The sequence below is a fragment of the Xiphophorus maculatus genome, chromosome 12 (genome assembly GCF_002775205.1).
Source record: "Xiphophorus maculatus strain JP 163 A chromosome 12, X_maculatus-5.0-male, whole genome shotgun sequence".
NCBI lineage: Eukaryota > Metazoa > Chordata > Actinopteri > Cyprinodontiformes > Poeciliidae > Xiphophorus > Xiphophorus maculatus.
In genome coordinates this window covers 1838215-1907813 of record NC_036454.1, presented here as the reverse complement: position 1 = coordinate 1907813, position 69599 = coordinate 1838215, and the positions used below count along the sequence as shown (strand labels likewise).

Genomic DNA, 69599 nt, shown 5'->3' with positions numbered 1-69599 from the left:
AGAGCAGTCCTTGCAAAGATTTTAAAAAAATGCAGATACGTATATGTAAATATATTTACAGCAAGTGTGCCACAGTGCAGTTCGGACTGATTAGTGCAGACAAGAAACATAGAGAAACAAAATAAAGCTGACAGTAGAGAAAAACAGAATCATAAATCTACATCTAAGGTCGTTACAGAAGACTTAAATTATAGTATAAAAATTAAATTGCTGTTTGAGGGTTCAAGTGTTTCAACTGCAGATATAATTTGAATTGAACTTAGAGCTTTAGCATTAGCTTCCACCAAATACTGTAGGTTTAGAATTAGCAAACCTAATGTTTTAGTTGGTGCTTTAGCATTAGCTTCTGCTAAATACCATGTAGGTGTATAGCTTTAGCATTAGCTTCTGCTAAATACCATGTAGGTGTGTCGCTTTAGCATTAGCTTCTGCTAAATACCATGTAGGTGTATAGCTTTAGCATTAGCTTCTGCTAAATACCATGTAGGTGTGTCGCTTTAGCATTAGCTTCTGCTAAATACCATGTAGGTGTGTCGCTTTAGCATTCGTGGATCTAATATTTATGATTCGTACTTCAGGGTTTTTTGCTAGCGATACCCCCCGCTTGTGAAGGCTACCAGGCTATGTTCTGTTTTTAAGACGCTGGAATCTGACTGGATAAAACGGGTTTTTGGGGTTTGGGCGACATTTGGTCCTCACGTCTTACCAGTAAGTGGCAGAGTTTGGTAATGCTCCATTAAGCAAACAGCTTGGCTGTTATTAACCCATAAGAACCGGTCCCAGTCCCAGAAGGCGGCGCCAGCAGCAGCTACCTGTCCATGTCCTGTGGCAGGTCGCTCAGCTGGTTGTTGCTGAGGTCCAGCAGCTGCAGGCGACGCATCCTCAGGGCGCAGATGGGGATGGAGGCGAACCGGTTCTCCGAGATGTCCAGGTGGACCAGCTGCTTCAGGCTGCTGAGCTGCAGGCAGAAAACACCATGAGGGACGGTTCCGACCCGGTTCCAACCCGGTCCAGAGACCCGCGGCCTCACCTCAAAGGGCAGTTCGCTCAGGCTCAGGTTTCCGGCCAGTTCCAGACGCTCCAGCTTCTCACAGTCTCCGAGCTCCGGAGGAACTCTGGACAGGCGGTTGTAGCTGACGTTCAGCCTGCGGAGCGCCGCCAGCTTCCCTGAAGGAGGCGGAGACAGGAAGCAGGAAACAGGAAGTGGAGACAGAGTTTAGGTGGAAACGACTGACCGTCCTGCTGATGAGGAGCAAACGGACGATGAAGCCTTGTAGAAGTCGGGTCAGATTCTGGCCCGGTTCTGCTCACCGATCTGAGGCGGCAGATCCGCGATGAGGTTTCTGGGAATCTCGAGGACGGTGAGTTGCGTGAACAGAGCCAGGAAGTCGGGCAGCTGGCGGATCCGAGTCCGTCTGACGTGCCACTCCTGCAGGTAGGTGGTCCACTGCAGCTCCCGGGGAAAGTCCTGCAGAACGGTTCCCTCAAACATCACAGAGCGGGTTCCCTAACCCTGGGAATGTGGGAACTCACCAGCCAGCGATCTCCTTCCAGCCGGAAGATCAGATCCTTCCGATCCGGATGATCCTCGTCCTGCTGGACTCTTGGATCCTCCTGCTGGACGTCTAACAGGGAGAGAAACACTTTTCCTGAATGTCTGACTGAAGATCAGACTAAAAGTTTCCTAAAGCCATTTGGGAGCAACATGATTTCTGTTTGCTGAATAATGAGAAATGTTTTAGAGAAGTGGCAGCTGCCACGCTGAGGGACCAAGAGACGCCATGATGTCCTCCGATCTCTAGACAAAAAGTCTCCAAGTTCCTCCATGCTTCCTCTGGGAGCAGGTCGGGTCCATCAGAACCAAAACTACTCAATACCAGAACCGTTGTTGCTGTTTGCGCCTAATCCTACACCACAGGGTTCTGAGCTCGGTCCATTTCCCTTTACTATCAGCTTCCAGTTGGTGTAATGGAAGCATGGAGTAAATGTTATGCTGATGATACTCGGCTACATGAAAGGTCATAATTATTAACTCCCTGATGAAATCACAGAAAACTCACGTTTCCATGGAAACAACCAGAATAATGGTTCAAATTTGGGTTTCTTCCAAAAGATCAAAGATAAAATCTCCACAGATTAAACTCAGTACCAGTGTTCCGGTTGTACCAGTGTTCCGGTTGTACCAGTGTTCCGGTTGTACCTGTGTTCCGGTTGTACCAGTGTTCCGGTTGTACCAGTGTTCCGGTTGTACCAGTGTTCCGGTTGTACCTGTGTTCTGGTTGTACCTGTATTCCGGTCCAGGTGTCCTCCGTACGGCGGTGGCTCCGTCAGCAGCGATCTCTCCAGGTAGTGGTGCAGCTGCTGCAGCTCTTTGGCCTTCATGCTCTTGCAGTAGATGCGGTACTGCCACTGCTGATCGATCCTGCAGCAGACAGGAAACGGTCAGTACGCCGCAGACGCCATGAAGGACAGTTCCCAGGTGTTAATGAGCGAACAGCAGCAGGACATTTCTGCCGGGTTGCAGCCAGCTGGTTGTTTGGGTTGCTGTCCGGATGTTTGACCTTTCTGCTCTACGCTCCGACCTGCTGCTATAAATACCTGACAGTGTTCATGTGGCTAAAAGCAGCTTCTGCTCTCACTGGGTTCCTCCATCACCAGTCAGCTGTGTGTGAGTCAGCCTCAGTGAATAGATCCATTGACTGGATGCTGCTGTTGGTCAGAGTACACAAACTGCTGATGTCATTAATTAGGTCATTTCCTGTCATATGTGCGTCTCTTCCAGCTGTTTCTGGAATGTTTAGCTGTTGGAAAACCAGGAATGTCGTATTTAGACCTAAAACTCTGAAGTGAATCTAACTTCTTGTTTTGAGATTGAAGCTGTAAATTGATGTCACAGCAGCACCGCCCCCTTCAGGCCAGACTATGAACAGCAGCACCGCCCCCTTCAGGCCAGACTATGAACAGCAGCACCGCCCCGTTCAGGCCAGACTATGAACATCAGCGCCGCTCTGACGATGGATGAAACTGACCTGGCGAGGGCGCTGTTCTCCACCCTCTCCTGCTCCTTCTTCTGCCTGGTTCTGTACTTCTTCACTCGGACCTCCCAGATTCCTCGGACCGCAGACAGATCGTACACCGGAACGTCGAGCTTCCTGTTCGGACCCATCGGTTCTGCTGGGTTTGGACCAGAAAAACGCACAAAAATTTACTGAGTTATTATGAACGTTTGTTCTAATTTCAGAGCCTGTTGGCCTCTCAGTGCTGCAGCGCCACCCAGAGGCTACAAAGTGTTTTACATAAGGATTAAATTAAAACTTAAACTGGAAATTAAAGGTTTGATGAGAAACAAAATATCCAGTTTTTGTCAGAATTTTTACCCTGAAATAGTTTTACAGATTTGAAAACTGTTTAAACCCAGATTATCATGGATTAAACCCAGATTATCTACATTTGACTGTAACTCCTGCAATTTAACCCAGAAGTTTGTAACGTTCTGCCTGCGGGATGGAAGAATGGGGCTGAGGAAACCTTTCAGTGTGAATTTAGCTCCGATTAAACAAACTAATAAAATAACAAAAAATGAAATAACTTCAAATTAAAGCTCGAACATATCTGGTTAAAAGTACAAATAAAAAACGGAAACAGTTCAGATCCAGAATATTTTCCAGTCTGCTTGTTGGAGGAACTTTAAGGAATATTTAAATTATTTTTGGATCTAAAAGCAGAACACAGAAGAACCAAAGGATTTATTAATATCTGGTTTTACTGACAGCAGCTTGTAATAACGATGCAGATCCGTCTAAAACATGTTTTAGTTTTAAACAGTTTAGTGGACGACAGATTCTTGTTTTATGTTGGCATTTTTCTTCTCTTTAATCTTTATTTTTTAATAATTAAAACATAAATGTGCTGTAATGAACTGTACAGGTAGAAACGCTTCAGCAACACAGAATCGTTTTAAAGGCTGATTCCATCTCCTCTGAAATGATGAATATTAAAATGTAAACGGAACAAAACATCTGAAAACATCTGGAGATTAAAACAATTAACTGATCCCACATAGCAAACCTGGTCTGGGCCAGATGTGGCCCATGTGTCCAGAACCGGGCCAGGTGTGGACCAGTTGAGGACACATCGACGGCCCATAAACCGTTTCACCTCTGGAAACCAGACCGGGGCCCCTGGGGGCCCGTCATTCATTGAGGCATCTGGGCCAGATGGAAAGGCCCTTTCTGTCCCAGACAACTTAATGTTAGTAATATCAATAAAAACACAACATATATCAACACAATTATGCCATGTGGGATAAACGCATTTTAAATCACTGAACTCTTGTAGAATTTCATCTTTTTAATTATTATAATTTAAAATCATTTCAGCTGAAATGTTCAGTTTTAACAAACATATTTGATCTGTTTGACAGATTTTATGCTAAATCTTCGTTCTGCTCATCAATAATAACTTGCTGCTAATTTTAGCTGTTTTCACAAGAAACTTTTTGTTTTTTAAAATCTACAAACTGATAAAAATCAGAAGATCCAACAAAAGATCAGATCGGGTCGTAGTTCTGGTTCCGACCCAGAACCCGTCCTCTGGTTCCTACCTGAGACTCAGCGCCGTCCGTCCTGTTTACCGACCCGGAGTGTGTGTGTGTGTGTGTGACCCACCAAGCTATTTTTACCAGTGTTTTGCTGCATGTGAGTGTGTGTCACATGACACCGAGGCCCAGCGCTCCTCACACACACAGAGGAATCAACGGACGGGTCCGTTTCCTGCAGAACCAGAACCAGAACCCGACCGTTCAGTGGATGTTTTACAGTCAGACAGAAACTTTCTTCAGACACTTCATGGTTGGAGGTCAGGGATGTCCAAAGTGCGGCCCGGGGGCCACTTACGGCCCTCTGGAGGATTCAGCAGTTGGATCATTTTTAATATTTTATGGAAACATTTTTTACAGATAAATCACATCATCTTTAAAAACATGAGGTTCAAAAATCGGCTCCCACTATTTAATGATGTTTCTGCTTCTGTCTTCCCTCCGGAGCAACCAGAAAACATCGATCCACTTTTACTCAAACGTTTTACTCACTTAGACTCTTTAGAAATAATAAATACTGCAGGAATATTTTGGTTCTTTCCGAGGTTTTGCTCTGGGAGACACCGGACCCTTTTAGCAAACCCACAGAAATGCTGCAAAATGCACAAAGAAACATCAACTTTCAGAATGCTTTTCATTCACTCTTCAATAATTATTACATTTATTTAGCATAAACACTAACTCATACCACCTGATTAAAGTTGACGGGTGCAGTGGAAAATTATTGCCATCAGAAAATTTATTATGACTTTATTGCCAGATCATTTTTTTCCATCCCTCTTGATTAATATAAAATATGAAATATTTTATATTAATCGAAAATAATATAAAATATAATATTTTATGAGTATAAAATATGATTTTTTAAAAATATTAATCCCATTTTATGTTATCCCCACAGTTCTTGCTAGCTAAGCTAGCTTTGACTTTCAGCCTATCAGAAAATGAGTATCAGAAATAACATTTAAATGAATTATTTTAGCTTTCACTTCATATTTTAAAAATGAATAACAGAAAACAATAATTCTGATGAAAAAGGCTTAAAAATATTATGAAATTATATTTAAATGTTTGTATTTTTCCCGAATTAAAGACTTTAAAAACAAAATTGTGTACATTACTAACTAAATGAAATAAAACAAAGTATTAACACACATAAATCATAAAACGCTTTAATCAATTCTTCAGATCTTAACATTTCCTTAGTTTCCTGTTTCTTGTCCTCAGTTCTGCTGTATGTGGCGCCATCTGGTGGAAACCGACGGTTCCCACAGCTACAGTATAATCTGACCAGTAAAATAACTATAATCCAGATGATTCAGATTAACTGAACTGATGCTGAATAGTCAGATTAAAAACATGTATAATAAATAAATACAAATGACTCCATATGAAAACCAAACAATATTCCATTACAGTGCAGCAGAAATGTTGACTGAACTGAGATGTGATGATCTTCATCAGAGTCGCCATTTCTGTGCTGCTGGACCTGCCTCTTGGAAGGACTTCAGGAGATTCTGGTTAGTAATCTGATTACTGTTGCAGGGACAAAGTGTTTTGGTAGTCTGCCAGGGAGTTCTGGTAAAGTTGACCCAGTCTCACTGATGTCAGAACATCCTGGATCCAGGTCCTCAGCAGATCACAGCATCTGCATAGAGATATTCACTGAGAGCCAGGCCTCCTCAGGGTGAACAGATGGCTTAAATGAATAATCGTCCTCTCTGCAGGGTGACATACTTCAGATCACAGTTTGGAGAAATCTCCTGTACTTGTATAGAACTTTATCAAACCCAGAGGAGCCCAAAGCATTTCACGTTACATTCAGACATTCACACACTGATGGTGGCAAGCTACTGGATAGTAGTCACTGGTTTGACAGATGCGAGTCTGACCACCACCAGGAGGTAAGGCAGGTGATGTGTCTTGCCCAAGAATACGACAGAAGTGGACAGAGTGGGAATCGAACCAGAAACCCACCAGGACGAACTGCTTCTACTGTCGCCACCATCGTCCCAAATGAATAATTTTCCTGTCTGCAGATTGACGGACTTCAGGAAGTTTGAAGACAACCTGGATGTTGATCCAGACATGGAGGAGTTGACCCTGATCTGATCAGCGGCTCCTTGATGCTGCAACACGTCTAGAATCCAAAGGAAGAAACAGGAACACATCACTCCTCCTTTGTTAACTCGTCTCTTTAATAAATAATTACCTCCCTGCAGCTCTAGGCTTCTTCTCAGCGAGTTAAATCTCTCCTCATTAGTTTCAAATGATTGTTGAAACCTCTGAAGCAAAGAGGAAGCTCTTTGCAAGAACCTGACGTCATGTTAACAGTCTGAAATGGTGGTTTCTGATGGCCCTGGTCCAATGGGGTCGGATCCACAGTGATGATGAAATGAGATCGATTCACTGCAGCCTCCTCCTCCAAGGCTGGTTTTCCCTGAAACTTCTCACCCTACAAGGAAACATCTGATCCTTCGGAGGTTCGGTGGATGTCTGTGGAGAGTAAGAAACATTTGAATCTGAAACAGACGACTTCATATCCCGGTAAGTTGAGAAAACGACAGTTAACAGCTGAGGGTGAAACGAATGAGAACGATTTCAGATTAAATCTGACTGGGTTTCAGCTTAATCTCAGCAGATCTCTGGGCTTTCCAACACTCCAGTGAAAAATAGTCAATAAGCAGTAGAAACAGGACAGTGTGGATAATTCTGTGATCATATTAAAGAAAACAGAGAGCAGAACCTCCCACTGTTCACCAATCAACAGAAAAATCTAGAAAATCAACAGATCTGCAGAAAAATTGAAAACCTGATTTATAGCAGCTCATTATGGAGAATATACTAACTTTATTATAAATGTTCAAATTAAGACATTGACTTGTTCTGGTGAGAAAATGATTACAAAATGAAAGAGAAATAAATAAAACTGAAAACAAAAACCGTTGACACGTTTCTAAACAGAAATGTTTCAGTCAACATTAGAGACTGACTGGTTCTTACCACCAAGCAGCAGGTTTGCTTTTAATATCAACATGATGAACATCAGCATATCTGATGATGTTCATTTGGACCTGCAAAGATTTTTGAATATTTCATGAAGCCTTTCCACTGACTGGAGCAATATGACAACACACCTGAAAGACTGAGAAAGAAACAGAACGACTGACTACAGGTGAAATAAAAATAAAAATATTTCTTCAAAATTATTTACTTACTGCAGTTTCCTATTTTGGATTTCAAGATGACATTGATTTCTGCAGATTTTACTGCCTTATGCACACCTACATCTATGACTGCAAAAACTCTGTGGGTTGAGAAATGTCTTCAGTGGTTTTCTGCAGCAGTGATCCAAGAGTTTCAGCGCTGCAGTGGGTTTGGGTGCCAGCTTGGGGGTATGTAGGACAGATACCTTTGAAGAACATCTGACACATCATCAATGCACAGACCTCGGTGAATGTTTTGCAAAAGGCACCTCCAATCAAATCCATGATCAATTTTAAATTAATATTGACATGAGAATGTTATTCCTTCCTACTTGCTGGAAAATGTCTCTGTGTTTGGCAGGAAGGATGGCGAGGTGGAAGAGCTGCCAGCTCCTGTTCATCCTCCTTTTCCTGAACATCAGCAATGGGTTTGGTATGAACCTTCCAGACATCTCACCAAACACACAGAAATAAATAAAAACAAAAAAATAATCCTGGCTTCCTTTGGACTCATCAGCTGAAACCTCAAGTTAAGTTTCATCAGATAAAAGTTACAGCTGAAAACAAAACAAACTGCCCTGCTGTAGCTGCTGCAGTAAATTTATTACTATAGGAGAAATAAGGTGGAGAGAGTTTTAATAGGCTCTTCTACCAATTAGCTTCACTAAGGCAGCACATTATTGATAAGTTATTTAACATCCAAACATCGTTTGGGCCTTGAAATGTGAGAACATGTCCGTCAGCAAAAGCTTTCTAAGAACGACTCCGTTGCCCTTCAGGATGACCTCTGTGTGTTTTCTCTCTGCAGAGGTGAGAGAAGACGAGTGGGAGGAGCCGAGTCCAGATGTTGCTGCTCTGCATCGCCTCCAAGGACTTTCTGATCACATGATCCACGAGCAACTCAGCAACTCCTCACAGTCCAGGTTTATTGCGCTTATAATCCACTGTCTGAGTTTTATCTTTCATTTGTCAGTATCACTTTATTTGAAGGTGTGAGCATGACAGTCATAAACATGAAGAGCCTTCAACTGTTTGACTGTTGTCATTAAGGTTTACACACTCCTTCACAAGCGCTTCTGCCAAGGTCCTACCTTCTCCTCATGGCTAAAATAAAACCAAACCAAAAGCCAAAGAACTCCCTCTGCTCCCTCATCTTCATCTGCCAGTTGTTTGTTGATCGAACCGCTCCTCTCTGCCTCTCCAGTCTTGGCTGAGGTCTCTGCAGAACCAGACTCCCATCCACCTTGTGGCATCCATCCATCCTGTAGTGATGAACAAATGAAGTCTCACAAATCAACGAAGATTTCCAGCCCTGTGCGCCAAAGTTCATTACTCAGTAATTCATTCATTGCTCACTAGTGACATCTGCTGTTGAACTAAAACTGTGACACATTGTCACTCAAGTAAATCATACAATAAGATGAGAAAACTGAGTAAATCTGTATAACACTAAAGGACATGTCATAATCTACATTTGCTAAAATGTTTCTGATTTTTACACAAGAACAATTTGATTTCAGCCAGAAACGATAAATGTTTTACTTAACAGGCTACTTCCAAGTAACTTTACACACTTTTTAGACTCCAAGGCTGCAAATATAACAAAATGTAAAAATGTGTTTCAAAAATAGCAAATTACTAAATAAAAATGAAAGTGGCATCTTAATGAGCTAATCTAAGCCAGTTAATGCTTTATTCTACCTGACATGCTGGCTATCTTGTATGCTAGCTCAAATTAGCCTCAAACAAAGAAGTAAATGAAGGAAACATCTCAGAGCTTACGTAGCAGAGCTGCTGCGCCGCCGTGGCACCGAGAGCGCTGCTTGATGGATGTTCTCATAAAGATAGAAGTAAAAATGTGTGTCTGTTTGTGAGACTGCTGGGTGACAACACGAGTTAAATGTCAAGCCTCTCGGGGCGCGATGTGACCCTGCAGCAGGCTGTCAAACACACATTCCCATGTCTGGACTTCTATCTTTATCAGGCCTGACAGGACGCAGTCACGGCCTCCCATGTCATGTTTATGTTTGCAGGGTCCAGGCGAGCCAAGAGCGCAAACAATATTGTGTTTAAGTTTGAGTTTCAGGAAGAGTCATGAAAACATTTGCACACCTGTTCAGCCTGCAGCCATAAACCGTTTACATGAAGGCGCTTCAGCAACCAGGTCAGCAGCTGAAATAAGATTAATATGAACAAATACAAAACTTTTATGAGACCATTTCATTAAACAACTTACAGTTTTAATGGGTTGATACTTGATTTATGCTGATGTGTTGATGCTGTAGGCTACGGAGATGCTAGGCGAATAATATCAGTAACTGAAATGTTTAATAATTAACAACAAAGTTTCCCTCAGTGTATTATAAGCCTGGCGGGCCACCAGGCTTTACTTGTCCCCCGCCAGGCTGAGTGTTTGTTTATTTTAAATAGTATTTTTTATCAAGCAGTGACAATGACAGCAAAGACTGGCTACACTAGGTTTATAGTTGGCTTATTGAGCCATTTGAACCAGAACATCAAGATCCTGCACCAAGCTGCAGACATTACTAAACAAAAGGAGAGGAAGTAGAAAAAGACAAGAAAAGCTGGTCCATTAATACTGGAGTTGTTTAGTTGGTGGTTAAGTATTGCTAGTAGTGTCTTCCAATAACACAACCAGGTCAAATGTTACATTTAAAACTCGTCTGGTTAAACACAGTTGAGTTCAGCGTGAAGTCTGGAAAAAACTCTGAACTTTACAGAGTCAACGTGATCTGAGGAGCTTTCAGCACTGCGGCACCATGGGGGTCAGTGACGGGACTCTGATACCTCGGTGTGTTACAGCTAGAGCTTAATGTTTGAAATGTCATCACCAGAGTAAATAAATACTAAATCCTTAAAAGTAAATCCAGCTATCGTAAGAGTAAAAGGTATTTGGTAGGAAGGGGGAATTAAGTTACCGTTTGGTCACTGAATCTGATTTAACTTGTAATCAAACAGATGAAAATATTAAATTATGGCCAAAAATTCTATTTTATGAAAACTAAAATAACACAATATAAAAAGGAAACACAATTACAAAGTAACTTATTTTGGCAGATTAAATTTTTATGGTGTTTTTACTGGACCTCTGAAGGCCTCAGTAGATAGAAATTACATCAAATCAATAAAACTTCAGTAAAAACAAAAAGTCTGCCGTTAACGTAAACTGCTGGAGAGTTTCTGTGTTTTAGTTAAATAATCATTAATCATTCAGTAAAATAACCAGAGGAGGGAGAAGCCAGAAACTTAGAGCAGCGCTACGTCGCATTACTGGGAGTACCAGGGTCTTCGACCTCTCCCCTGACGTACCGAAACAGGGTGAAAAGACCCTGAGTCCAAACTGACAACTCTGATGGCTCAAATTAGCCTCCATTCTTCAATTGTAAATGTGGCCGTTGACCGTCAGGCCAGAAGGTAGGAGTGTGAATAGTCCATGTTGGGGGTGGGTATCTATGATACCTACAACTAGTCAGTCTAGTTTTGAAGCATACATGAAGTGTTTTTGGAGAGATGTGACCTTTTGCAGCTGATCCATGATGTTGTGCTGCATTATCCAGGTCATTTTGCCAAATGTACATAGAGTTTGCAAAACATAGAATCTGTTTCAAAAAATATGCAAAGGTTTTTCTAAAAGAAATTAGTAATGTTTCTCTTTGAAATAAAGCTAAGAGGGTATAAAATGACAGTTTAGAAATAAACTAACCAAATTAATTGTGTTGATCCACCTCAAAAAAATCATGCAAAAAGTGTAAGCAAAAGAAATCTGGGAGACTTAGCACATGCAAATTTGCATGCAGCCTTTTGTGCTGTGGAGGATAAATAGGTGACTGCTTCACCTATTTAGTTCACAAGAACTAATGGCATTTATTTCAGTCATTATCTTGGGGGGGTGACCAAGGTTCCATCACTATGTGACAGCTGGTCAGCAAACCTGGCAAACATGATTGACATGGCAGCACTGAATGCACATGTGCTTTATCAGGCATGCATTGGGGTGCAGGAGAGACGGGTGGACTTCCTGGTTGAGCTTGCAAAAGAGTTCGGTAACTCTCATGTGAGCGAGAAGAAGGCACACAAGGAGAAACTGCTTCGGCAACAACCTTCCACACCCAGCTCAGGCAAAAGGGCGAAGTGTCAGGTCAACCATCGATGCAGGATGCGTGTCCTGAGGCCGAAACATCGTCAGTGACCCCTCACACCCCCACCATGGACTGTTCTCCCTGCTGCCCTCTGGAAAGAGGTTCTGCAGCATCCGGTGCAGGTCCACCAGGTTCTGAAACAGCTTTTTCCCACTTGCCATCAGACTGCTGAACTCTTAACTGGACTGCACTTAAAATCTGGTCTCCACTTTATACCTTGCACATGTACAGAGCTAAATAACTTCTATTTTACTGTCAGTCCTGCACTTTATATTTTATATTTAGATTTATATTCATATTTTATACTGTATTTTATTTTACTCACAACATTGGAACCTCAAACATTGTCCTGAGCCGTATGCAACGAAATTTCGTTCTGTATTCACCCTGTGCATGCAAAATGACAACAAAGTCAGTCTAAGTCGAAGTCGAAGGAACAATTGTGCAACTGTGAGATGCGTTGAGGCCGTTACCAGGGTACTTATAAGGTAATGGCCTTATTTACAGAACAAAAGCACCTGCCAGATAAAATCCTTCAGGTCAGTCGGCCCATCTCTGGACTCCAAAGGTAGAAATGCAAAATGGGATTTCTCTGGTACTCCTAGTGTGCTTCACAGAGGAAAGTAAAGAGTAAGATGCCCTGAAGTTACTCCTACAGGGACCTTTTAACTCCGAGTAACTGTAACTGAGTAACTGTAACCTTTATTTATTTTATTACCTACCTTCACTCACAAGTGACAGAAACTCGACTCAGGAAGCAGGAAATGGAGCCCTGAAACTGATCCGAGTTTGTAATGATGTCATGCAGGGTCCAAATAACTCTGTGTGTGTGTGTGTGTTTGTGTGTGTGTGTGTGTGTGTGTGTGTGTGCGTGCGTATTTCTTATTTAGTGCCAGTCTGTCGTCTATTTCTCTGTGACTTTCAGATCTTCTCTGCCACTCAGATTGAATGAAAACTGGATGAAAATAATTACAGGGTATTTAATTAATCACATTTGAACCAAAAACCAAATAATGACAAATTAAGTAACATTTTAAATTCTAAAACACAAACATTTTGATTTGATTTTATATAAATAATTTTCTCTCTCAAGTTTTTTCTTGAAAAAAACGTTACTTGAGCAACGACTGAACCAATTCCGTCTCGCCAGCCTTTATTTTGATAGTCCACTTTTATCAGCAAGCTAATTTGCATATATGCACGAAATATTTAGCCAGGGTAAAATACTTTTTTAGGTTGAAAATTAAATGTTTAGTTTGAAAAATAAATATTTACTTTGGAGCTAAATGTTCAGTAGATATTGAACACCATTTGTTCTCTTTATAACAGGCTGAATAAATCAAAAACACGGATGTTAATTCTTTACTGTGTAACTTTACCAACAGCACACCATAAACAACAATACGGTTATCTTATGAAATATTATAAAATATGACAGTAACAAATAACAGATGAAAACTGTTACTGTAATAACTCAGATTTCTGTGTAGCTAATTTTCAAAAATATTTATTTCTGACCTCAAGGCAGTCTACAGCTAGAACACACAGCTTAATGCTACCTGGGTTAGCACCCCTGGGTTAGCACCCCTGGGTTAGCACACCTGCTGTGAGCTACCGGCTAAACCTCATCTACTACCAACACAATATGTAAATAAATCGTCTAAATGTATTTACGAGCTCTCCAACGGTTAGTAAAACAGTACATGTGCGTTTATGTGTAAACTCTTACCTGAAAAGCGGAATAATTCAATAACGAGCCACGGACTCGACTCTTCCTCTGCGCCATCGGAGCCGTTCGGCATAGTAGAGCTACTGACTCACTAGCTCCAGACTCCCCCTGCTGGTCGCAGTTAGTTACTACATCTACTAGACGTACCGTAGCGATGGAATTAGCAGCTGTAGCTAATGCTAAAGCTAGCTAGGCTAAGGGACTAAACGGGGCTACAGATTAAACCGTTTTAATTTTAAAAAGAAATGTAGGTTTTAAACAGTTTCACGTTTTTTTCATCAATTCAGGTGTTGCAGCAAAGTGACGTGACATTGAGGCATGTAGGTTCACACAAAGGTAAGTAAGGTAAGTAATAAAATATCCTATAAAAACAAAATTAAGAATAAAAGTAAATCCAATATATTTATAAAGTCTTAAAACGTTTTAGTATAATTTTTGTTTTCTGTTGTTCAGTCTATTTTAACGTAAACTATGAGTTGAAATAATTGATTTAAATGTCATTTATGACATTTCAGCTGCCAGTCAAATCTGATTAACTCTGATGAAAATTTGTATTATCTGGTAATAAAGTCAAAATATCTGATAATAACATTTTGGTGAGGAGTTTTCTGTCTGTTTATTTTGGTTTCTGTGTCAGTTGAGTCTCTGTTGTCCTGTCTACCCCTTGATTGACCCCAGCTGTGTCTGGTTCCCCTGATTACCCCCTGTGTATTTAACCCCACCTGTGTCTCCCCAGTGCCTGTGTTTGCCGCTATTCCAGTTGCTACCGGTTTCTGAGCTCCTCGCCTTCTGCTCACCTGTGCTGCCTGGATTCTTGTTTTTGTATTTCATCGTTAAATCATCATTTACTCTCCATACCTGGGTCCACTGCGCTACCTCACCACCACAAATCATGACAATTTTCCACCAGAGAACTCATGGCCATCCAAAATCAGACAGTATGAGTTAGCATTTATGCTAAAGGAATGAAATAATTATTGAGTTGAGCATGAAAACATTTTAAAAATTGATATTTATTTACATATTTTTGTAGCATTGTGTGTGTGGCTTCCCCAGCCAAACATTAATGCTCTTTGGGAACGTTTGGATTTATTTTATAATATTTAAATCTGAAGGTAGAAAATAGCAGAATGATTAAATCAGCCAATCAGATTGGAGCCCTAATGAATGAATGAATGAATGAATGAATGAATGAATCCCTATGCAGCGTTTCTCCCCAGTTTTCTCTCCTGCGTGTCTGGAGGTCCAGCTGGAGCTCCACATATTTCCAGCCCTGACATCTGGGAGGCGTCCTGCTGCTGGGGGCGTGGTTCCGGGCTTTGGCTAGGACGTACGGACAGACTGACATCACTCACTGTGAGGGACGGACGGACACTCAGCTGGGGCTCTCCTGAAGGTCAGTGGCTTATCCTCCTCCTAAATAAGATCAAATATCTGCTTCAGTGACTTCATTCAGCCTTTTTTAGGTTATTATTTAGATTAACTCAGCAAATAAAAGTATTTTAATAAATAAACTGAGGATTTCTGGATTTAACCTGTTTTTCTCTCTTCCTGCTGCAGAGCTGTGGACGAATTGGGAATCAGAAACAGATCTGCTTATTTCCCCTACAGGTACAGCTGATGTTTTATTGAATAACTAAAATAATGTATTATTATTAACACATTATGAATAATGTGTTAATAATTATTAATAATAATTATTCACTTTTGATGAGCTGAGCTCATCAAATCAGCTTCAGATCTGATGAGTTTAAAATGAAAAGGGAGAAAAGAATCAAAATGTGTTCAGATGTAAGTTTAGAGAAACAGAAATTATATTTTATAGAATTGCACTTTCAGTCCTGAGGTTGGTTTGGCCGCTCCATGTTTATTTTGTAACTGAATTTATACGAGTCGCTCTTTAAATTTAAATTTTATTTGATCCGTTTATGACCAACATGATTCTTGTGGTCCAAAACGTTTCCCAGGCGGCTGATCAGCACATAAAACCCGACAGTAAACTTTATTAAACATAAACTTTATTAAACTTTATTAAACATAAACTTTATTAAACATTATTAAACATAAACTTTATTAAACAGTAAACTTTATTAAACATAAACTTTATTAAACTTTATTAAACATAAACTTTATTAAACATTATTAAACATAAACTTTATTAAACATAAACTTTATTAAACATTATTAAACATAAACTTTATTAAACATAAACTTTATTAAACTTTATTAAACATAAACTTTATTAAACTTTATTAAACATAAACTTTATTAAACATAAACTTTATTAAACATTATTAAACATAAACTTTATTAAACATAAACTTTATTAAACATTATTAAACATAAACTTTATTAAACATAAACTTTATTAAACATTATTAAACATAAACTTTATTAAACAATAAACTTTATTAAGCTTCTGCTTTTCACCAGGAAACTCAACACATGAACAGTTTTTCTTGTTTTACTTGTTATTGGGTCCAAAGCGAGGCCTCCATACTGAACTAAAGATGATTAAATATTATTCATATTTGGGAGAAAACTAAGAATCAATTATTTTTGTTTGAATAAAAACCAAGAAGCTGGATTTTAAGGAGCCTGAAAGAACAGATTTCACTCATAATGGAGGCCAAATATTTTAGGACCAGTTGAAAGTTTCCAGAAATGATCACTAAAAAAAACTACAGAAATAAGTTCAGCAGCATTTTTTGTGGATTTACGTGCTTGTTCCACGATAAATATTAAAAACCTTTTAATGAAACGAACAAATGAGTTAAATTATTATTGTGATTATAACTTTACTCTGAAGTTTTGGTTAATGTATTTTGGACAAATCTGAACTAATCCCAGGTCTGATCCTAATCTAAGATGGATTTTATGTTTGAAAAACACAGAAATGGATCCGTTTTGTTTATTTTCTCAGTAAAAACAAAGATTTTATGAATCTCAGTGATCTGGAACCAGGGACGGTCAAATCCTGTCACAATGGTGGATTTGCCCTTTAACCTCTGTAGGATGCCAGCTGCAGTCTCGGTAGTGGCTAATAGTCATGCTAGCCTCACAGTGCTAACAGGACGTTTGTCTGGTAATCTGTCTATATTTCTTTTCTCCACTGATTTCCTGAACAGTTTGAGATTTGATGAAACCTCTCTGTAATAACTGAGCGCTGTCGTTGCCTTTTTCAGAACCCGATAACTCAAGAACTACTTCCTGTCTTATGTCAAAATAAGAGATTTAAAAATAGATACAACCACAAATGGTGCGTTTCATTTGCAGTGAGAATTCAGAAATTACGACTTCCCAGTCGTAAAAATCAGCTGGGACTGGAGAATATTTCATAAGGCCGACTACGAGAAACAATATAGCTGCTCCTCGCATCAACAGTAGGAAGCAGCAATGAAAATATTCTTAATTTACAAAATAAAAGTCAGTCTAAAGTCAGCATTATGTGTAGCGCCTGCAACTCTACCCTGACCAGATTAAAAGTGATGTTTGTTCATGGAAAGTAAAGTTTCGTAAGACGTATTGCGAATAATGGCTACCTGGGCGTCGCCATGTTGGAATCCAAACTTCTCCAAATATGTTAACAGGAACGATGTTTCCTACATCAGTCACAGCTTCGAGTTACAACTTCAGAGAAAAATTGAATGCACCATTAGGTCTCTAGCCTCAGTAGGACTCTACCTTTAGTGTCTGTAATGGCTAATGGTTAGCCATTCATGCTAGCCTCACAATGCTAACAGGAAGTTTCCATCTTATCTGTTAATCTGTGACCATTTCCAGGACAGTTTAAAGTTTAAGGAAGCCTCTCTTTGGTACCAGAGCGCTGTTATTGTCTTTATCATAAGGAGACAACAACCCAACTACTTCCTGTCATATGTCAAAATAAGAGACCAAAACTTAGATACAACAGTGTGACCTTTAAATTTAGTGCTCACAGTTATAGCTTCAACTGAAACAGCAACTGAACAGTGACGCCTCAGTTAGCTTACAGCTCCTGTTTTTAGCTGGTTTAGCTCTGTTGAGTCAGCCATCCATCCATCCATCCATCCATCCATCCATCCATCCATCCATCCATCCATCTTCTTCCGCTTATCCGGGGTCGGGTCGCGGGGGTAGCAGCTTCAGAAGGGAGGCCCAGACTTCCCTCTCCCCGGCCACTTCTTCTAGCTCTTCCGGGGGAATCCCGAGGCGTTCCCAGGCCAGCCGAGAGACATAGTCCCTCCAGCGTGTCCTGGGTCTTCCCCGGGGCCTCCTCCCGGTGGGACGTGCCCGGAACACCTCACCAGGGAGGCGTCCAGGAGGCATCCTGACCAGATGCCCGAGCCTCAACTGGCTCCTCTCGATGTGAAGGAGCAGCGGCTCTACTCTGAGTCCCTCCCAGATGACTGAGCTTCTCACCCTATCTCTAAGGGAGAGCCCAGCCACCCTACGGAGGAAACCCATTTCAGCCGCTTGTATCCGCGATCTCGTTCTTTCGGTCATGACCCAAAGCTCATGACCATAGATGAGGGTGGGAACGTAGATCGACCGGTAAATCGAGAGCTTCGCTTTTTGGCTCAGCTCTCTCTTCACCACGACGGACCAGTACAGCTAGCCGACCCTTTAAACTGGGGAACAGAATCTTTTAGGTTCTGTGGTTTGGTACCAGTTCCTTCTGATGGAGGCGTTTTGCTGAACCACTGTTGTTGGTTTTGTTTTGTTGCAGATGAACTTGGCTCTGATCCACGACCGTCTGTACATCAAGTCGTTCTGGGAGAACCGGATCAGCGCCGATAACCAGCATGCTGAGAGCGAAGAGAACAGGATGAACAAGAGCGCCCTGAAAAAGTCAGTAAGACCTCGTCTCTTTATCACAGCAGACACAAACATTCAGTTAGCCTAACATTCAGTTAGCCAAACATACAGTTAGCTAAACATTCAGTTAGCCTAACATCCAGTTAGCCTAACGTTCAGTTAGCCAAACATACGGATAGTGATAGATGTTTCCAGAACCAGCGGGTTCGGAACTGTTCAGGTTTTCAGGCAGTTTGTTGCAGATCTGAGGAGCGTAGGAACTAAATGCCCCTCAAATCGTTTAGTTCTGGTTCTGGTAACTCTGGTCCGCTGGTTCTGAAGACCTTAATAACTGTTAAAAGGTTCTGATTTTGGGTTTTCAGGCTTTTCCCACCGGGATCTGAACAGTTCAGATCAGAGTAACTAAAACTCCTGCTAAAACCCCCATATATGTCCTAAACAACATCCAGTATCAGCAGGTTTTTATACCGTTAATAAAATATAGTCGAACATTAATGTCTGATTGTCCTCATTAAGTCTCTGCCTGCTAATCTGCAGCTGAATTTAAGGAATTATACATTATTTTCAGTATCATGTTCAAGTCACGAAATAACTTATATATGATTGTTTCCTTCTATCTGAGCTGGGACGTAATTTATTCCTATAATCAGATTAATCTCTAATCTGTAATCGGCCCGGTTCAGATGGAGCTGCTGTTGTACGGAGCTAAATTGCTACCATAATATTTGTTCAAAAGAAAAAAAGATTTCAAACTGAAAAAAAAAGTTTGAACCTGAAAAGTAGTTTCAAACATTTCAGTTTGAAATGTTTTGTCAGTTTCATTTCATTTTTTTCCTTTGAACAAACTTTATGGCCCTAATTTAGCTCCATACTGCTGGTTTCCAGCTCCATGCTGAGTGACCACGGGGCGCTGCCGGCTCGGCCGCCTCACCTGTGCGGGCGCCGCGTGTTGAGCCTCACCCTGCGCTCTGCGTGTGGACCCGCTTACGACACGGCGGATGAATGCGTTTGGGCCGACATGTGAGCGTAGATAACAAATAGACACATCTAAAAACAGAACCGCTCATTACAAACATCCCGTCTCTCAGCAAGCCGCGGCCCCGGAGACAGTCCGGTCCTCAAAGGGCCGCCGCACCGCGCCGGACGCTAATGAGCGGAAACATCAGCCGGACCGCCGGCCGGGTCACCGGTTCTGGCAGGGAGCGGAGAGAGGAATGAGGCGCCGCTCATGGTGGCAGGAAGGAGAGATTCAGCACCAAACGACTGATTCCTCAGGTGGAAGAGGTTCTGAAGGTTCTGACCGGTCAGACCCGACCGGACCTGTCGGGTCAGAACCGGTTCATCCAGACTTTAACTTCCTGGCTCTGACTGAAACCTCCAGGTTCGCTCCAGGCTCGTCCTGCTTTGACTCAGCCATCTTCACATGAACCCTGACCTGCTTCCCACAGCATGATGCTGCCTCCACCATGTTTCACATTGCTGCTGCTGCAGGAACCTACAGAAAAACATGGAGGAGTTTCTCCATCTGAGACGTCAGTGCTCTGGACGGAAGGCCGACTTTGTGACCGTCTCTCTGTGTCTCTGGAGGTTCTGAGTCTTCTCTGCGGTTTCCTTCAGGTTGCTGTGAATGAATTGAGCTTCCAGCAGAGGAACATCTGGACGGGTTTCTGCTGACTCCCATAATCCCCTGCTCTCCATTACCCCGTCCCCTAATCCCCCTGCTATCATACCGTGTTTCTCCTAATCCCCCGGGTATCTGTTACCGGGTCGCCGGCTAATTGTGAGCGCTATGTGTGATGTGGGCGGAGCCTGGAGGACGAGGCGATGAGTGACGGAAAGCGACAGCCAGCAGGATGGATTTAGATTCAGTTTCTTGAAGCTTTAAACGCCGAAGTTGTCAGGAGGCCGACGCAGCTTCAGGCTCTCTGCTTTCAGCCAGACGCCGTCAAAGATAAAACGACTCACAAGACTTTATTTCATCAAACCACAGAGGCAGAAAAACCTGCTGCTTGTTTGGGTTTTGTGTTGTTTGGGATTTTTTTGTGATTGCGTGTTGGAGTTAGCTTCATCCATCCGTTTGCTTGCTCCTGTCGCTCGCAGCTGAAAATGACGTTTTTCATCTTTCTGTTTTTTGCATCAACATTAAAATCCTTCTAGTAGCGATGACACAGACCAATCCCTCCAATAGTTCACAATAGTTTTTTTAAACCAAAATCATTTATTTTGTGGCGCGTTTTTAGGAATATTTGCGTTTTGTTTTTACGATAATTTCCTCCCTCTCATGTCGGATTGCTCTGCTCTGCTTGCGTTAAAATTTGACGGTAAATACGACTTTTTGTTTCACTTCTCATCGATCATGGACTGTAACTTGACATCAGCTAAACTTGAAGTAGCAGAGGAATGGGAAACACTGCCACCTGCAGGAGGGAGTTGGCAGAACTTCAACTCAGGGTTTTTGAACATTTTGCAGAAAATTTGTAATAAACTCACAATCGTACATTAGTGTGAAAAATGTGGTTTGATGATTTTCTGAAATATCTGGTGTCAGCCTGGAGCTAAAGGTTGGTGACCCTCAGGTTCAGCTGAAACAGAATCAGAGCTGTAGGCATGCATCCATGGAAACGGGTCAGAACCAGAACCAGGCTGCACTGGGTCTCAGTTGGTGGAAGAACTCCTTCAGGTGGTCCACACGTTCCTGAATAAATGACCCGTTCGGGTCAAGATGTTCTGGGCGAGTTTCCGTCTGTGGTTCTGACTCTGCCGAGGTCAGCAGGATTATCAGCAGCTGAAAGAACAAATGGAATAATCCGGAAAACTCGTCAGGAAGGCGGCACAGAAATGGTGAGGACAGCTGACAGAGAGAGTCAGCTTACACACACACACACACACACCCACACACACACACACACACACACACACACACACACACACACAGGTCTGTACTTGTGTTTGTTCTCCAACCTGCTGACATGCTCTCACATTTGTTCCTCTGTCTTTGTGACGACTCGTTAACATACCGGACTCTGAGCCTTGACAAATCTCTGAGAATGTTTCCTCTTGATGGTCCGGTCGACCCGGTTCTACTGGAACCAGAACTCCATCATCTGCTCCACCTCCAGCTGCTGTGGTTCTGAGTCAAACCAACCTGTTCCCCTCCTGGCCTGTGGGGGCGCTGCACCAAAAACCACCGAAGGAAACGACACAAAAACCTCTGAAGACACTGAGAGCAACTTCCTTCTTCACCAGATGGAAACAAGATGGAGGCGTCAGATTTTAGTGTTGGAGGATTTCTCTTTAGTCTGCTAGCGCTAGGCTAGCACATTAGCTTCAATTATGTTTACCCAGAATGCCCTGTACTGCAGTCCACTTCCTGCAGCAGTTTGCAGCGGTCTCTGGTCCGCTTGGCGTTCACATTCAAACCGAACCAGAGTTCACTTCAACCGAACCCAGACCGAGGTTTGGAGGACCAGAGGTCGATTAGCGTTCACACCTCATCAACCGGACCGGACTTTGACTAGGCAGACTGGAGTTGGATTAAAGCGGACAGAACAGGGATGATGTTCAGGATGTTTGAGACTTCTCCGTAGGACAGTCAGTCCCTCCAGGATTTCCTGATTGTTTTTGTGAAAATTTCCTGATCAAAGTTATGAAAAATGGACCAGATTGGACCACAGTTTGGTCCGTTTGGGGCGGAGCTACAGGAGTCACGCAGCACAGTCCTCTGATTGGACAGAAAAACGTGACCAGACATTCCAGCACGCCACGTTTGTTATTGGACTAGCATAGCGCTACGCTAGGAGTTTGTTTTTTACACTCATGAATATTCTGACCATAAAACGGCATATGAACTGTAACAACGCATAACGCTTTAGATTGTCCTTAGATTTAGGTCTGAACTTTGACTGGGACATTCTAACAGATAAAAATGCATCTAGAGTGGTGTTATCCAAGCACTCGCAGGCCAAAATTATGATTTTTAAAATTAAAAATGTAGAAAATTTCTATTCTGTTTTTTTTCAACCTTCTCACCAGAAACTGAGAAACTTTTTAATGAAACAAATAAACTAAAAAAAGACGTCTGTGAAAATCCAAAACATTAAAATTCAGCCTTGATAGAGTCAACTGATTTTACATTTTCTGGTCTAGAAGAAAATGTCTGATCTCAGCAACAAGAACAGAATGTGAGCGGCTCCTGCTGGGGCCCACATCTCCGTCCCGGACGCCCCAGTTCGGCCCGCGTGCCGCATGTTGAGCAGCCGTCCTGACCGGGTGGTGTTGTGTGTTTTCAGGCTGAGGGGGGAATGGGTCGTCCGTCTGGAGAACCGGAACAAACACCTGAAGAAGCTCAACGACGGCTTCGTCCGCAAGGCCAAGACGGAGAAGTCAGCTGACCAGACATGAGCCAATCACAGGGCAGCAGGAGCGACGGACGAGTTTCAGTGTTTAGATTCATAAAATGTTTCTGAATAAATTATTTAGTTCTGCTGTGAAATGAAACAATGGCTGTTTGAGTTCCTCTGGGTTTTACTGTGACGCTGATTCAGCAGAACTGGACTAAGATGATGATGATGATGATGATGAAGATGATGTGCAGCCAGAACATCCGGGTTCTGACCCGTCTGGGTCCGATTGAAGAGCCACTCTCATTATTTTCATTAAAGGTTCTGGTGGATCCAAACGAGCCTCAGCAGCCGATCCAGATCATAAAACCAGGCAGAAACTTCTGACAATAAACTCAACATTTTCTACAACAAACGAGCAAATTATTTCCTATCTACGGCTGTAGGATCCCTGTGAAACAGCGACTCCTGCTGGGGAACCCAGAGAACAGCAGCTGGGACGCATTACTGGATCCAAGGGTCAAAGGTCATCCAGGCAAGAACGAGATAAAGTTCTGATCAACTCTGAAACTCAGACTTTAAACTTTCAAACCGTAAAACTACGACCTCTAACACAGCGCCCCTCCTGGTAAAACTTTATAATAAATTATTTATCTTAGTTGTTATATGGAGGCAAAAAGAGACTAAATTAAATAAACAGAAATTAAACTTTATTTCAGACTCAACATCCAAACATCCAACAAAAAATAAAACAGGACAGCAAACAAGCAACTAAATATACAATCATCCAAGAATAAAAATTAAAATAAGGTTTAAATAATTTAATAAGTACATAATTAATGGTGTGCATGATTAATTTATTGTTGCTGTGCCTGCAGAGTCACAATGAAACAATTTAGAGTCTGAGAAATTATTGACTATCACAAAAATGTCACAACTTCCACAGAAACATAAAGATAAAAATTTATGCAATAATTTAGACAGTTTATTGGTAAAAAGATTTTGAATTTAGTTACACTGTGAATCAATTAGTTAAACTTTTATTAATTTCATGGTAAATGTAATTAATGATTGAACTGAATTGTTTCCATCTGTGAAACAAACACAATATAAAAATAACATTAATATCAGAAATAAGAAACAGTGCAAACAAACATAAGCTACATATTTTAAGATACTTTTATCAAAGTGCGAGTGTCTTTAAAATGTTTAAGAAACTAAATCTGTTGTAAAACAGGAGCTGAAACAGGAAGTTTTAGTTTTGATTTATTTTGTCCCCTTCAGGCCTCCGTACTCATGTGTGTTTTTCCTGCTGAGCAGAACCGTTCCGACCCGTTTGTCCTGCAGAACCCGGAGTGTCTTTATGGCTTTTTATTCAGCTGGAGACGTTTTCAAGGCTTTTATTCTGAAACTCGCCCCGGTTCTGTTCAGGTTCTGTTAAAACCAGGTTCTGAAGGTCCGGTGGGTTTGAACCGGCAGGTCGGACTGTCATCATTACATTTCAGAATAAAAGCTGAACGTAGTGGCGTTCCCTTCACAATAAGAGCCCGGCGGCAGTGACTTCCTGTCAGTACAGGCTTTGGATCGGGAGCAGGGTCGGGTTCTGGCTCTGCCTCAGCAGCTCCTCCCTCAGCGGCGGCGCCCGGACCTCCATCCAGACGTAGCGCGGGTTCTCCACCGGCGGGGGCGTGGCGGGCGCCGGCCGCTCCGCCGCCAGGCCGTCCTCGTCCCGCTGCGGCCGGTCAGGCGCCAGCGCCGCCAGCGTGTTGAAGCAGACGCCATCGGTGCGGCCGTGCTGCCGGCCGTTGTGCTGCAGGCTGAGGACGCCCAGCGTGGCGACGTCATGGTCGTAGTACGACGCCGGCAGCGCCTCCTGCACCGCCATGTTGGCCGCCCACGTCACGGCGTGCGTCTTCAGGGCCGCCGCTGTGGGCAGGTGGGGGGTCGGGGCTGTGGGGCGCGGCGGAGATGAGTAACAGCATGGCGTCCGGTTGTCATGGTGACGGCAGAGAGCGATTACCTTGGACCAGCAGGATCCAGACCCGTTTCTCGGCTCCGACGAACAGCAGCAGCGTCCGCTGGACGATGTGGCGGCAGCTCAGGTCCAGAGGCAGCGAGGCGCCGTGCCAGGGGCTCCTGTGGTACCTGAAGGCAGCAGGGTCAGAGGTCAGCACACTTCAGACCTGATTTAATCTGGATCAAATGTTTCACACCAACAGAATGTTCTGGTTACTGATCCGTATAAATACTTTTGGCCCATCCACAGGATGCAAACCGGACCAGAACCTGACCTTTGACCTCTCCAGGTAGTCACTGTGGTTCTGGTTCTGGTCGGAGCATTTGGTTCTGACCTGAGTCCGTAGTCGATGAGGCGCAGGATGTCCCGCCCCCTGAGGGACAGGCTGGACTGTCGGTCCCACCAGGACGCCTGCAGAGACTCCTGGTCCGCCGCCGCCAGAGTCTTCAGGCTTCCTCCTGACAGACAGGAAGCACACCTTCAGGCTCCGCCCACCTGACCCCGACCCCTCCCTCCTTGTCGGAGCGGCCGTGACCTCTGACCTGTGATGCGGGCCAGGAAGATGAAGCGGATCCACTGCGGTCCCTGTTCCTGGATCAGCAGCAACGTGATTGGCTGGCAGTCGAAGCCCGCCTCCTCCTTCACCTGCAGAGCGACGGGATCAGGTGACCTGAGCTCCCGTTACCACGGTGACAGGCTGGACTCACCTCCCTCCGCAGCGCCTCCTCCAGGCTCTCCCCCACCTCCACCCGCCCCGCTGGGAGGTACCACTGCTTGTAGCAGTCGGGCTTCGCCTCCTGCACCATCAGCACCTCCTCCTGCATAAATATAAATATTATATAAAAATAGAAATAACACTGAATGAAACAAACTAAAAGCTTTTAGTCCTGGAGAAAAGATTTCTGTTATTCATAACAGGTTAAACTCTTCTCTCCTGGGGAAATATAAGTTATTAAATTTGGTGTTTAATGTGAATTCAGTGTTTATTAGCTGATGTTACTTTGAAATATTTAAAATAAAAAGCAACACTTAAACAGCACTGCTAACCACCAATGATGCTAATGCTAGCAGCTGGATGAAGCTTCCGGTGCCGCCATCTTGGTTTTTGGGTCGGTCCTGCTCACCTGCTCGTTGAAAATGATGCCGCAGACGATGTAGGTGACGTTCTTCCTCAGAGTCGCTGGCTTGCTCAGCTCCAGACCCAGGTCACACAGAGTGACCTCTGACCCCTGGCCGCTCAGCAGCTGCTCCACTTGCTCCTCCACCTGCCGCCGCTCCTTCGCCGTCATCTCCATGCCTGCAGGAACACAGAACCACCAGGAGTTCTACTGGGTCTGCCTCACTGAACCTCTGTGACCTTTGACCCCTCCACTGGACCATTCTCATTGAAAACCGTTATGAGCTGCAGTTCTGGAGAGGTTCTGACCCAGTTAGAGGTCAAGATGATCTGTTGATGACTGAAACCCTCCAACCCCCAACAGTCAGAGGTCATAATATTCTGCCATGTTGATGCAAGTCTCTTCAGTCAGAAACAGAAACCCAGAGGTCCGGGGGTTCAGTTCTGGCCCGGTTCTGTCTGATCTCGGTGTTCTGGATGTTAAAGTAAAATCCTTCAACCTTTAGAAATGGTGAAACAGCCCTTTAATCGACCCAAGATGCCCACGTTCACCTCACTGCAGCAAACAGGAAGGGCGGGACGGACCACTGTCAGTTTCAGACCTTATTTGGAAATGGGACCATTGCACTCCGGAAGAGAAGGGGGCGCTATTTCCTATATTACCCCGTTTTTATTTTCCTTTTGAAATTTTCTCTCTCAGCATGAATTTGAACTTCTCTCTTTTATTTACTTCAGTTCAGCTCACAGTTTTTAACAAATTCTGAAGCTTTCTGTGAACTTCTAAATCTGCTCCTTAGTTGAATCTTTTGGGGCCTGATACTGCCTCTAGTGGCGTGGGGTGGTAACACAACTAATCTAATTACGTTACTAAATCAGAATAGCACAACGTCTTTATTATTTATTAATAATTCTGGCATTACTGGAACAGTAAAAGATAAATTCCCTCACTAAAGAAGATACCTTTTCATTTCCTTTAGGAAGTAGAGCTAATTAAATGACATAAACAAAACCTGAAAGTGATTCCAGTTTCACTTGATGACCAACCTGTTGAAACTGTGGTAAATATTAAATTCCTCGGGTCGTTCCTGGACAGTCAGCTCAACCTTGCTGAAAACTCTGGCTATATTTTTAAGAACTATTCTGAGAGACTCTGTCTTTTAAAGAGACCCAGTGATCTTTGGGTTACCCGACTAGAGGTTGTGTATAACCTCTAGTTAAAATGTTAAAACTTAACGTCCTAACTTGAGTCTTAACTCAAGTTAAAACAACATTTTAACTCAAGTTTTAACTTTTTATCTCCTCGGCTGGTTTGGTCACATGAGCTGCAGACTAACAGACAATCTTTTAAGAATATTTTCTATGGCAGGTAAAACAGCAGGTAAATGGTGGTGAAACCAAAAACAACTCTGTCTCAACTGTTTGCTGAAAGAACATGAAAGATGGCAGGAATATTTCAGCAGAGAAATCCATCCTCTTTATTCATCAGTTTGAACCTTTGAGCTCATGAAGATGTTACTATTGTCCTCTGGCAAATATAACATCTATTAGAAATCATTTATTGACAGTGCAATAATTTTTCTTAACCAAACTAAATGATAACATTTACCTATAGCTTGCTAAGTATTTTGCTCTATTCACAAATTGTTGATAATGTGATTCTATGAATATGATTTATCGTTTTAGAGTCGAAGGAAAATTTCCAAGTAACAGACTAAATAGTTTCATCTTATTTTTTCCTATATATAAGACTCTACCAACAAAAAGTCTCAGAATAATATACTGTACATGGCACCATAAAAACAAAAATGTGAATCTGTTTAACAACCCTGGTTGTTATTCTTCTGACCTAATTCATTTGTTTGTTACTGACTTTTGCTCAGTTAAATTTGAGAGAAGTTCAAACACATGCTGAGAGTGAAACTTCTTCCTAAAGGTGAAGGTGTATCACAGATTTCAAAAGAAAATAAAAACGAGAAACCGCGGATAATATAGGAAATAGCGCCCCCTTCACTTCCGGAGTGCAATGTCCCATTTCCAAATTAGGTATGAGACTGACTGTGGTCCGTCCCCGCCCCTTCTCAAGTCCTTCTCAATATGCCAAAAGGTACCAGAAACCAAACCGGTAACTTGCCGTTACCATGGCAACACGGGCGGGTTTTACGGGCGCCTATCAGAAACACTAAACGGATTAAACCACAGACCTGTTTGTATTCGGCTCCGCTCCATTCACTGCTTCATTCGAAGTCGAACCGGAAACGAACCCTGTTTCCGGTTCCGGTCTGACATTACGTTTCACTCAAATTGTTTTTGTTTCTTTTTTAAATTTCATTGCATTAATGAAAAACCGGATGTTTCGATTCTGTTTAGTGATTTGTAATGAATTTTTGAATCCTGAGTTTGTTTTAAAGGTGCCACCGGAAGTCACGTGTTTTGTAGTTTTTTCGCTAAGATCCTGTGTTGTAACGCAGAAACAGGTCACAGAGGAAGCTAGCAGCAGCTAGCCGCTTCTAAATCTAAGGTTTATTACCTTTAACGGACAAATATTAACTGGCTTTAATCGGAACATCTTCATTAAGCACGTGAGTTTAAAGCAGCTTCATATTTCATTATCGTTCAGGCGCATTTTATTGTTTTATTGTGTGTTATTCGATTAAATGTTTCTTTAAGAGTCACCTGAACATCTGTTTCTATCTGATTATCATTTCTGTGGGATTTTAAAGATGAAAAAAATGCTAAAGTTTTTATTCTCTAAGTTTAGTCATATTAGTAGGACCAGGTGAAGCTGTGAAAGAGTCCAGCTAACCAGTGCCAGACTTAGAAGAATCAGGGCCCTGGGCTGGAGACAGTTTTGGTGCCTCCACTAGCCCCCCAAAAAGCAACAAAAATTATTATTCTACAGAAGTTTGATCTGCTGGTAAAAATGGGTAGTTAGTTAAAACATCTGGCAGATGACTTCATATTTTTCATGTTCAAATATTTGAATGTTGTTTCAATTAATAAAAAGCTAACAATATTTTAATTTAAAATGAACACACATGCGAAATAAACCTGTGACTTTAATATGAGGTGCAATGTTTGTAAAATATGTTCAGCATATAACTGAAGTCAGAGGACTGGGCTGCTGATACCGTAAGGCCTTTCTAAAGTCTGGCTCAGCATCATCCAACTGTCCATCCAACCGTCCATCCATCCATGTTGTGTTCAGTCCAACATCCACTGATCATTTCTGCATGATTATGTTATGTTGATGGACAGAGCAGTAAAAGGACAGTCATGAGTCCAAAATACTTGTTTTATTTATCGTTTAATCCAACAAACAAACTTGGGTAAATTATCTAAAATAACAATATTGGCCCATAGAGGTCAGTAAGTGACCTTTACTCAACAAACTGGCAACAAGAACACCGACTCAAACACAGCGTGAACTAAAATGTGCCCACTTATTTTAGGATACAGTGTCATTATGTAAATAAATCCTACACAGAAGACAATTCTTTGTCACTCTGTAAATTATATCCTGTATTTAAAGAGCTGAAAACTGAAATGAAATTATCACATCACATTTTTAATAATTCATCTCTTCTTCTTGTTTTCCTGACAAAGCTTCCAGAACCAGAGCGGTGCTGCGTTCATGGTCCAGAACCAGAGTGGTGCTGCGTTCATGGTCCAGAACCAGAGCGGTGCAGATACGGATACAGAGCGTTTAGGGACCTTGGAGCTCTGTGATTGGCTGGGAGCTCTGATCCAGGTCCAGGATGTGTTCGGTGTCTCTCTGATCGGAACTGTCTCCAGAACCGGGCCATGTCGCGGCACAGCAAGCTGCAGAAGCAGGTCCTAGCTCTGTACCGCCACTTCCTGCGGGCCGGGAAGGACAAACCGGGTTTCCTGCCCAGAATACGGGACGAGTTCCGGGAGAACGCGCGCATCAAGAAGACGGACGTGATGCACATCGAGTATCTGTACCGCCGCGGCCAGCGGCAGCTGCAGCAGCTCAGGGACGCCAACACCAAGCAGCTGGGTTCCTTCTCCAGAGGCAGCGAGCCTGGCTGACCAGCAGAACCAACAGAACCAGCAGAACCACCAACCGGACCAGCAGAACCACCAGAAGCATCTAATGCATACCTCACTGACTGGACCAGAACCTGCACACAACATGAAACCTGCTACTATAAAATAAACTTTTCTCTGTTACTCAGTAAAACATTTAACCAGCAGCAGATCCGTCAGATTCTGGTTCTGGAAGGTCCAAGGTTCTGGTTCCTCCTGCATGCCGAGTCAGCATCACATCCAGTCACTTCATCGTCTGATTTATTATAACAGAAGATAAAAATGAGAAAAAAAACTTGATTCTGTTGGAACAGACTCATCAGAACCATCAGCAGCTTTTTTGGTTCTGATTCTGATGATATCTAACCAGTAAAATTTCTGAGAATCTGAAATCAGCTTAGATATGAAATAACTGAGTTTCTCATCTGCTAATATCTCCAGATTTATGGGATGGAGCTCTGCGATTTCAGTTTCATTCTCTGTATAATAAAATATTGATAATTAATGTTTATTAAATTATAATTTATTGAGAGAAAAATAAAATCCCCACTAAACATAATTATTAAAATTTAAAACTGAAATCCAACAATTGAAGAACAGACGTGTACGTCAGAAATTACGGAGCCCTCTAGGGGACATGGGGATTTTTTTTTTCTTTTGCGTTCCCTCGCAAAACTTTTGCGTTACCTCGCAAAACCTTTTGCGTTCCCTCGCAACACTGTACTGGTCAGTTATGCAGCATAACTGAATACTGTAAGCCTTTCCTACGGTGGGCGCCGTACTTTATGCTTTAATATAAGGTTATGTGAGGTATTTCCATGAATTTTAGTATCTTTTTGTGAAATATCTGAAGTTTTATATCTTTCCTTAGGATAGAAAGGCACCACAAACCTACGATATAAACAGAAACTTTCCGTAAGTAGGAAAGAAATAAAAACACATTATAATTTGGACTATTTCTGAGTTATTATCGCGGTTAATAAATCATCTGACAGTTTTGATTGTGTCTCTGTTGTTCTAGTCTGAATGGTTTAAAGAGCTGCTTTCAGTGAAGCTCCATCTCAGCCTTAACAGACATAAACATGCAGTAAATAAATCGATTTTCAATCAGTGTTTTGCACCAAGCAGTTTTTACTGTTAACAAGTTTTTATTATTAAAAACACGACAAACTAATGATGGTAAAGGGCCGCACTGGGTTAACTCGGGGAATCTCATCTGTCTATCAATCAACTCCAAACCTTTTCTTTGTTCTGTCACAATTATCGATTAATTCCATTTTGATGATCAGGCTCCAAACTTTGCCAGGACTGACCGCCCCGCTCACCGCTTCCTAATACACACAAAGCCAGTATCCTTCCCATTCATACCTGGTGACGTCACTCCCACGTCGACACACCTAAGTGTCAAAGCCGCTGCTCCTGTCATATCAATAATTACTTATTTCATTCATATGGTTCTTACAGAGCCTCAGTGAAAACTTGTTTATTATTATTAGCTGTTTGGTGCAAAAAACTGATTGAAAATCGATTCATTTATTACTGCATGTTTATGTCTGTTAAGGCTAAGACGGAGCGGCACTGAAAGCAGCTCTTTAAACCATTCAGACTACGAACACAACAGAGACACAATCAAAACTGTCAGATGATTTATTACCCGCGATAATAACTCAGAAATAGTCCAAATTATAATGTGTTTTTATTTCTTTCCTACTTACGGAAAGTTTCTGTTTATATCGTAGGTTTGTGGTGCCTTTCTATCCTAAGGAAAGATATAAAACTTCAGATATTTCACAAAAAGATACTAAAATTCATGGAAATACCTCACATAACCTTATATTAAAGCATAAAGTACGGCGCCCACCGTAGGAAAGGCTTACAGTATATAATTATGCTGCATAACTGACCAGTACAGTGTTGCGAGGGAACGCAAAAGTTTTGCGAGGGAACGCAAAAGAAAAAAAAAATCCCCATGTCCCCTAGAGGGCTCCGTAAGAAATAAAAGCCACGCTACATGATCAGCTCACATATTCAACACAAACTTGTAAAAGTGTCTCTATAACTTGGTGTTCAGATTCTTCATGGATTCATTTTGAGTTTTACACTAAAGACTGAAACAAACCGACTGCCTGAGCTTAGTAAAAATAACTTCTGTTTTGGGTGAACTTTATTCCACCATGATCGTCACAGAAACACGTAACATAAAGAGTACAAACCCCATAACTTGAGCTACTGACAGTGACAGTGCCCCCAGGTGGATTGGCATATAATCACAGTTCTCACTGTTCTAACTAGAGAGCAGAATAAAGAAGATTGCAAAACTCCTGCTGAGAATGATTTAGAAGATGAACTGAAGTTTGTCAATGAAACTCGGTTGTCTTATTGATACAAAACGATGTTGGAAAACACAAACAAAATAAACCCAGTTATTAAAGAACAGTTTCTGTTTATTTCTTGATTTAGAGTAAAAGATAAAAATGTTTTAAGATTTAAAGAATTAAAAAAAAGGCGACACAAATGAAGCTTTTATTGTGAAAGGCCTTGAGGTTCAGCTCAGAAAGGATGTAGTTTGAACTCTGGGTGTGAAAAATTCCCCTCCAGTCAGAGTAAGGGAGCGGATTCCAGGGCTTTGACCCGCGCTGCGAACAGAAGAACGTTCTTCTCCACCTCGGCGTTGATCTGGGCCTGCGAGGCCCGCGGGTTCTTCTGAAGGAAACCCGCGATGCTCAGGATGCATTCCCTCTGAATAGAACCAGAACCAGGATCAGGACCGCTGTTTGTTCTGGAAACATCTCACCTCAGCAGCTTCCTGCAGCCGGACGCACACCTTGTAAGCGTCCACCTGGTCCTGGCCAGTGATCCGGTTCAGCAGCTCGCGGCCCACCTGGATCCCCGTCACCGCTGCCAGCAGCTTCCGGTCGGCCTCAGACTGCGAGGACAGCCAGCGCAGCAGCGCCACCTGCAGCCCACACACAAACATTACACCTGAGTCTGGAAGACCTTGTATGTTGGTTCCGACCGATCCAAACCGACCCTGAACCTGGAATCACACTGGACTCTTTAACGGGTCAAAGGTCACCGATTTTTAGAAAAGGCTAACTGACCCAAACACAGATGGAACCAAAACTGATGGAAATGGGAAGAAATATAAAGTCTTGATAACATAATGAAGAATTATTAAAGTTTTAAGTCAAATATTTGTTTTTGCTTTTGTCTGTAATCTATAAAAACGAAGAGAAATAAATCTTACCACAATGGTTGAACTCCTGGGTATGAAATGGTTTGTTTATATGATTATTTTCCCTTTTATAGTTTAATACAGATGAATATGTCTTAGATAAATAGTTAAAATAGAATATTAAATAATATTTATATGGTTAGTAATCTTTTTTGTAAGAAATATTGACAATTCAAGTAGAACATGGACTACTCTAAAAATAAAACAAACGTTATAAATGATATTTCCACCAAATATGAGAAAAATTATTCAGTATAGATCTTAGCTTCTGAATAACGTAATGAAATAAACATATCAAGTTTTAAAGGTTATTAATATTCTGACCTGCTGGAAAAGCTGCGCGTTGCTCATCTCTCCTCCAGAACCGAACATGGCGGCGTAGCGGACCGATAAATCTGATGATTTATGACCAAATAAAACCTGATAGTTGCATGAGAAGTTGTTGACTACGGCTAAAAATCACAGTTTGACAGAAAAACCACAAAAAACAAGGAGAAAATCTGCTGCGAAATAGCGCTTCCTGTTTACTTTTTGTCTTCTTCTTCGCTTTGATTGACACACAGAGGCTCAGCAGCGCCACCTTCCGCAGCGACTCATGACTCTCACCTTCTCAACCATCAATGTTAGAAGTGTGAAGTCGCGAGTTAGAGCCCAGAGTGTTTTATCCTTTTTAAGCTCCGTACAGTCAGATGTGTTTTTACTACCAGAATGTTCACTCCCGTTTTTAAAGACTTACACCCGGTGGCAGGACTTGTGGCCACGGCCGTCTATATGGAGCGGCTTCAACGAAAATAAAAATGACGGCGTGGCCATTTTAATAAACAACCCGCACATCTTGGTGGAGGGGAGCACCGTGGTGAGAGAGGGACGAGCACTTTTAGCAAATCTGACTTTTAACGGACAGGATTTTAACCTCTTAAATATTTATGGCTTTAATGACAAACAAGACAGGTATGACTTTTTAGACAGAAAAAGATACAGAAAATTAAAAATAAGAGATTTTAGAACCCCAGTAGGTTTTAACCTTTCTCTTATATATGCTTTTATTCGGAAATTTTTAGAACATTTTGGACTGGAAGGAGAGGAGAACAAGATTTTAACTAATCGTTTTATTGTCCCTGTTGTGCAGGACCGGGAACCAGTGACTCCAGTGCGCGGCCTCCTGTATGGAGACGCCTCCACCGTTTGGCGCAACGTGAGCCATCCCGTCCTTCCAAACAGACTCCAGGATGTCATGGATGGTGGCTCATGGGATCCTGCCGGTCAGAGCCGTTATGCTCCCGCGGCATGTCTGCAACGTCCATCTGCCCCCGACCCGGTTGTGGCGCGCCGGAGTCGGTGAGGCCCCTGCTGTGGGAGTGCAGCGCTGCTGTGGACCTGTGGGCGAAGGCCGGCTCCTTGCAATTCCCATACTTGCCAGCAAGGGAGGTCCTCCATGTACAGTTAGTGCTGTACGGGGTGAGCCAGCAGAAAATGACTAAAAAAGACTTCGCTGAGATGTGGCTCACCCTCGCCACCATCAAAGACGCCATTTGGACCTTGTCGAGGAAAATTATTGATTTTGGTGCTTAATGCAGTTAATTTTATGCATGTGTAAAAGGGTAGGTTTGATACTCTTGTTTTAAACCGGACAGACAGGGGTTAGAATGCAGATCACTAAATGGGGCGCAGCCCGGCCAGAACACAGAAGCATAAATTAACATTCTTGCAGGCAGTTGGGGAGAACTGCTGGAGGCCAGCATCTGCGATGGTGTAAAACTAATGCAAAATAGAAGATTGAAACCCCGTAACATTTAACTTCTAAGTATTAATACCATGTTTACTGAAGATTGTATTATCTCATTTAAAAACTATTAAAGGATGAATGTATTTGAAAACTGTATTATCTGTGACGATATTAGAAGCAAATGGAAAGTGTTTGAATGAAAATGTTTTTTTACTATTAGAAAATGGCTCAGGAATTATACTTTATTTTGTCCTGTGGATTTTATGTATTATTTTGGCAGAACTTAATCTTTTGGGGGGCTGAATGTGCAAAAGCAAAACTGGGGTTTGTAAAGATAACATTTTTTGAAAATTACCAGATGCAAGTCTCTTCGAGAACGTTAGGAGAGATAATGGAAGAGACGTCAGATTTATGGGTGTCTGCGAAATCTTATCTTAAGACTCTCGGCGCCGGGGACATTCGTACCTGGTATCGTCCAAGATTAACTGGTCCGCCTTTGTCTCTCGATAGAAACCAGACGCCTTTGGAACTTCGTTGTAAATTGGGAGACTTCTCAAGTTTCCTGTAGTTCCTACGGGAGTTTCTAATTGGTTAAAGAGCGGAACGCCTTAGTTGAATATATTAAATTGAAGAAACGCCCACTCAGTATAAAACTTCATGTAAACGTTAAAAATTCAGAATGCTACCACTGTTTTGCTTTTTGGCATAAAAAGCTTTCTCCAAAGACGCGTCTTTGCCCCCAACCCCCTTGTTTTCTTTGTGTTTTTTTTCTATTTTTTCCTGTTACAGGTAATGAATATATCTCTATATCTCTGCAGCTTTGTTAATTGATTCATGCGTTATTTTGAGTGGAATTAAACTCTGTGATCTGTGACGGCAACGCGCAGTGTCGTGGTTTCACTTCCTCCAGCCGCAGTCCGCCTGCCAGAGATCCGTGGACTTTAAGGAAGAAGGAGCCAAACTTTTTGTCCAAAGTTAATGTTAATTATTCTTCCTTAATAACCTCCAGAAACTTGCTGGTGAGCAGGCGCAGGCAGATGCCCCCCGTGGCTGTGATCCGGATGGCAGCAGCAAAAGAGGAACATCAAGGGCTGCAGGTGGCGCGCCAAGGACACAGCCACCAAGAAGAATCGCCTGCGCCTCCGTGGACGAAGGAGCCGGCGCTCCACGAGCAGAGGTCCAAGCAGCGGCGGCCTGGCTCTCCGGGTGAGGCAGGAGGGAAGGAGCTTCAGGGCGGGATCCCCTCTGAGCACCAAGCGCTGTCTGGAAGGACGGGACGGCTCCGGACTTGGGAGGGAGTCACCCCGGTCCTGCTCAACTTTTAACCCACAGAGATTTTGTCTTTTATAATTCTTGTTCTTAGCTTCTTTTAGCCTAAATTGATGAATTTGTAAGTTTTTAGAAATTTCTGAATAATTGCAACAATGTAATGTTTTTAAATGTTTACAGTAACAATAAAAATTTTTCGAAAGAAAAAAAAAGCGCCACCTTCCGCAGCGACAAGCTCTAACTTATTTAATAAAAAGTAGGTAAAGTCACGAGATTTCATCTAGATTGGTATGACCTCCCCTCAGTCTCATGATTATATATATATATATATAAAATTTAAAAAAAATTCCCTTCTCACCCACCGCGGGTGGTTCTTATCCTCTGAGCTCGGGTCCTCTACCAGAGGCCTGGGAGCTTGAGGGTTCTGCGCAGTATCTTGGCTGTGCCAAGGACTGCACATTTCTGGACTGAGATGTCTGATGTTGTTCCTGGGATCTGTTGTAGCCATTGGTCCAGTTTGGGGGTGACTGCCCCGAGGGCCCCGATGACCACAGGCACCACTGTGGTCTTCACCTTCCAGGCCCTCTCCAGGTCCTCCCTGAGGCCCTGGTATTTCTCTAATATAAATGTGGATCTGTTGGAATATATATATATATATATATATATATATATATATATATATATATATATATATATATATATATATATATATATATATATATATATATATATATATATATATATATATATGTGTGTGTGACTTCCCAATTACATATAACCAGTTGTCATAAGACTCATACCTGTGTTCGATTTTTTTTTTACCCATATCTCCTTTCTGATTGGACAACGTGTGTTCTGCGTCACGATAGCGTGCTCTCTGGTTGGCTGTATTGAATTGGCGGGGGGAAGAATCTCTGCTTCAAACGTTGAAAACATCAAATCTCTTGGAAGTTTCTTTTGAGGAGGCAGCTGCTGATTTTGTCGTTTTGAAGTTAAAGATACAATAAAGTAGATTTTAATTTGTATGAAAACATGGAGGGCTGTAAGGATGGCGGGGAGGTGTCGGAGGTTTCTGACAGGCTGGAGAAGTAAGTGAAGCGACTCTAACGACTGTTTATATGAACGGCTGAGTTAGCATCACAGCTAGCTGACGTTCCCATGGTTTATAATAGAAAAGCTAGTTAGCAACTAACTGATGCTAGCAACAGACCGAAGACAACGTGAGAAGAAGCCTGGTTATTAAAATACATACTTTGTGCTGTACATACCGTTTTCCCTATTAATAATATTTTAATTTGTCTGTAGTAATTAATTAATGTGTAATATTTCTCCATGTGGATCAACATCCTGTGCTGGGGGGCAGAATTATGCTTGAATTGCAGTCAGAATACGCTTTGGCTGCCCTGATGTAAATTATTCTTATTGTTGTTTTGAAACATTTCCTAATGATTAATTTAAAGAAATCTTTATAGCTAATGCTCAACTCTCACAGCCGCTGCTCTTTCACCTGAAGAGGAATCTGTTCCAGGTGGTTTGGATGCAGGTTATAAATACATTTAAAGTCATAAAACAACATTTCTGAACTGCAGACATTAAATATGACTTTAAATAAAGAGCTAGTGAGTCTGAGTCGATGCAGACGAAGGTTGGAGACAAAACTGACCATAAATTGATCAAATGAGCAGCAAGCAGCGATTTATGGTAAAATCAAAACAAGAGAAATATCTGATAAATCTTTGAGCTGTTTGGTTTCCGGTTGGGTCTGGATGTATCCTCTGGTTTGGTTCTGGTTCTGACCCAAACTGTGTTTTTACAGATCTTTGTGTATGGAAGACCAGATGGAAGCATACAGCAGGTAATGAAATGTTAAAGTTTTACATTTAATTTTTTGATTTATATGTCTTTGCTATAAACATAAGTTAACAAACTAACATTCTCCAACTTCTTCAATTTGTTTCAGCAATTTTTCTAATATTCTGAACACTTGAGAAAAATAAAATGTCCATAAGCAGCTCAGATAAGACTCATATCTGAACCATTTCACTGGTTTTATTTTATGTTTTAGCAAATGTAGATTCATTCAAGCACAATCTGTTCATTTATTTTTAAAAATTTTTTTTTTTTTTTACCCCTCCAGGGGTCTTTTGTGGCTCTAGTGTCCCTTATATGACAGCAGGCTGACAGGAAACAGGGAAGGAGAGGCGGGAAGACATGCGGCAAATGTCGTTGGGTCCGGGAGTCGAACCTGCGACGGCCGCGTTGAGGACTGAAGGCCTCCAAATACGGGTCGCGCTAACCGCTACGCCACCACGGCACGCCTAATCTGTTCATTTTTGTATATTTTAATCTATTTGGTAACATTCCCAGTAGAAGGACTTTTATGGCAATTTAACCAGTTTAAAGAGCACTGGTCCAGTTCCACCTGAATTTAACAGATAAAACAGATGAATGAGGGACTTTTATGATTTTTGTAAATCAAAACACTGTTGGATAAAAAGATTATGTTGCAATAAATGAAAACTAAAAACTCCAGATGGTAAAATGGAGAATTACCCTAAATAAAATATTTATTTTACCACCTATTAGTGAGGCAGTAAATTCACTTTAAAATAAAAAACTTTTATATTTCCATCCAGTTTGAATAAGTTGTGACTGAAAGGCCTTAGGTTAATTAAAACCTTTTGTTTAATGCAGCATAGAAAGCTGGTAAATTGGAGTCATTAAAAAACTAAAACGATGTTTTAAGACCAAAACAGCAAGAAGCAACTTTTTCAAAAGAACTTTGTTCAGATAAACAGACGAGTTTTCATGCAGGTCTATTTACTGTGAGCCTGGAAACACATTAACTCTTCAGTGTTTATATAAATTACATCATTATCTCAACATTAACCAACACTGTCACATGTTTTTCTGATGTGATTCAGTGCTGGACTCAGTTTGACCATAAATCTCTCAGGAAGTGGAAGGTAACAGATACATAAACCCTGAAACAGCTGATGGACTGTTTAACTGTGATGGCTGTTGGATTGCTTGTTGATGTGATTATTGAGACCGTTGGGCTTCCATATACCAACAAATGTTGTTTGAAGAAAGCCGGATGATGTTCAGGCCCGTCAGTCTGGAGAAACATGAAGTTACTGATGGTTTAGTGCTGGTGTCAGTGTGACATTGGGGTTTGTAACAAACCTCAATTTTTTAATTCTTCAAGGAAAATTATCTGCCTCCAGGCTTTGTTAAACTATGTTTTACTATGTAGCACTGTGCTAAGCTAGGTTTGTAGTTGATGTGTTGAACTGGGTGCATGTGAGGCACGCTCCAGTCATGCTGTCCCTGTCCTGCGCCTTGGCCTCACACTGTCACAGCGAGTCGGTGCACACCTAAACACTTTTGTAACTTGCACAGATTGTGCATGCCGCCATTCAGTAAAAGGGATTATTTGGAACGTGTTCTTGCACAGCAGGTTCACCTGTACCAGTATTTATATGAACCCTGTGTGACGACTCATTTTCACTCCACTGATGTATAGATCTGGTATAAAAGCCACACCGCTTGATCAGCTCACTCATTTAATTAATTAGTTACATTTCCCTTTGGGCTCAATAAAGTCTTTACTTATTTTTTAATTTGCAATATCATTGCAAACTTTTAAATGTGAGACTATAACTTGGTGTGGAGTGCTTCAGACTCTTCATGGACTTTAAACTTTTTTTAGTTAACATGGACAAAGATTATACAAAACTCTGAAATCATATTCAAATCATTCAAGGAATCTTGACAGCTCTAGTTCTTTGTGTTTCAGGTTGATTTCAGACGGCAAAGCTGTTGCCAAACAAGGAGACATTCATCAAGCTCTGAAGCTGTTCAAACAGGCGTTCAGCATTCACCAAACTCCCAAACTGGAGAGCAGAATAAAGAAGATCGAAGAACTCCTGGCTGAGAATGACTTGGAGGATGAAGACGACGAGTTTGTCAATGTGAACAACAGCGGCTTAATGCTGTTTAAAGAACTGCATGACAAGCTGTACGACTATCAGAGAGACGGAGTTTCCTTCCTGTACGGCCTCTACAGGGACGGCCGGAAAGGAGGAGTTCTGGCGGACGACATGGGACTCGGGAAGACCATCCAGATCATCTCCTTCCTCTCTGGCATGTACGACAACGACCTGATAAAACATACTCTTCTGGTCATGCCAACCTCCCTCATCACAAACTGGGTCAAGGAGTTCAGCAAATGGACTCCAGGAATGAGGGTGAAGGACTTCCACGGTCCCAGTAAAGCAGAGAGGACCAGGAGTTTGGAGAAAGTTCAGAGGCGAGGAGGAGTGATCATCACCACCTACACCATGCTGATGAACAACTGGCAGCAGCTGGCCTCCTTTCAGGGAACGGAGTTCTGCTGGGACTACATGATCCTGGATGAAGCACACAAGATTAAAAACTCTTCCACCAAAACAGCCAAAAGTGCCTACGCCATTCCCTCCAAGAACAGGATTCTCCTGACGGGAACTCCGGTCCAGAACAACCTCAGAGAAATGTGGACCCTCTTTGACTTTGCCTGTCAGGGAACTCTCCTGGGAACAGCCAAGACGTTCAAAACAGAGTATGAGAACCCCATCACTCGCGCAAGGGAAAAGGATGCTACTCCTGGGGAAAAGGCTCTTGGGTGTAGGATGTCTGAGAACCTCATGACTCTGATCAAGCCCTACTTCCTTCGTAGAACAAAATCAGAAGTGCAGAAGAAGAAGACTGGTGGAAAAGAGGCAAACCCAGAACCTGATAACCACCAATACCCTCAAGATCAGCCAACCTCTGGGGCAGTCATGCCCAAGCTCACCCGAAAGAATGACCTGATCGTCTGGACTTACCTGAGTGCCGTTCAGGAGGACATTTACAGACAGTTCATCAGTTTGGACCACATCAAGGAGCTGCTGATGACCACCAAATCACCTCTGGCTGAATTAAACATCCTGAAGAAGTTGTGTGACCATCCGAGACTGTTGTCTGCCAATGCTATTGCACAGTTAGGCCTGGATCAAAATCCTCAGGGTGAAAATCATGAGACTGATGTTAAGAGCATTGCAAACATTTCAGATGAAACTTTGATATCAGAATCTGGAAAGCTTGTCTTTCTGTTGGCTCTTCTGGAGCGACTCAGAGAGGAAGGCCACCGAACGCTTGTCTTTGCTCACTACAGGACAGTCCTCGACATCCTCGAACGGATCCTCGGCAACAGAGGGTTCAAACTGCTGAGACTGGATGGAACCATCACCCAGATCACAGAACGAGAAAAACTGATCTCTCGGTTTCAAAAAGACAAACGTTACTCCGTGTTTCTCCTCACCACTCAGGTTGGAGGAGTGGGCATCACCCTGACAGCAGCAAACAGAGTAGTGATCTATGATCCGAGCTGGAACCCTGCCACAGACGCTCAGGCTGTCGACAGAGCGTACCGCATTGGCCAGACAGAAAACGTAGTGATCTACAGACTGATAACCTGTGGAACGGTGGAGGAGAAGATCTACAGACGGCAGGTTTTCAAAGACTCCTTGATCAGGCAGAATACCGGAGACACAAAGAACCCATTCAGGTACTTCAGCAGACAAGAACTGAAGGAGCTCTTCACCCTGGAGGACCCAAGGTCTTCAAGCACCCAACTTCAGCTGCAGGATCTGCACTCCAGAGAACGACGGACTGACCCAGCTCTAGATGAGCACATCGCTCAACTGCATGCTATGCACATGTTTGGGATTTCAGACCACGACCTCATGTTTTCTCTTGATGTGAACCATGATGAGGACCCTGAAGATCAGGAGGCATGTCACTACATCGAAGGGCGAGTCCAGAAGGCTCAGGAGCTAATGAAGGCGGAGTCTGAGCTGCAGGTGGGTGAAAGAGCAAATCATGTCTGCATGGGACAGGCAGCTGTGATGGAGCTGTGGTAGGTGTCGCCTCAAAGCGGGCAAAGAAGATATTCATCTCCTCTGCCAGGGAAGTGGTTCCCTCCATGCATGGCTGGTTGCTGGATCTGTAGTTTGTAATGTGCTGGACACCCTGCCACACCTGCCTGGTGTTGTTGCTCCTGAGCTGCTTCTCTATTCTCCCTCTGTATGATGCCTTAGCTTGGCAGATGCCTCTTCTCAGGTTGGCTCTGGCAGAACTGTAGAGTGCTTTGTCCCCAGACCTGAAAGCAGCGTTCCTGGCTTTCAAGAGGCCCCAGACCTCCTTAGTCATCCAGGGTTTCCTATTCGGATAGATCCTCATGAGTCTGTTCCTGGTGACATTGTCTGTGCAGAACCTGATGTAGTCCAAGACTGCTGAGGTGTAGTTCTCCAGGTCCTGATGTGCAAAAACCTCCCAGTCAGTTCTCTGGAATCAGTCCTGTAGTTGGTGAGAGGCATCCTCAGGCCAGATGGTGACAGTCCGGGTTGTACTGGGGACACGTTTCCACATGGGGGTGTCGATCGGTTTAAACCGATCGGCCCCTGATGTTTAAACAAACTCTGACCGAGTTTAAACAAACCCGGTTATTTCAGACGTTCTGCTCAGCCCTCTGAAGGTTCCACCAAAGCTTTTCGTCATCGTAATGTCAGGACATTGACTAAGCAACTGCAGCAAATTCATTCTTCTTTCTCCGAGCCATTCTGTTGTAGATTAGCTGCTGTATTTGGGCTCATTGTTCTGTTGCCCTACTCCCCACAGGGTTGGCCCAGTTTGGACAGATGAATCTATGATCCACTCTGAGTTTTTAGCGATCTGTCAGAGATACCTGACCTTGGCTGTCACTCAATAAGTATGACGAGACAAATAGGACCCAGTTGGGGATCTTGCCCCAAGGGGATCTCGTACTGGCACTCCAGTGCCCCCCTCCTCGGGGGTCTCCCTTGGCTGTAGGGACACAGGGTCCAGGGCTTTACCTGCATGGAGGGTCACCCTGCAGCTGTGGCTCTTTGGCCGGGAAGCAGCTGCAGCTTTCTGAAGTCACTTCCACCAGATCTCAGTGCTGTGGCCTGGAGGCCTGAAACTGAAACATGTTAAAAACTTACTGACAAGGTTTTCAGGTTCTGTAGCGCCACAACAAAACCCTCAGCATCAACCCTCCACTACCGTGCCTAATGGCTAATGAGAGGTCCATTATAGCCCAGCATCTCCTCTCTTAGTCTGGCAGCCATCTTGTTTCTAGAGAGAAGTATCTTTAGGCTGAGGCCTGTAGCGATAGAGCTCTGGGGTTTCTGGTCATGTCTTCATGTTGTGACCTCTGACCCTGGGGTGACCCTGCTCTTCTTTTGCTGATGTTGTTTCTGTTCCTGCAGATGCAGCTGGCGGAGAGCATGGCGTCCAGCACAGAACCAGCCTGGCTGAGACAGCCGCCGGACCACACCAGACACCGGACCAACGAGAACAAACCAAGGAACCCAATGCCAGGAGTTCCTCCTCCACTTCCTGTCCCGGAGGTGGTGGATATGGACCGGTCCGGTTCTGGAGGAAAGCAACGCCATCAGAGGTCCAGCAATGAAGTCATTGATCTGTCTGGAGAACCAATAGGCGGCTCTTCTGGACCGGATGCCAGTCTGATTGAGATCAACGCAGATGAGAAGCCCGACGGGCCGACCAGAACCTCCGAGGCCGACCGGCAGAACCACAGCCACTCGGACCTTCAGCAGTATGACACCTCCGGACTGAGTGGCGGGCTCGAGTCTTCTCACGGAAACTTCAACCTGGAGCTGGAGGACAGCGACGAAGACGAGGGTCAGGACGCTGCCGACACCGAGGAAGAGGAGCAGAAACTTCTGACTGAGCTTCAGCTCAACGGCAGCTTCAGCGTCCACAAGTCCCTGACGGAGAGTCTCTGCAGACAGACCGGCGTCTCGGGTCTGGACCGGTCCGCCAACGAGTCCATCGTGGGCACCAAGAGGAAGAGGGCAGCAGTGATTTATGACAGTGATGAAGAGGAGCAGCAGCTGGTCGGCTCCTTCCAGGCGCTCGGATCGTCCACGCCCAAAATGTCTCCACCCAGGTCCAGACGGAGCGTCGCAGGAAACACGTCTGTGGTCTCCAATCGCTCCCTGCTGCAGTCTGTCATCCAGGACTCAGAGGAGGACGAGAGCGATGAAGAGGAAGCAGAGAAGATGCTGGGGATGAACTCTGAGCAGGAAGTGATGGCTGGAGAGACTCTGCTTACAGAGGAAGATGATGAGGATGATGATGATTACAGAATGGAGGATGATGTTGATGAGGATGATGAAGAGTCATCGGAGCGGCTCTCTGCAGCGGGCGGAGACAGCATGGCGGGTTCTGCTCAAGATGAGCCTCAGCTGGAGGAGGAGCAGAGTTGCCATGGTAACGGAGCATCGCCCGAGCGCCTGACCCTGGAGGAGTCGAGCGTGGAGCCGGAGCTGGCCCCCGGCGAGCAGATGGACCGCTGCGCCTCGTCTGGTGCCGACCCGGACAGCTACGAGTCTCTGGTCCGCAGCGGGAAGGAGAAGATCAGCCAGAACCGACCCGACGACGCGCTGGACTTCTTCCTCAGAGCCATCGACCTCCGACCCGGCGACCCCGAGGTCCAGCTCATCACCATCCAGCTGTACCGGCAGCTTAGCCACAGGCGGTAGCAGCAGAACCGCCCAGCGACCCGGAACCGGCAGGAAGCCAGCTGGACTCTGATCGGCCTCTCCTGCTCCAGATGTTTCTCTGCAGCTGGTTGTGGAAACCAATCCTGGACATTTTCTTCTGTCGTCATGAGAAATCTTGTTTCGTTGCTACTCAACAGAAAACTGTTTTACAGTTTAAATCTAAAAAAAAAGAAATAAAGTTGTGACTAAACAAAAATGCTTAATATTTTCCTGCTTCAGTTTCTGTAAATAAAAGTTCAGTTTTTGGAATGATCAATAACAGGATCAGCGCTGATTAGCTGCCCTCCCCTCCTGTACAGGTAAGTTGGCCAGCGGCCCTTCAAAGCTCTGAGGCGCGGTTTGTTTTTTCTTTTAAATTGTAGTAAAGCCTCGACAACAGGGAGGTAAAGGTGGGCGGCAGGAAAAACTCTGGGGCAGAAAACTGAAGAGGGGGAAAGATAAAGATGTTGGAGAGACGAAGAAAAGCTTTTCAAAGTGGCTGAAAGACAGAAGGTAAGAAATGTCAGAGTATCAACTAGAGTTAAATATTCAGGTTAGCTTAAGCTAGGCTACAATGGCAGGCTGTTGTTGTTCAATACGGGACACGATTTATTCCGTATTGCTATAATGTCTGACAGACACACCTACCACACACCTCAACAATAAGCGTAATAATAATGACCAAAACAAAACAGAAAAAATATTAGGGTCAGTTAAATGGTTGTTTCGGGACCTAAATAGGACAAGAACTGTGAAATTATGCCAAGAATTGAAAGCATCCATTGATGCTGACAGTCCTGGTAAAGATGAGTTTAAAGCTTTATTGCTGTTGCATATAGAAAAGCACTTTTAAAAAATCTTTCATTTTCCTCAGGAAAAACTTTGGGAAACAATGGTTGAAATTTAAAGAAGAATCTTGTTCAATTTTTCTCCGTATTTTTATTCTCTTACTTAATTTTGTCAAATATTTTAATCACATGTATCATTAGAGTTACATTTTCTTTTTAAAAAATCAAACATGGTCTCTCTTGTAAATGAGATATATTTGAATCTCAACCTGTAGAATGAATTTAAAAAATGACCATATACTAATTCTACTGCATGTTGCCACTTTTTTCAGGTGATATGGACTTGGCCTTGATGGTGATGTTGGCGTTTTCTACAGGCTGTCTAGAGAAATGGAGAAACATCTTTTCAACTTCACACCCAGAGAGCTTTAAACCTGACTGAACAGCAAACACTAACACACACTGTGTGTTTAAGACCGTGGCAGAGCACACCCAGGCCTGACCACACATTCATTCACAACACAAGTCTTTGTGCACTTTTAGTACGTTCTCCACCTGAGTAACAGGCCCTGCAGCCTGTTTGTTTCACAAAAACGTCCTTTTCTACTGAGAAGCAGGTTGAACTTAGTCACATTTTAGTGCCATGCAGTAATCACAGTGATATTACTGAAACATCTGTCCAATATTTTGGAAAATATGAATTTGTACTTATTTAAGATTGGGTCTCATACCAGTGTTAACATAGTTTAATAAAATATTACTGTTTAAATTCCAGATGCTGAACCAGCCTGTTAGTCGCTTTATTTGTGGTTTTTTGGTAACACTTACCGGACAGTTTTGTCTCACGTTCCTGAGCCGGAGCAGAAACCAAACATTTAATTCTGCTTTTCTTTAAAAATATATTTTTGGAAATTGCTTCTTAATTTATCAGTAGGTTTAAATCAACGTGCTCTCCAGAGGGAAGATACTAAAACACAAAATCTTACTAAGCAGTTTTTTTCCAACAATATTTTTATTGTATTTTTTACAGATATATCTGCCATATAACCAATACAATAAACCAGACCAACAAACACCCTCTTAGATACATATCTGCATACATTCCTTTAAGTAAACAGGAGATAATAGTCCACTGCTGAGGCTCCCTTGTTTAACATTATGGTTTGACATTAATCTCGTCTTTAGCTGGTTTCTTCGTCTTGTGACAAGTCCTCTCCTTACAACAAAATTCCTGAAGGGTCTCCAAATGTTTTCAAAGAATTTGCTTTTCCCTTTTTGGAGATATGTTATGCGTTCCAGAGGTAAAGTCTTCATCATTTTCCTGATCCATTGTTTGATACCTGGTCCTGTTGTTCTCTTCCAGAATAGTGCTATCAGTCTTTTAGCTTGTAATAGACACATATCAATCAATAGTAGCTCACATTTGGTAAACAAGGTATTTTTTGGATACAGACCTAAAACTAGAAAAACCGGGTCTAGTGCAACATCCTTTGACACAAGTTGTTCTACAGTTGTTTTTATTGCTTTCCAAAATTTTTGAATTTCCCTTCATTCCCAAATACAATGAAACAAAGTCCCTTTTCTTCTAAACATTTTGTGCATATATCTGGTATATTAGGATTGTATCAATTTAAATTGACTGGTGTAATATAGATTCTCATTAACCATTTGTATTGCAGTAACCTTAAGCGAGAGTTAACAGTTTGTTTCTGAGCCTTTGTACAGACAGACTGCCAGTCCTCCAGTGACAGGTTTACTCCCAGGTCTAATTTCCAGGCTTCTAGTTTCAGTGCCGAGTCCTCTGGGGAATTTAAAACCATAAAGTTGTAGAATTTTGAAATCGCACCTTTACTTGTGTTATCTTTGCAAACCATTTCTTCTAGCTGGGACTTTGGTGGCTTGGTTAAATCTTTGTTTTTTGTCCTAATGTAGCTTCTAAGCTGAAGGTATTTAAAGAAGTATTTTCTATTTATATTAAATTTTTGCCTGAATTCTTCAAAAGACATCATGTAAGCTGAATTTGTTTGATACAAATCATGAATTATATCTATTCCCTTTGCGGCCCATTGTCTAAATACAGAGTCTGCTCTTCCAGGACTAAAATCTTGGTTTCCCCATATAGGAGTAAACTGTGATAATGTAACTGGTTCTTTTGTGAATTTCTTTACTTCATACCATATTTTGATCATGTTTTTAACAATAGGATTAACCGTTTTTCCCAACAGTCTTGGGACTGAATCAGAAAAAATGTATACAGGTAAAGGTGGACTTACAGATTATTCAGATTCCATTTCTGTCCATTGCGGGGCGTCTCTGGCATTAAAGTAATATCTAATGGTCCTAAGTTGGGCTGCCCAGTAATACCACTTCATATTGGGACACCCTAGTCCTCCCTACTTCTGAGGTAAATGTAAGAGCGACATTCTAACCCTGGGTCGTTTATTTTGCCATAAAAACCCAACAATTAACTTCCTAAAATGATTGAACCAGGAGGCGGCAGGGTTACTGCGCATTTTTAGTTTCTTTCTGACGCAAATATCTTATGTAACAAAATGTAATATTTGTTACTGGTTTCTCAGTGGGAGACTGTATGTTGGGTATTTACATTTACCCAGTTACATGTACTTGAGTAACTTTTGGGGGGAAAATTAGAATTTTTTAAATGTGGTTTATTTGTTACTTTTACTTGAGTTGAAGTAAAGCTGCTCTGATCTGAGTACAATATTTGGTGCTCTACCCGCCTTTGGTTGGTTTTGTGATGTGTGATGCCTTGTTGCTGAAATGTTTATGCAAATAAACTTGATTGATTGATAACACTTGAAATAAAAACTAACCCACAAGTAACTTTTCAGGAAGATATAAGAGTTTGTTTTAAGTCAATAATTCCTTGATATTTTTTTAAGTATAGCTCCACTGCAGATTAAATTACTTTTAACGAGACATTTTTCCCATGTTATAAGTGAAATAATCTGCCAGTGGAACCAGTATTTTATCTTTTTAATTAATCAATTATTGATTAAAACAAGCTCCTATATCTTGCTGAAAAATTCCTTATAAGTTTGTTTAGTCTTATTTTCTGTGTACTAAGATATTTGCACCAGAATAAACCAAAACACTTGATAAGATGTTGTTTTTGCAGGCTATGCTGTTTTTACTTACAGGATGCCTGGTTGTTTTATCCGTATTGTTAGTTTCAGACTTCACTATGTTCACATCCATGCAGTAAATTTCAATAACTTGTTTCCTGTGTAACTTCACACGTGTTTGTTTGTTTTTTTTAATTTGCAAAAATGTATTTATTCAGAGACGTTGGTGTGTCATTAGAGTCGACCAATGTTAGCATGAACAAACCTCATTTAGGGCTTCCGCATAATTTGGATTCAATTTAACGCTACAGCTAAAATAAATACGCTTTTAGAAACCAGTAATATCCACAGAATAAGACTGCCCCCTGGTGGTAGGAGACCCTGACCTTTTCTCTCCATTAACACTGGGAGGGCCAGGTTTTTAACACTAGGAGGGCCAAAGGTAGTCCACGTAGACAACACTCCTATTCAGGCTAGAGATGGCCAAATGGCCTAAGTACCCTTAAGTACCCTTAAGTACCCTTAAGTACCCTGGTAACGGCCTCAACGCATCTCACAGTTGCACAATTGTTCCTTCGACTTCGACTTAGACTGACTTTGTTGTCATTTTCAATGCACAGGGTGAATACAGAACGAAATTTCGTTGCATACGGCTCAGGACAATGTTTGAGGTTCCAATGTTGTGAGTAAAATAAAATACAGTATAAAATATGAATATAAATCTAAATATAAAATATAAAGTGCAGGACTGACAGTAAAATAGAAGTTATTTAGCTCTGTACATGTGCAAGGTATAAAGTGGAGACCAGTTTTTGAGTGCAGTCCAGTTAAGAGTTCAGCAGTCTGATGGCAAGTGGGAAAAAGCTGTTTCAGAACCTGGTGGACCTGCACCGGATGCTGCAGAACCTCTTTCCAGAGGGCAGCAGGGAGAACAGTCCATGGTGGGGGTGTGAGGGGTCACTGATGATGTTTCGGCCTCAGGACACGCATCCTGCATCGATGGTTGACCTGACACTTCGCCCTTTTGCCTGAGCTGGGTGTGGAAGGTTGTTGCCGAAGCAGTTTCTCCTTGTGTGCCTTCTTCTCGCTCACATGAGAGTTACCCAACTCTTTTGCAAGCTCAACCAGGAAGTCCACCCGTCTCTCCTGCACCCCAATGCATGCCTGATAAAGCACATGTGCATTCAGTGCTGCCATGTCAATCATGTTTGCCAGGTTTGCTGACCAGCTGTCACATAGTGATGGAACCTTGGTCACCCCCCCAAGATAATGACTGAAATAAATGCCATTAGTTCTTGTGAACTAAATAGGTGAAGCAGTCACCTATTTATCCTCCACAGCACAAAAGGCTGCATGCAAATTTGCATGTGCTAAGTCTCCCAGATTTCTTTTGCTTACACTTTTTGCATGATTTTTTTGAGGTGGATCAACACAATTAATTTGGTTAGTTTATTTCTAAACTGTCATGTTATACCCTCTTAGCTTTATTTCAAAGAGAAACATTACTCATTTCTTTTAGAAAAACCTTTGCATATTTTTTGAAACAGATTGTATGTTTTGCAAACTCTATGTACATTTGGCAAAATGACCTGGATAATGCAGCACAACATCATGGATCAGCTGCAAAAGGTCACATCTCTCCAAAAACACTTCATGTATGCTTCAAAACTAGACTGACTAGTTGTAGGTATCATAGATACCCACCCCCAACATGGACTATTCACACTCCTACCTTCTGGCCTGACGGTCAACGACCACATGTACAATAGAACAATAGAAGAGATGAATGGAGGCTAATTTGAGCCATCAGAGTCGTCAGGTTTTCAAGACCAGGTCTTGAAAACCTGGCAGGTCTTAACACTAAATACCACTTCATAAGGTCAAATGTTTTGCAGGGTAAAATTGTTTTGGTTTATTGTCCGACAGAAAACATGATCTCAGATGTGTTTACAAAATCTGCCACAAGAGCCAAGATTGAAAAATTTTGTTCTTATATTTGGAAAATAGTGCTATGGCTAGAACGTGTGGCACCATCGAGTGGGGGTGTTGAGTACGATGCTTGCCAATGTTGTATTTTTGTTGGCACTACTTTGTGAAGCGTAAGGTTACGTGCTTATAAAAGCAATAAAGGAGGAGCCTCCTTGTTCTCTGTGTTTCGGCCAGAGCAGAGCAAACCTACAATGATTTCTCCTGTTTCCTATGTATTTTATAAGTAAGTTAATATGACTGCAAATATGTTTTCACAAGGTACAGATGGTGATGAAGAGCCAGAGATTCCCGTGGAAATAATAGGAGAGTCGCTGCAGAAGAACCATAAAGAGAGCGAGAGAGATAGATTGATATCTATATATATATTTATAGACAGAAAGACAGGTTTAGATATAGATAGATATCTATGTCTATATATAATTAAATTTAGATATAGATATATATAACTGACCCAGATAGATAGTTTTCAAAATTTTTTCCAATTTGTATAGTTTAGATTTCTAAAAGGCTCTTTTTGTTCCACGTTGTTTACATTTTCTTTTCCCAAGTCTCCCTTTAATTAATAAATGTGGTTTTCTTATTTTCTGTTTAGAATTAGAAATAAAAATCTTACAGTGGATGAACATGAGTCCTGATGTTGCTGAACGTGGGGGAAGCCGGAGCACCCGGAGTGAACCCACACCCACACGGAGAGACGCTTCCCACCGTGCAGTCCTGGCTTTTTAATATTCAAATGTCCAATTAACAACAGTGGCTCTTTTTCCAATTACCACCAATCCACACATGGCCCCACCGCCTTTAAATCTAATAGACATTCATCCCAGCGCTGCGTGTCCCGAGGCCGAAACATCGTCAGTGACCCCTCACACCCCCACCATGGACTGTTCTCCCTGCTGCCCTCTGGAAAGAGGTTCTGCAGCATCCGGTGCAGGTCCATCAGGTTCTGAAACAGCTTTTTCCCACTTGCCATCAGACTGCTGAACTCTTAACTGGACTGCACTCAAAATCTGGTCTCCACTTTATACCTTGCACATGTACAGAGCTAAATAACTTCTATTTTACTGTCAGTCCTGCACTTTATATTTTATATTTATATTTTATACTGTATTTTATTTTACTCTGGAGTAACCTCACAACATTGGAACCTCAAACATTGTCCTGAGCCGTATGCAATGAAATCTCGTTCTGTATTCACCCTGTGCATGCAAAATGACAATAAAGTCAGTCTAAGTCTAAGTCAATAAATTCATGTCTACGCTGGATGGCCGTTATTTCTGTCTTTAAATTGGCGCAGACATGTTGGAGTTAAAGCCTTTTTCAAACGCCTCCACAGAGAAATCTTCTTCATGGGTCTCTCTTCCTGTTCAGAGACGATGTTCTGCTCAGCTGATCCTTCAGCTGCTGGAGTCTCTGATTCCTCAGGTGTTGTTTTGATTACACCTTCATTTAATGTAACCTTTACCTGTGTTCTCTGTTCTTCTATCAGACCACTCTCCCCTTCAGGAACCCAACCTGTTACATCCTCTGAAACGTTGCCAGGTTTTGTCTCTGTTTGCCCAGAAGCTGCCTGTGGGATCTCTGGTATTATTTCTAAATCAGTTTTTGGTGTCTTGGTGTTTTGAATCAAGTTTTGTTCTGTCTCTATCGGCAGCCTGACCTGATGCTGTTTTGATGTTTAACATGTTGAGTCAAACCAAAGTTTGGAAGTTCAGCATGGAGCTCATCTGTTTTCAGGTTATAATAATAATTATTAAACCGTCATAATTAATCCATCTGACAGATTAACTCTGTTTACTGATTTACTGGTTTGTATTCAGACTCTGCAGCTCTGAAGGGCTTTGACTAGGCCTTTGTAACCCAGAGGTTAGCTCTGATGTAAACATCCCATAATATTTCTGACTGGGTTTGCTCCAGAACTTTAGCTCCGTCCATCTGACCTCTGACCTCCAGTTTTTAGGTTGTATTAACTAATTTAATGGTTTAATTATTTGTCTTGTTGCTGTTTGTCATTTTTGTTTCAATAAACATGACTCTTTATGAAATGAGATCTTGGATCTTAAATGGAAACTTAAGATAAGATAAGATTTATTCTATCTATCTATCTATCTATCTATCTATCTATCTATCTATCTATCTATCTATCTATCTATCTATCTATCTATCTATCTATCTATCTATCTATCTATCTGTCTATCTATCTATCTATCTATCTATCTATCTATCTATCTATCTATCTATCTATCTATCTATCTATCTATCTATCTATCTATCTATCTATCTATCTATCTATCTATCTATCTATCTATCTATCTATCTATCATAACCAGCGAAACATGAAAAATAAACAAGAAAAAAAAAGACATCAGCAGCTTTAAAGTTTCACATTTATTCTTTGGAAGAAGCGTGTTAAGTTTTGTGTTCTGTGATGTTATATTATTTAATTGACCTAGAGATGAAAACTAACCTCTGACTCCAGTTTATTATGTGCAATGTTTGAAATAAATAAATGAAAATAATAATAATAATGATAAAACAACTACAGGATCAAAGGGAGGGACTGCTGCTGCTGCGGATGAAAATACAATAATAACTAAAAATTATTTATCTACACATTTTTTATCTAACTAAAGTAATAACTACATTTCCTAGATTTTATTTTTTATTTGACTGAATTGTTTGATAGATGGGATCAAATTTAATTTAAATATCACTTACGCATTTCTAAAAACAAACTGGATTTGTTGTGAATTGGCGCAACGTTTATAAACTGGACTGAAATAATTATGCAGAAGGTGCTCTTATTCTGAAGGGTCTGGCCGGAAACAGTATTTTCCCCGTTACTTTAGAGTCCCACAGGCTCCAAGGAGAGAAAGACCCGCTGCTGACGGAGAGGAAGGACTTCAGCCCAACAGGACCGGAACCAGCCCCAAAACCCACCGAGAACTGGACCTAACGGAACCCGAACAGAACCGAGAGCCGGTTCCGTTCGCAACTTTGGGCCGGAGCTGCTGTTATCTTCAGCGGGAACGCAGAGGAATGGGTCTGCCGAGGAAGAAACCCTCCTGTGGGTGTTCGGAGTGAAACCGACCCGAGGGAGGAAGAGGAGCGGTGAGGAGGAAGAATAGGTTCCGAACAGGAGGACAAGATGAAGATGGGAGGAAGAGGAGGAGCGGCGCTGATGGAGCTCTGCGGGATTCTGCTGCTGCTGACCGGAAGCTGTCACTGCGGAGGTGAGGACGCGGCGGGTCAAACCCGAACCGGGTCGAAAGGTTCTGATTCTGACTCAGTGTTTCCCTTCACCTGTCCGCATCCGGTCCGCTGCGCTTCATGACGCCTCCTCTGGTTGCCATGGTTTCAAAGATCCTGGTTATGGTCACGTGACTCGAAGTTTTGCTTTATCCGCCATGTTAGCTTAAAAGTCGGAACTGAGCATGCTCAGTAGGCGTGGGCATTTATCGTATCGATTATCATTTATCTATAAAAAATGTAATTTATCGTTGTCACATTAAAATCCAATTAATTCCGTGTAAAGACCTCAAACTGTCCGTATTATCCGTTAGTTCCCGATAAACCGTCGAACAAACGTTTCCTCCATTTGTTTGATGAAAACACTAAAAGTAAATACGAAAATGTGGTTAAATACAGTAAAAATGTGACTTTATGTGACTGGAGATGTTTTTCACCATCGGTATTTGTATTTGTGGGGCGGTAATCGCTGTGACACGCGGTGGCGGCTAATCAGCTAGCTGAAACAGAAACAACAAATAGTTCTTATCGTTGTCACAGTATCACCACAAACTGTGGTGATAAACTGAGTCAGCAGAGCGACGACTCCATGTGCCTATCAAAGAGACCTGGTCCCTCCAGAGGTCATAGGTCAGGACTCTCTCCTGATTGGTTCCTGCAGGGAGAATACTGACTGCTCAGAAGTGCTCCATGAACCTTCAGAGGAAAAACATGTACTGTCCCTTTAAGGCCGTATTGTGTGTGTGTGTGTGTGTGTGTTGTTCCAGAACGCTGTGATAAGCTGCTTAACGGTGCAGTGCTGACAGGAAGTAAAACCCTGGGTGTGTGTGTGGGGGTGTGTGTGGTTAACATGGGAACTGATCGTTTTAGTTAAATCCTGAATAAATCTGGATTTGACCTTTTTTGTTCATAGAGAAACATAAACATGAATCTGAGTCAAAACGACATTTCCAGGAACACACACACCCAGAATCTTCCTCACACACACACACACACACACTCAGAACCCCCACCCACCCACTAACACACACACCCAGTGGATCTCTTTCCCAGACTCATGACTCACTTCCTGGGTTTTTTCCTCCTCGGTTCTGTTTGGACTCATCGTGTTTTAAATGTTGTATTCAGCGGATCAGAACCGACCCGACCAGAACCTCTCTCTCTGAGCTTCTCCTTTAAGAACCAATCAGATGTGCTCTGGTAGCTAATTGGCTGTAGCAGACCTCGGCGGCGGTTCTGTTGGACCCGGCAGCTTGTAGAACCTTCTTGGAGGTCCCACCAGAACATTCCAGACTTTGACTGGACCGTCTTTCTGTAGCTGGTTCTGTTGTTTTTTTTTTCTTTCGAAAAATATTTATTGTTACTGTAAACATTAAAAAAATTACATTATTTCAGTTATACAGAAATTTTCAAAGAACTTACAAAATCATCAGTTCAGACTAAAAGAAGCTAAGAACAAGAATTATAAAATACAAAATCTCTGTGGGTTAAAAGTTGAGCAGGACCGGGGTGACTCCCTCCCAAGTCCGGAGCCGTCCCGTCCTTCCAGACAGCGCTTGGTGCTCAGAGGGGATCCCGCCCTGAAGCTCCTTCCCTCCTGCCTCACCCGGAGAGCCAGGCCGCCGCTGCTTGGACCTCTGCTCGTGGAGCGCCGGCTCCTTCGTCCACGGAGGCGCAGGCGATTCTTCTTGGTGGCTGTGTCCTTGGCGCGCCACCTGCAGCCCTTGATGTTCCTCTTTTGCTGCTGCCATCCGGATCACAGCCACGGGGGGCATCTGCCTGCGCCTGCTCACCAGCAAGTTTCTGGAGGTCCAAATGGCGTCTTTGATGGTGGCTGGGGTGAGCCACATCTCAGCGAAGTCCTTTCTTGTCATTTTTGTTGACCCATTTGGACTGAGCCAGATTACGGAGCTCCTGGTCCATTTGGATCAGAACCAGTTCAGCATTATCCCTGGATCCTGTCTCTGTTTGGGTCACAGTTCTGATGTGGAGGTTCTGACCCGCTGCAGGCAGCATGAAGCTCTGACTGCAGATTGGGTTCATGAAGATGCTGTTGATGTTCTGTCTCATTGAGTTCTGAAGTTTCTGGTTCATAAAGATCTGGACCAGAACCATCATAAAACCTCCTCTGGTTCTGGTTCCTGTAGCGCTGCAACTTTTCAGCTCGTCCTACTTGAAACAAACTGAGAATTTATGAGCCGCTGGTTCAGTTAGCAGCAGCTAACAGTACCTAGCAGCAGCTAACAATGGCTAACGGCAACTAACAGCGCCTTGCAGCAGCTAACAATGGCTAGCGGCAGCTAACAGCGCCTAGCAGCAGCTAACAATGGTTAGCTGAACCATCAGTTCCTGACTGAACTGATTCCTGAATGAACTGATTCCTGAATGAACGGATTCCTGAATGAACTGATTCCTGACTGAACTGATTCCTGAATGAACTGATTCCTGACTGACCTGTTTTCTGACTGACCTGATTCCTGACTGAACTGATTCCTGATAGAACTGATTCCTGAATGAACTGATTCCTGACTGAACTGATTCCTGACTGAACTGATTCCTGACTGTACTGATTCCTGAATGAACTGATTCCTGAATGAACTGATTCCTGACTGAACTGATTCCTGACTGAACTGATTCCTGAAAGAACTGATTGCTGAATGAACTGATTCCTGAATGTGACCAGATTTCCATGGGTGGATTTATAAACCGATAAACAGTTTTAGGCGTCTCAGATTCAGTTTGTTTCTGTGTTTTTGGTCTAGTCCAATCATCAGGCAGTTTGGCAAAAGTAAAGTAAATGTTTCAGTAAAGTGAGATTCTGATGTAAGCTGAGTTCAGCTAACGCTGGCTGACGGTCCAGTGGTTATCGGCAGGTTGATGATATTGATAATAATCCGTTAATAAACTGAGCTGAATGTTTTCCTTCCTCAGACGCTCAGCAGACCGAGCATCTGGCCTCGTACCAGCTGACTGCTCCTCGGCCAATAGGAGGCCGGCTGAGGCGGGACGCTGAGGGCAGGCCGCCCAATCAGGTATCGACGTTTTCTATGGCATCACACACACACACACACACACACACACACACTCTGGTTCTGAAATGTGACACTGACTCTTAGATATGATTCAACACGTTTCCAGCTGAAACCTGGTTGCCATGGTTTCAGATTAGGTGATCGTCTCTCAGGTCTGTTTAAATAAAGTTAGATGGATTCAAAACTAAACTGTTCAGGACTGGACCAGAACCGGGACCAGCGGGTCGGTCTGTTACTACCAGGACAGACGGACCTTTGAGCCTCGCTGAGTTAGAGGACAGAGAGACCTGATGATGATGATGATGATGATGTGTGGGTGGAGGCCATGCTGACTTCCTGTCCTGACTCACCTCTAACACACACACACACCTGGCAGCCTCAGTGTGTGTGTGATGACACACCTGCAGAGATCAGCAGCACCGTTTGCCAGGTGAGTCATGTGACCTCGTGACCTCATGACCTTGGAGCTGCAGGTCCAGCTCTGATGGTTCTGCCTCAGGGATCCATCAGAGAAACACGATGAGAAGATAAAGTAAAACTGACTTCATCGTGTTACATTATCCCCTCAGAAACACCTGGAGTGGGTTTCAGAAATCCTGTAGTCTCCATGGCAACCATCGGGGTGCCGAAACAGTCAAGACTGTTGTTGACTGTTGTTTACAGTCACTCCACTGTTACCCACTCAGAGACTCTGCTGCTGCATTTCAGACAGAAACTGATTCTTAAAGATCAATGATCAGAAAGAAAATCGGTGCATCCTAGAGAACACCTGTTGGGATTAACCGTGTGTGTGTGTGTGTGTGTTTCTGCAGGTTTCCTTCATCATCCCAGTGGATGGAAACGATCTCCTCATCCATCTGCAGAGAAACGAGTGAGTTTGGATGAAGGAATTGTTTCTGACTTCACAGGAAGCTGATCTGGTGATCCAAAGGAGATCTGGATCCTTAAAGGTGATCTCCTGTGGATCCTCAGGCCTCTTGTGGATTCTGATTGTGACGCCATCTAATCGGTCGTGTTTAGTAATGAGGTTCTGCAGTCGGTGCCTCAGCCAGAGGAACCGACCCAAAGACTCTCAGCTGGTCTCCGTGTTCAACAGGAACCCATAAATCTGACCCAGTTTCTGTCATTTGGGAATTTGCTGATACATGAAAATGTTGACAGCAAAATTCAGAATAACTTCCTGTATTTCACGCCAGCTTCAGGCGACTTTCGGCTTTTCTGATAAACAGTTAAATCATAAAAAGAGGCGATGAAACGTAGTGAACGTTCCCGTCCGCTGGTGGGTCGGCGCCGTACCAGAGGAACCAAACCCAGAGAAATCTGTGCGTAGCATCAGCACCTGATGACATCACAGTCTGATTGATTCACTCCAAACCAGCAGGCAGAAACTCTCCTGATTTGTCCTTCGTCTTTTTTGTGACATTTTAAAAGTTCTGCTGATGTTTGGATGGAACAGAACCTGGAGACCGGTCGGGTTCTGCCATGTGAGCCTCTGAAGCGTCATGGTGCCTAACGGGCGGGTCGGTCTCAGCTCACCACAGACCTCAGATGCTCCAATCAGCAGCAAACGTTGCCATGGCGACCTGCCTCAGGAGCCAATCAGAGGCTCACTTCCTGTATAGACTGAAGATAAAAATCCAGCGTGTTACCATGGAAACGACCTCTGAAGGCTATCAGGAAGTGACGTGATAAAGTTTCCCCTCATCAAGCTCTTTTGGTTTCTCTGAGGTTCAGGAGGAACCAAAGAGGAACCTTCAGGTTCTGGTCGGCTCCTTCAGAACCAGAACTTCCTTTAACGTTTTACCTCCATTCAGGTTCAGATTTATTTGTGTCCCAAATGTACAATTGATGTTACAGCAAGTTTTTTTTTTTGTTGTTTTTTTCCCAAGATGGCGGCGCACGCAGTTGCAGCGGCTCATTGCTCTCTCGGTCGGTGCTATGTTATGTTTGGCTGCTTGTGTACGTGTTGATTTGTGTTCCGTCATGTCGGACAAACAAAATATACAGTCGGGACGATCTCCTGACGATCGGTTCCCGCTACGAACGAGATGTTACAGCTGATTTTCAACGCTTGTTCAATATTCCGTGGGACATAGCGAGGAGCCCCGGCGCGCCGTGGATTACCATCCCAGCAGGGGGGAAGCGACGGCGGCGTAGAGAGAGAAGGCAGAAGCGGGGCTGCAGGGCCGGCCTGCTAGCTAGGCTACGGAGGCAACCACACAAACCACCGCTCCCCAGCCTGTTTCTCTCCAACGCCAGATCCCTGGCAAACAAGATGGATGAACTGAGACTACAGGCTGCATCTCACAGCGCAGTGAAGGACAGCTGTATTCTTCTGATCACGGAGACCTGGCTGCATCCAGACGTAGCGGACTCTGCCATCGAGCTAGCAGGCTACACAGTACAGCGCCGCGACAGAACGAAGGACTCCGGTAAGAGCAGAGGAGGAGGCTCTGTGTACGTGAACAACACCTGGTTACTAACACAGCGACTGTCATCAGCCATTGCTCCCCAGACCTGGAGTATGTGACTGTTAGATGTAGACCAATATACCTCCCCAGAGAGTTCACCGTAGTCATGGTAACCGCTGTTTACATCCCACCGGATGCTAATGCTAAAACAGCTATTGGACTTTTGCATGGCAGCACTAGCCATCTGCAGAGCATCTATCCAGATGCTGTGCACATCATAGCGGGGACTTCAGCCATGCAGACTTGAAGACGGCGCTCCCCAAATTCCACCAGATGTAAAGTGTGCTACAAGAGAGGCTAACACTCTGGACAAAGTCTACTTCAACATCAAGCTAGGCTACAGGGCTAGACCACTTCCTCACCTGGGTCAGTCGGATCACCTGTCCCTGCATTTAATTCCTGCTTATGCCCCCCTCAGGAAAACTGCTCCAACCATTACCAAACCATCAAATCCTGGCCCCAGGATGCGACACAGCAGCTGCAGGACTGTTTCAACAGGATAAACTGGGATGTTTTTGAACATCAGGACCTGGAGGTTTTTACAGACAGTGTACTGTGCTATATCAAGAACTGTATTGACACTGTAGCTGCGGATAAACACATCTGGGTCTTCCCAAACCAGAAGCCCTGGATGACTCAGGAGGTCCAGCGACTGCTAAAGACCAGGAATGCCGCCTTCAGGTCTGGGGACAGGACCGTCTACAGTACAGCCCGAGTTAACTTGAAGAGCGGCATCAGAATGGCTAAGTCTGACTACAGGAGGAGGATAGAGGGCTACCTTGACAGCAACAACAGCAGGCAGGTGTGGCAGGGAATCCAGCATTTCACCAACTACAGGACCAACCTCACAGCTGCGGAAGGCGACGCCACGCTGGCAGAGGAGCTGAACCTCTTCTTTGCCTGCTTTGAGGTGAAGCCAACAGAGGCAGCCACACTACACCAAGCGACCCACAACAGACCCACAACACCACACCCCTCGTTGTAGAGGAGTACGAGGTGAGGCGCACACTGCGGGCTGTCAACCCAAGGAAGGCTGCTGGACCTGATGGCGTCCCTGGACGTGTCCTGAAAGACTGCACCGATCAGCTGGCTGGAGTCTTCACCAGGATCTTCAACCAGTCCCTAGCCCTGTCTACAGTCCCATCCTGCCTGAAATCTTCCACCATAGTCCCCATACCCAAGAAACCTCACATCTCCTGCCTCAACGACTACCGGCCAGTGGCACTAACCCCTGTGGTGACGAAGTGTTTTGAAAAACTGGTCCGGGGTCACATCACAGCACTTCTCCCTCCTGGCTTTGACCCCCACCAGTTTGCCTACAGAGCCAACAGATCCACAGAGGACGCTGTGATCACGGCCCTCCATGCTGCTCTGTCACATCTGGAGCAGCAGGGGAGCTATGTGCAGATGCTCTTTGTAGACTACAGCTCTGCTTTTAATACCATCCTCCCTCACAGACTGGTGGACAAACTGGGGGACCTGGGCCTCCCTCACTCCACCTGCATGTGGATCCTGAGCTTCCTGACCAACCGACAGCAGAGAGTTAGGGTGGGAAAACATACATCCACTGCCCTCAGCCTTAGTACTGGCTCTCCACAGGGCTGTGTGCTGAGCCCCCTGCTCTATTGTCTGTACACATACGACTGCACCTCTGCCCACCACAGCAACACCATCATCAAGTTTGCTGATGACACCACAGTGGTGGGGCTCATCTCAGGAGGCGACGAGTCCGCCTACAGGGGAGAGGTGGAGCGGCTGTTGCAGTGGTGCAGGGAGAACAATCTGCTCCTCAACAACTCAAAGACAAAAGAACTCATAATAGATTACAGGAGGAATGAAACGGACATTACACCACTAACCATTGGGGGAAAATGTGTGGAGAGGGTAGCTGATTTCCGTTTCCTGGGGGTCCACATTGAGCAGGGCCTCACATGGAACATGAACACCTTGGAGCTGATAAAAAAGGCCCAGCAAAGACTGAACTTCCTGAGGGTTCTCAGGAGGAACAGCATCAAGGAGAAGCTGCTGGTGTCCTTCTACAAGTGCTCCATAGAGAGCATACTGACCTACTGTATCTGCGTCTGGTATAACAGCAGCACTACGGCTCAAAGGAAAGCTCTCCAAAGGGTTGTGAATACAGCCCAAAAAATCATTGGCTGCCCTCTCCCCTCACTGGAGGACCTGCACAGCGACCGCTGTCTAAGAAAAGCACAACACATCACAAAGGACACTTCTCACCCCGGACCTTCTCTCTTCACACTGCTGCCTTCAGGCAGAAGATACAGAGCAACCAGAACCAGAACCAACGTCTCAGAGACAGTTTCTACCCGACAGCAATAACAAAACTAAATGCAATCAAAAACAACCATTAATCATCATAAATGATGGATGTGAGAATGTGGCTGTTCTTATTTATTAGGTTTTTTTTTCAGTTATTTGTTAATTCTTACATTGTGTGTGAATTGTGTTATTTTTTGTTTTTAAGCATATGCACTGACTGATGGCACCTTTTAAATTTCGCTGTCCTTGTGACAATGACAATAAAGATCTATCTATCTATCTATCTATCTATCTATCTATCTATCTATCTATCTATCTATCTATCTATCTATCTATCTATCTATCTATCTATCTATCTATCTATCTATCTATCTATCTATCTATCTATCTATCTATCTATCTATCTATCTATCTATCTATCTATAAAAACTGAAAGACAAAGTATCAGAGTTCAATAAAAACAATAAAACAAGCCAAAAATGACATCAAATATAAGTGAATACATAATGGGACGAGTCTAGCAGAGGATTTTCTTGTTGACCCCAAACCTACGAACACCTGGAATCAGGAATCAGGCCGCACCGACAAACGGCTGCAGGAGCAGAGCTTCAGCCTGTTACTGTCCAGAACTGGAACTACAGCAAGAACGGCTTTAGCTTTCCTGATGATCTGTTCATGCAACAGTTCTGTAAGTGTGTGTGTGTGTGTGTGTGTGTGTAGGCATGTGTGTGCGCCACATTTTCCATCCAAACATCTTTTTGCTGCTAAATGTTTTAATAAAGAGACCTTGTGAGCTTCCTGTCGTCGTTTCCGTTCTGCTGGTTCTGACCCGTTTGACGAGCTGCTGTCGCCTCCAGGGTCCTGCTGCCTCCAGATTTCACCGTCTTCACCTACGGCCCAAACGGATCCCTGATCACATCCAGACCACCTGTCCAGGTGAGCGCTCTGCATCATTCTGTGTTGGCGTTAACGAGTGTTTTTGATTGGTGCATTAGCGTTAGCGCAGCTAGCTTTTTGATTAGCGGTGCCCAGGGACCTGGTCCCTGCAGGGTCAGAACCACAGGGACCAGAACAAGCCGGTTCTGAAGCCTCAGTGGGTCCAGGACCTGCTGAGAAGCTGGAGGAGGTTTTATTGCTGATGAAGCAGCTTCTGGTCTGTAACTGACAGAAACAGGAAGCAGATCATCTGTGTGTCACTTCCTGGAGGCTGATGTGTAATCTGCTGACTCATTTGTTGCTAAGCAACGGTTCTGATTCAGCTTGACCAACAACCAGCTGAAAGCTGAGAGGATAAAAGCTCCTGCTGCTGTTCTGGGTCAGCTGGTTGGTGCAGATAAACACATTAGTGATGAAAACCTGACCGTCAGGGACCTGAGGTCTCAGGCTGCAGGGCCACTTCTGGCCCCCAAACCACGCTTTGAACACCTCAGGGTGAGGAGCTGCAGCAGAAAAACTGATGGAGAGGAAGTGAGAGACACTGAGTGTGATACAGGAAGTGGCCTCCTGTTGGACAGGAAGCTGGACTCGGCTCCTTCCTGTCGGGATCGGCTCCCCCTGCTGGCCTGACCCGGTATCTTCTCTGTTCCAGAACCACTGCCAGTACCAGGGCTTCGTTCAGGACATGGAGGGCTCTGCTGTGGCCATGAGCGTCTGTGGCGGCCTCAGGTACCGATCCGACAGAACCAGAATCCGGGTCAGAACAGACGGGCTCAGTTTGCCCTGAGTTCTGTCTGCCAGGCGTTTCGGTAATCAGTCCGTCTCCTGGTTTCTCAGAGGAGTGATGCATCTCACCAACGACAGCTACGGCATCGAGCCGCTAGACTCCGCCCCCGAGCAGCACCTGCTCTACCGCCTGCAGGATGTGACATCACAGCCCCGAGGATGTGGAACGCCTCACTACGGGCACGGCGACGCGACGGAGCATGCGCAGTACGACCCGGAGGAGATCCAGCACCGCCGGCGCAGCAGGGTGAGTTCAGGCCCGAGGGCGGGGCAGGAGGTGAGGGTTCGAATCCCGGCCGATGCAGCAGACAGAAACATGAACACATCGACCAAATGAACTGTGTTCATAAAGACAGAGAGAAACTAAAAACAGAAATTCACCAGGAAGAGGAAAAACGGCGTGTTAATCAGAAACATGGCTGCTTCCAGGTAAAGAGAGCTGTTCTCCACAAGACTCACTATGTGGAGCTGCTGCTGGTGGTTGACAACGACAGGGTGAGACACACACACACACAAAACACCTGTACTGTCATTAAGCCCCGCCTCCCTCATCCTCTGTGCTGATTGGTCGTCTCTTCTTCTGCAGTTTAAACACATGAATGGAAACGAGACTGCGATCAGAGAGCAGATGGTTCACCTGGCGAACCTCATAGACGGCGTAAGAACACACACACACACACACACACACACACACATTTCTTTTTAAACTATGAATGAGAAATCGAGGGAAATCTGAGGTTCTGCTGTCAGACTGAACTTGGATCCGGTTTCCGGATTGGCTCTCGGTCCTGCGCTACGATTGGTCGTTAAGGTTCTGCTTCTGACCCGGTGCAGATCTACATGCAGCTGAATGTCCGGGTGGTTCTGGTCGGTCTGGACATCTGGACCAAGCAGAACCTGATCAACACAGAGGGCGGAGCCGGCGAGGTGCTGAGCCGCTTCACCCAGTGGAGGGAGAAGGAGCTGGTTTCCCGGCGGCGCCACGACTCGGCCCAGCTCATCCTGTGAGTCGGAGGAGGAAGAGAAGGAGGAAGATCAGGAGGAAGGTGGTGATGATGATGAAGGTCTTGTTGGTGCTGCAGGATGAAGAGCTTTGGTGTAACAGCAGGAATGGCATTTGTCTCCACCGTCTGCTCCAGAAGTCATGGAGGAGGAATCAATGCGGTAAGGCTTCTTTTTACATGACCTTTGACCCTGACCCCTGTCGGCCGCCGGAGCGTCATCCTCTCTCTCTCCTCTCAGTTCCTGAACAACAACGTCGCGGCCTTCGCCTCCATCGTGGCTCATGAACTCGGACACAACCTGGGGATGAACCACGACGATGGGCGGACCTGCAGCTGCCCCGCCGCCGCCTGCATCATGCACTCCGGAGCCACGTAGGACGCCACGCCGCCCGGACAGAACCAGAACCCGTCCAGACCTCGTTCCTCCCCGGAGCCTCCCTCTCTTCCTGAATTGGTCAGAGGTCGGACACAGACCTCCTCCCCCCAGGCCTGGGGTGGAGCGTGAGGGATAGTCCAGGGCGGAATGAGAGCTGGATCAGACTGTCATACAGAACTTGCCGTCTTCATCGCTCTCCTTTTGTTTGTGCAGAGGATCCAGAAACTTCAGCAGCTGCAGCGCCGACGACTTTGAAAAGATGATCCTGTCGATGGGAGGGACGTGTCTCTTGAATGTCCCCCGGCCCGACGAGGCCTACAGCGCCCCCTACTGTGGAAACAGGCTGGTGGACGTCGGGGAGGAGTGCGACTGTGGATCAGAGAAGGTCTGAAGCTTTCAGCTCATCAAGGTCCTTTGGTTTCATGAGCTGCTTCACAAAAGATATGCTGAAACAAGCTAACATGATCAGCTGGAGATCTGCTGTTTGCTAGGGCTAACACCATTAGCTAGAGCTAACACCATTAGCTAGAGCTAATACCAGTAGCTAGAGCTAACACCATTAGCTAGAGCTAACACCATTAGCTAGAGCTAATACCAGTAGCTAGAGCTAACACCATTAGCTCAGTTTGTGGAAAACGTCCTCTTGTGTTGTAAGGAAATGTTTCTTTGATTTCAGTCTTCAGTTGAATGTTTCTGTTGTTAGAAACTGATATAACTGCAGAGTTTAGTCGGATTTCATTAATCTGGACGATTTCTGAACCCAGAGTTCGGTCCTGAGAGCTTAGAGTCTGCCCTGGATGGTTTGTGTGCAGGAGTGTGAGGAGGACCCCTGCTGTGAGTATCGGACCTGTAAACTGAAGCCTGGGGCTCAGTGTGCGTCTGGAGAGTGCTGCTCCGGCTGTCAGGTAACCGACGCCGGCCGCTGAAGAACGGCTTTCCAGAGAGAACCTCAGAACCAAACTGGGTCTGGGTCTGTCTGTCTGCAGTTCCTCCCTGGAGGAACAGTGTGCCGCTCCAAGAAGGACGAGGAGTGTGATCTGCCGGAGTACTGCAACGGCTCCACCTCCTTCTGTCAGAGCGACGTCTTTGTCCAGGTGAGTCTCTGCCTGCCCCCAGGAGTCCTCAGGGGGTTCGACGCGTCCTCAGGGGGGCGCCGTGTCCTCAGGGGGTTCGCCGCGTCCTCAGGGGGTTCGCCGCGTCCTCAGGGGGTTCGCCGCGTCCTCAGGGGGGCGCCGCGTCCTCAGGGGGTTCACCGCGTCCTCAGGGGGGCGCCGCGTCCTCAGGGGGTTCACCGCGTCCTCAGGGGGGCGCCGCGTCCTCAGGCGGTTCGCTGTGTCCTTAGAGGGATGCTGCCTCTAACTGACTGTGCGTTTCAGAACGGGCATCCCTGTCGCAACCAGCAGGCCTACTGCTACAACGGGAGGTGCCAGCACCTGGACGGACAGTGCCAGGCCCTGTTCGGACCCAGTAGGTTCTGGTTCATCCTTGACCCGGTCGGGATGTTCTGGAATCTTCTGACTCTTCCTCGTCTGCAGAGGCAACGGCCGCTCCCGACATCTGCTTCAAAGACGTTAACAGCAAAGGAGATCGCTTCGGCAACTGTGGCTACCAGCACTACGGCTACAAGAAGTGTGAGAGCAGGTAACACACAGAGACACCCTACCTAACCCCAGCGCAGGCGAGGCTCCGCCCCTCCAGGTCACATGAGTCTGTCCCCATAGAAACGCTCAGTGCGGGAAGCTGCAGTGCCTGAACGTGAAGGGGGGGACGGTGTTCGGCATCCTGCCGTCCATCATCACCACTCCGATACACGGAGCCACCTGCTTCGGGGTCGACTTCATGCTGGGATCCGACGTTCCCGACCCGGGAATGGTGAACGAAGGGACCAAGTGTGGAGACAACAAGGTGATGGGAGGATTGGGAGAGCTGGGAAGGCTGGGAGGACTGGTTACTAGGAGACGCTGATGATTTCTTCTTCCGTGGTATTTAGGTGTGTATGAACTTTGAGTGTCGCAGCGCGGACGTCCTGAGCTATGACTGTGATGTGGAGACAAAGTGCCACGGACACGGGGTGAGACGGGGTGGATCGGGTTTGAGACAGGGGTTGGTTCCGGCCTGCGAGGCGAACCGGGTCATGTGACCCAGTCTGATTCGTACCTGTGTTCCTACCAGGTGTGTAACAGCAACAGGAACTGCCACTGCGACTACGGCTGGACTTCGCCATCCTGCAAGCTGTCGGGCTATGGCGGCAGCGTGGACAGCGGACCCACATGGAACGGTACTGTCCATGTGTCCCGCGGCATCCCCGCTCCACGCTGACTCGATGTGTCGTCCACAGATAAGGACACGTCTCTCAGGGATGGCCTCCTCGTCTTCTTCCTCCTCGTCCTTCCTCTGCTGGCTCTGGGAGCGTTTGTCTTCCTGCGCCACAACGAGCTGCTGCGGCGCTTCGGACTGAGCCGCAGGAAGAGGTCGCAGGGATACCAGTGAGTACCGACCCGCTGTAGCCCAAAATGGGACAGGAAGTCCCGCCTTGGGACAGGAAGTCCCGCCTTTAGACCGGATGTCCCATCTGGAGACAGGAAGTCCCGCCTTGAGACAGGATGTCCCGTCTGGAGACAGGAAGTCCCGCCTTGAGACAGGATGTCCCGTCTGGAGACAGGAAGTCCCGCCTTGAGACAGGATGTCCCGTCTCGAGACAGGATGTCCCGTCTGGAGACAGGAAGTCCCGTCTCGAGACAGGAAGTCCCGTCTCGAGACAGGAAGTCCAGCCTCGAACTTTGATGAGATTTCTTGAGGTGAATCTCCGGGTTGTGAGCGCCCCCTGCAGTTCACAGTGTATGTTTGTGTTTCTGTGTAGTGAACTTTTCTCCATTTCGTCTTCAGGGCAGACGAAGCGACTTCGACCAAACCGACCAATCCTGGCAGAGCTCCGCCTCCCAGAACGCAGCCGCCCCCTGCTGGCCACGGCACGGCGAACTTCATCGTCAGGGACGGGGTGAGTCTGCTGCAGCGATGCTGCGGCTTCAATTTTATACCTTCCAGGTGAAAGATATGCTGAGATCCTCTTATTGATTTTTTTCTGATGAACTTGTCAGCTGATCAATAATCAATCACCACCAATGGTGGTCTGACTCATCATGACATTAAACCTTTGATTTAAAATTCAACCTGATTGGCTGGTTGAGGGAATAGATGGCAGTGTGTGTGTGTGTGTGTGTGTGTGTGTTTGTAATACCTTGTGGGACCGAATCCTGGTCCCACAAGGGGAAACGCTGAGTTTACTATCATAGCTATCTTTCCCCACAAAGATAGCTATGCAAACATGTGTGTGACTGACTGATAATTGGAGCTAGTTAAAATAAACTAACTAACTAAACTGTGTTTTCTCACAGCATCACGGTCAGCTGCTGCCGCCGCAGCAGGTAACATCCTCTCACCTCACTGCTGCAATAGTTATAATAATAATATCAGTAACAATAATGATAATAATAATGATAATAATAATGTAGTTACAGCTCTAATGTTCATTCTGTCTCAAACTTTAACCTTCTAACATTCTGACTTCACTGTTTGGCTGAATAAAAATGAATTGAGCTGCACTGAAGGCGAAGCTCCTTCTAGTTGGACGTGACATAAACTTAGAATAAAAATGCACCTTTTTGTTTTTACATCATTTTTATCTCATTAATTTCCAAAAGAGCCAAATTAGAATTTTTTCAAATGTAAAATATTAAAAATACAAAAACAAATACATTTGAAAAACTATTTAATAGCAATAATATTAATAAAGATTTATTGGGGGAAATTAAATGAGCTAAATTAATTGAGCAAGATTGGAAAAGAAACTAAACCAAGAGAAAAACTGTAATCATGTTTTTCTTTAACGATTTTCATTATTTTTCTGGGTGGCTTCTTTAGTTTATGATAATTACTTATTTTAGTTTTAACTAATAAAATAAAATGCATTTCAAATGTTTTCTTTCTGCTCTGAGTTTGGAGAAGATTCATGTGGATCAATGGATATTTTACTTCCTGTTGTGTTTTCAGGTGGTGGAGACCAGTGAGAGAGCCCCGCCCTTCGCTGCAAGGCCACCGCCGCCTCCTCTGTAGGGACTCTTACCTGGCCTACACACACCTTACACACACCTTGATGAGGAGCAGAAACCTGACATATTTTCTGTTTTTGTCTTGTGTAGAAAACCGAAACCTTCTGCTGCATCTCAGCCTCTGGTGCCTCAAAGACCCGCCCCCGCTCCACCTGTTTAGCCAATCAGGAGCTTCCTCTCGACTCCGCCCTCCTCTTCTTCCTCGTGACCTTCAGTCTGCTCTCTCTGGTTCCTTAGCAACACCCAGGGAGGGATCAATGAGGCCGACCTTGAGGTGCAGCCGGACTTGGACTAGGTCGACAAGTCGGACTTGGACTGGGCCGACGGGTCGCAGCAGGACTGAACTGAAGCAGCTCTTTCTTTTGTTCACCTTAACTTGGTCAGGTGACCTCTGCTGTAGCCAAACCAGCCAATCAGATTGCAGAGCATAAAATAGCAGCTAAACAAACACAGATCATGTTCATAAAGCGGTTACTGGAGCAGAAACAACGCTGAGTTCACTCACTGCCACACGGAGCACTACATGCAGATTCTACTGGGGCTTTTACCTGGGTTCCCAGTTTTCCCAGTTATATGATGATAAACCTTAGCAGGAAACACTGGCCCAGCTCTGCTGCAATTTTATGATGCAATAAAATTATATCATA

At 44.1% G+C, this 69599-nt stretch overlaps 6 protein-coding genes across 10 annotated transcripts in view; 4 read left to right on the top strand and 2 right to left on the bottom strand.

Moving 5' to 3' along the window:
• lrrc2 (leucine rich repeat containing 2) overlaps window positions 1-4654 on the bottom strand; it is a 6284-nt gene extending 1630 nt beyond the window's left edge. The window contains exons 1-7 of one of the 4 annotated variants that reach the window (XM_023343837.1): window positions 4604-4654; window positions 3030-3171; window positions 2286-2422; window positions 1534-1625; window positions 1312-1468; window positions 1031-1167; window positions 813-958 (exon numbers count right to left, since the gene is read on the bottom strand). In XM_023343837.1, coding sequence (XP_023199605.1) covers window positions 813-958; window positions 1031-1167; window positions 1312-1468; window positions 1534-1625; window positions 2286-2422; window positions 3030-3166 — 806 coding nt within the window. In that variant the 5' untranslated portion in view covers window positions 3167-3171; window positions 4604-4654. The other 3 variants (XM_023343836.1, XM_023343835.1, XM_023343838.1) reach the window with 3 other exon arrangements.
• A 10323-nt stretch (window positions 4655-14977) lies between these two features.
• On the top strand, window positions 14978-22991 carry fam240a (family with sequence similarity 240 member A). The gene is made up of 4 exons (XM_023344127.1): window positions 14978-15088; window positions 15253-15303; window positions 18401-18522; window positions 22779-22991. The coding sequence occupies exons 3-4, from the start codon at window positions 18401-18403 to the stop codon at window positions 22888-22890; spliced, it is 234 nt and encodes a 77-aa protein (XP_023199895.1). The 5' UTR covers window positions 14978-15088; window positions 15253-15303; the 3' UTR covers window positions 22891-22991.
• A 565-nt stretch (window positions 22992-23556) lies between these two features.
• nudt18 (nudix hydrolase 18) lies at window positions 23557-28244 on the bottom strand. The gene is made up of 7 exons (XM_023343102.1): window positions 28165-28244; window positions 25971-26143; window positions 25554-25664; window positions 25389-25491; window positions 25181-25304; window positions 24850-24974; window positions 23557-24779 (listed from the first exon to the last, which is right to left on the bottom strand). The coding sequence occupies exons 1-7, from the start codon at window positions 28187-28189 to the stop codon at window positions 24397-24399; spliced, it is 1044 nt and encodes a 347-aa protein (XP_023198870.1). The 5' UTR covers window positions 28190-28244; the 3' UTR covers window positions 23557-24396.
• Window positions 28245-28270: 26 nt separating this feature from the next.
• Window positions 28271-30702, top strand: sdhaf1 (succinate dehydrogenase complex assembly factor 1). The gene is made up of 2 exons (XM_005809713.2): window positions 28271-28542; window positions 29567-30702. Exon 2 carries the CDS (start codon window positions 29765-29767, stop codon window positions 30011-30013), a length of 249 nt encoding a protein of 82 aa, XP_005809770.1. The 5' UTR covers window positions 28271-28542; window positions 29567-29764; the 3' UTR covers window positions 30014-30702.
• Window positions 30703-37196: 6494 nt separating this feature from the next.
• Window positions 37197-45050, top strand: ercc6l (ERCC excision repair 6 like, spindle assembly checkpoint helicase). Its single transcript, XM_014474819.2, has 4 exons — window positions 37197-37328; window positions 38057-38095; window positions 40040-42122; window positions 43551-45050. The coding sequence occupies exons 1-4, from the start codon at window positions 37273-37275 to the stop codon at window positions 44847-44849; spliced, it is 3477 nt and encodes a 1158-aa protein (XP_014330305.1). The 5' UTR covers window positions 37197-37272; the 3' UTR covers window positions 44850-45050.
• Window positions 45051-53550: 8500 nt separating this feature from the next.
• On the top strand, window positions 53551-69307 carry adam9 (ADAM metallopeptidase domain 9). 2 transcript variants are annotated; one of them, XM_023343870.1, is made up of 24 exons: window positions 53551-53942; window positions 56890-56990; window positions 57803-57861; window positions 62599-62677; window positions 63330-63406; window positions 63515-63710; window positions 63893-63958; window positions 64050-64121; window positions 64298-64467; window positions 64546-64627; window positions 64706-64839; window positions 65057-65228; window positions 65656-65748; window positions 65830-65937; window positions 66220-66310; window positions 66379-66484; window positions 66565-66748; window positions 66834-66914; window positions 67016-67121; window positions 67182-67329; window positions 67730-67841; window positions 68239-68268; window positions 68894-68952; window positions 69043-69307. In XM_023343870.1, exons 1-24 carry the CDS (start codon window positions 53858-53860, stop codon window positions 69110-69112), a joined length of 2481 nt encoding a protein of 826 aa, XP_023199638.1. In that variant the 5' UTR covers window positions 53551-53857; the 3' UTR covers window positions 69113-69307. The 2 variants fall into 2 exon arrangements, with proteins under 2 accessions (XP_023199638.1, XP_023199639.1); XM_023343871.1 differs by lacking the exon at window positions 68239-68268.
• The last annotated feature ends 292 nt before the right edge of the window (window positions 69308-69599 follow it).

Coding starts and splice junctions, on each gene's coding strand:
- sdhaf1 (XM_005809713.2), top strand. CDS start 29,765: ATGTCGCGGCACAGCAAGCTGCAGAAGCAGGTCCTAGCTCTGTACCGC.
- fam240a (XM_023344127.1), top strand. CDS start 18,401: ATGAACTTGGCTCTGATCCACGACCGTCTGTACATCAAGTCGTTCTGG. Junction 18,523..22,778: donor AACAAGAGCGCCCTGAAAAA/GTCAGTAAGACC, acceptor GTGTGTTTTCAG/GCTGAGGGGGGAATGGGTCG.
- adam9 (XM_023343870.1), top strand. CDS start 53,858: ATGAAGATGGGAGGAAGAGGAGGAGCGGCGCTGATGGAGCTCTGCGGG. Junction 62,678..63,329: donor CATCCAGACCACCTGTCCAG/GTGAGCGCTCTG, acceptor TCTCTGTTCCAG/AACCACTGCCAGTACCAGGG. Junction 64,468..64,545: donor GACTCGGCCCAGCTCATCCT/GTGAGTCGGAGG, acceptor TTGGTGCTGCAG/GATGAAGAGCTTTGGTGTAA.
- ercc6l (XM_014474819.2), top strand. CDS start 37,273: ATGGAGGGCTGTAAGGATGGCGGGGAGGTGTCGGAGGTTTCTGACAGG. Junction 37,329..38,056: donor GTTTCTGACAGGCTGGAGAA/GTAAGTGAAGCG, acceptor GTGTTTTTACAG/ATCTTTGTGTATGGAAGACC. Junction 38,096..40,039: donor CAGATGGAAGCATACAGCAG/GTAATGAAATGT, acceptor TTTGTGTTTCAG/GTTGATTTCAGACGGCAAAG.
- nudt18 (XM_023343102.1), bottom strand. CDS start 28,189: ATGGAGCGGAGCCGAATACAAACAG. Junction 25,305..25,388: donor CTTCCTGGCCCGCATCACAG/GTCAGAGGTCAC, acceptor CCTGTCTGTCAG/GAGGAAGCCTGAAGACTCTG. Junction 24,780..24,849: donor CTGGATCCTGCTGGTCCAAG/GTAATCGCTCTC, acceptor CGCGCCCCACAG/CCCCGACCCCCCACCTGCCC.